Source organism: Notamacropus eugenii, chromosome 2 (assembly GCF_028372415.1).
Source record: "Notamacropus eugenii isolate mMacEug1 chromosome 2, mMacEug1.pri_v2, whole genome shotgun sequence".
NCBI lineage: Eukaryota > Metazoa > Chordata > Mammalia > Diprotodontia > Macropodidae > Notamacropus > Notamacropus eugenii.
This window is the reverse complement of record NC_092873.1, coordinates 475,116,206-475,188,294: the sequence shown is the minus strand read 5'-3', so window position 1 is coordinate 475,188,294 and position 72,089 is coordinate 475,116,206. Positions and strand designations below refer to the sequence as shown.

Genomic DNA, 72,089 nt, shown 5'->3' with positions numbered 1-72,089 from the left:
GGTTCAAATTTATATTCATGCTTAACACAGTACCTGTCATCTTTATAAATGCTAGTTGGTATACTGATGCTAAACCAGACAAGATCTGGGATAAGTAAGACTATTAGCTAGTTATGTGCAGCAGAGAGCTTTGGTCTTTGTGCAGACACAGGGGTCTAAGAAAAGACAATATTAGCCTGCTTGGCTCTTATTAGCTATGACTAAAGAGTTGTCCGTCAGGATAAAGATTCTTAGCTATTAAATCACTGAAGACTGGAACTGAGATGCTCCACAAGTAGCCATAATGAAAACAGTCCAGAAGAGAGTAGTATAGAATAAAGCCCCTGACTGTGATGTCCAGCAGTCAACAACAATGAGCAAAACAATGTGTCCAGCCTCTCTGCTGGATAGCCAATGGAGTGATGCTCAGCTGAGACTATTTGCTCAGAAATAACCAAAATAACAGTGGAGATAAACAGGACAGCAGACTGATTCAGCAATTTAACAAAAGTCCCAAGAGAGATTCCAAGTCCAATAGAGAATAAGCCCAGAATGAGCAGTGGGGCATCTCTGATTCTATACCACCTGAATTATGTGAATTTATTCTCCACAAGGATTTCCATTGTTATGTTCATGCATTATCCTTCTTCATGGCCATTCTCTCCACTGGTGTGCTCATTTGCAAAACATAAAGTGCCCTCCATTGAGGGGAAGAATATTTTAGTCTAATTTCTTTTATTATACTATTTCATTAAATGTCATTGCTTCAAACTAACTGTGTCCTCTGATTGATGAGAGAAACGGTAAACATTGGAGAGGGCTCACAAGTTATGGTTTTAAGTGAATGAAGACAAACAGAGATCTTAGAGTCTAGAATGAGGGTTCTAGGGGATCAACCCCAATGCTTTAAGTGTGTTAGCCTAAGTCAATTCATATGTCTGCACCTTCTTCTTACCAGAAAAATGAAAAAAGTTTGTCCTAACAGACTTCAAAGGTTTCTTCCAGCTACTAATCGACAGTCCTAAATTCTAGCCCTGCAGAAAAGCAAGCACATCATCATCACAGATCGTTCCTCTAAAATTTTACTCTTGGAATAAGTTAATCAACAAGTTAATATTTAAGTCCACAATTTCTCTAAGGGCAGTGTCTCTTCCATTGAGTCTAAAATGTTATTTGCTCCTCCTGTTACCTGAAACAAGGACATTAAAATGATGAAACCCAGGCCAATATTAATTCCTCCTAGGCTGATGTCTTGTTCTCTGTTGTCTCCATGTAAGTAATTTGGATCACAGTATCTGGACAATCCATTTATCACATCTATAAGCAGTAAATAAAGCCTGTCCACCTGACTGGGGCAGAGCTGTCTGGATCAGGAAGTGTAAAAATTAAGTATTCCCCTTGGAGCTGAGGAACCTTTGAGTGGGCCCATTAGCAGTGGGATGAAAGAGGAGTTGTCCTTATTTAGTAGCTGAGCTTTGAACAACAGAAATGTATTAGAAGAATTCTCTCCATCCTTCATAATCCTGGGGGAAAATAATAACACAAAACAACACAAAAACCCCTTCCATGCTCTTATCTCAAGTTAGTACAAGGAATATTGAATGGCCTGCTTTTGAATGATAGTCACTTATTTTCTGGATATCTTGATAATGACCCTGCAGGAGAAATCATTAAGTTATGGGAGTAAAGAGTCATAACTTAGATTTCTTGTGCAGAGAAAATTATGTTTGTCCTTTTGACGAGGTTTAGGGGTGATGGGGACCCCACAATACTGACAGTCCGGGTCATACTCAAATGAATTCGACTCAAGCCTTCTTAAAGTTAAAGAAAACCAAGTTTATTAAAGATTTGCCAAATTGCATTGGCTTTTGAGGAGCCTAAGCATTTGTAACTCTTATATTCACAAGCGGGCCAGATAAAATCCCAGCTAGATGGAGTCTGAGCTAGATTGAACCTGAGCACCTTCATGGAGGTGAGATGGAACAAAATACAGAAAAGACTATAGGAGGGATTGTGGGGGGGGGGGGGGGGGGGGGTTCTGGTAGTCCAGGGTGATGGGAGGAGGGGTTTAGGGAAGGTCTAGAGGAGAAGTCCAAGGAGGGAATCCAAGGAGGGTCAAAGGCTGGAAACGGCTGGAGGCTATCATGAGATATCAGACACTGGAGGGTCTGGGTGGGAAGCAGGTGGGGCAATCCAGAGAGCTTGATAGGGGCAGTATGGGAATGAATACAGATATTGATGTGGTTCCTCAAACCACCTGAACAAATGGGAAGATTAGATTTGAGTAAGAAAGGCCAGATTAAGTGGGAAGATTCAAGGAGGCTCCCAGAGTCTGAACCCCATCACTCTGCTGCCAAAGAAGACCATGCCATCAGAGAAATGATGACATGACTTGCACTTGACTTTGTTTTGAGTGAGAGAGGACTGTGCAGGTCACCAGCCTCACTTCTCCTCCAGAGCCATCTGAATCCAGTGACCAGATATTCATAAGGATGACTGGAGATTACCCAGGAAGCACTGCGAGACCTTGGGCCTTTAGGCCAAGGTCTTTGCAGGCACTCACTTAGGGTGAGGCAATTTGCATTCATTGAATAGGCTTGTTTAAGAAATAGCCATGGCATGGCCCCTTTGATGAGGCCAAGAAAAAGAAAGCCATCAGGCTGGGTGGGAAACAGCAACAGTTGCTATTGATAATCACTGTAAAGCTAGGAAGGTCAAGAGGAGCCCTTGGGCAGGGACCAATTGGCATCCCAGTATCAGAGTGCAGTTAAGTTTAAGGTTTGGGGACAGGACTGGACGGAAGAGGAGAAATGGAAGGGAGGGGAGGTGAAGGGAGGGGAGGCGAGGTGTCAGTAAAACCTAAGTCAACTGGGCATCTTTTGGCCATCCAAATTTACCGTCCTTTGGAGAGGAGAAGAAAGGGGAGGGGGAAGCAGACAGGAGAGAAGGAGTTGAGTTACCCAACTAGCTGCGCCCCCATTCAGCGAGCTGCCTTTACGCAGAGGATTGTGTTTGTCCTTTGTTGCCAAAGACCATGCCATCAGAGAAATGATGAAGATGCCCAGATGACTTGGGTTTTACTGGCCTTTTTCCTTTGCCTTCCCTTCCCTTTCTCCTGCTCTGTCCTATCTTCTCCCTAAACCTTAAACCTACTGCACTCTGAAACTGGGAGGCCAATGGGCCCCTGCCTAAGGGCTCCTCTTGACCCTCCTAGCTTTAGAGTAACTGTTGCTGTTTCCCACCCAGCCTGATGACTTATTCTTGGCCTCTTAAAAGCTTTGGGCCATGCCCTGGCTACTTCTTAAACAGGCCTATTCAACGAATGGGAGTTGCCTCACCCTAAGTGAGTACCTGCAAAGACCTTGGCCTAAAGGGCCCAAGGTCTCCCAGTGCAGAGAAAATAGAGAATATTTTGAAAAAGAGGTTCTGGGCTTGTTTTGTTCTGCTGTTTTTTCTGTTTTAGTTTTGATTGTTGTTTCCTTTTCCTGATAGCGTCTAATCAGGAAATCTAACATGGTCTGGGATAGTGCCTTAGGACTTTGTCCTCCTCATTTTTGATATTTGGTTCAGCTACCAGGACACACATTGGCATCTAACAAAATTTTACAAATAGACAGTATTACTTTCATTTCATGCTAGTGCTTTAGGTCCCAATATTGTGCCCCACAGTCAAGATTTCTTATTTTCATGAAAACATCAGAAGTCTCCTCCTCCTAAGTCCCCTGGGAGTCATGATCACTCTCAGCCCCCTTTCCTTTTGTCTTGTATTTTCTCTCCAGAATAGAAACTAGGATTTTGCTACAGGCTAGGTCACACTGAAAACTACTTGCTACCATTCCTTTGTGGTGACTAGGACAAGGGTTAGACACTACTGACTCTTTCCACTTTGCTAGGAAAAAACTGACTTTGAATCTTGGCTCTGCCACTTAGATTCTTATAAATTTAACTAAGCCTCAGTCTCCTCCTCTGTGAAATGGGAATAATGATACTTGCAGTGACAGACAATATGATGTAGTGGATAAAAAGCACAGCCTCAAAGTCATTAAGACCTGGTTCCAAGTTCTGCCTTTAAAATACGCTGACGATATAACTCTGGACAAATCACTTAACCTCTCAGTGACATAAGCAATGTTCCACAAGTGGAAACTCTGGAATAATTTGTATCTGCTTTGAAAAAAGTTTCTCAAAGGGTGTTAACTATAATATATAAATGATATGTCCAGACCAAGAAATTTTTTAAAATTCTTGCAGTATCTATTTACATTTGTTGACCTGAAAACTTTGTTAGAAAGAAAAGGCAACAGGCTAAATGCACACGTTTTATGATTTAATTAACTAATCAATTCCCTGCCAAGCCTAGAGGCCTGTATTGGGCTACCCGAGTCTTTCTTACCTGTCCCAGGTCTTCTGTTGGCCAAACCGGATAAACGTATGAGAGAAAGGACGTTCCAGAGTCGAACAGGGGTTGAGCTTTATTTCAGGGTCTGGGTTACAAGTGCAGGAGGATCTTCCTTAGGAGGAAGAGGGGGAGATTTCCTAAGGAGGCTAAGCTTAAGGGATTGGAAGTAGAAGTACAAGCGGGGAGAGAGGGGGAGGGGAGAGAGGAAAGAAAAAAAGCGGAGCCTACTGTCCTCTTGGCTCCTCACGTGCTAAGAGAGCTTTCAGGCTTCCTCAATCCTACTTAACCTTCAGCCACACAGTTTGCATCTCAATACCGTGCTGTTAGGTAACTAGGTGTGCTCCAATCCGGGACAATCTCGAGGGCAGGGAGACTCCACCCATCACGTATCTCCCGGGGAGAGGCGGAAATACCCGAGCTAGCCGAGCTAGCTCAGTCTGACCTTCTCGAACCCCCGCTGTTCATGGAGGGCCTCGTAAGACTCTAAGATTTAGAAGTCCCACTTTTACCCGCCCGAGACCGTCCACACGGAATTGAGCTTCCAATCCCAACAATTCCCCATAAAGATAACAGTTACATAGCACTATGGAGCCAGGATCAGAACTGGCTGACAGTACTGAAATTGACTGTCTGAAGTACATTTTGCCATGAGGAAGGAGTTCTCTTGACAAACACATTGTAAACAAAGTGGCGTCATTTGGGTTTTATGATCCCAAGCTATGGGCATCTTCTTTCTGTAGCATATCTCTATGATTTAAGATAAGGAAAAAGTCGCATCACTCAGATAACAGACTTTGTCCTGTCCTAAACAGGCCTTTGAAGTTGTTATCTTAACAGAGTTTGACCAAAGCTGAAGACACACCCCAAGGTATTTGTGTTTTTCTCTTAACACTAGGATACTAGAAGAAGGGTCTGATAAGGGAGTCCCATTTGCCCATCAAAAGGCATCCTCTAAACAAAGGAGACTATTAGGTCCAGGCTCTTCTTAATTCAAACTTTGGCCCTTATTTAAAGTCTAAAATTTATATTAAACATTATCCCATTGTAACAACAGATTTGCAAACCCTTAAAACACCATGTGAAAGAAAGTTACTATCATGAGCTTGGGAAGATATCTATCTTAACATAGGCTGGAAAATTCCAAAGCACAGCCCTGCTCAAACCAATCTTTATAATTTCTTTTTTTTAATTTTTTTTTTAAATTTTATTTATTTTCAGTGTTCTACAATCACTACCATCTAACTTGGATTTTTTTTCCTTCCCTCTCACTTCCTCCTCCTCCCTCTCCCTTCCCTTCCTAAGACAGCATACAATTTTATATAGGTGCTACATATATATTCCTATTAAATGCAATTTCACCATAGTCATGTTGCATAAAAGAATTAAAATGAATAGGAGAAATCATATAACAAAACAAAATGTAATACAGAAGAAAATGATCTGCTACATTCTGTGATTGAATTCCATAGTTTTCTCTGGATGTTGTGTGGGATGGCTCAGGTCCCTACATAAATCAATTACTCAGAGGCCTCTCAAAGTGATGACAGAAAAGTGATTTATTCGATTCTCGAGAAGCAGGGCTCACCTGTAGGAGTAGGAAAAGCTGAAGACAAAAATCAGGACAGTGATTTATACACCCTAACACAAGTCCCTCCTCCCCCCCACTGACCATTATCCTCATTAGCTGAGGATATGGTCTTACATTCTAGACACGAAATCTAACCAATCCCTTTGAAATGAAGACATCAAGGAATTACGCAAGTTTTGTCCAATCATTGAGACCCCAGTACACCACACAGTTTTATACCTTATATGGAACTATTCTATTCCAAAAACACTGCAGCCCCGAGCCTCCAGGCCCCACCTCACCCTTGGGAGAAAACCACAATCTGAGGAGTCTTCACCAAGTCTATCCCACTCAATGTGGAAGGCATTTTGCCTTAAAAGACCATTGGGAATTTCATTGCAATGAAGTTCTAAGTCTTCCAGAAAAAATTCTCACACACTGTGGTAGTCGCTGTGCACAAAGTTCTCCTGGTTCTGCTCCTTTCTCTCAGCATCAGATCATATAAGTCTTTTCTGGCCTCTCTGAAGTCTTCCTATTCATCATTTCTTATAGCACAATAGTATTCCTTTACATTCATATACCATAATTTATTCGGTCATTCCCCAATTGATGGGCTTCCCCTTGATTTCCATTTTTGGCCACCACAAAGAGAGCTGCTATAAATATTTTTATACATGTGGGACTCTCCCATTCTTATGATCTCTTGGGGATACAGTCCTAAAAGCAATATTGCTGGGTCAAACAGTATGCACATTTTTGTAGCACTTTGAGCATAGTTCCAAATTGCTCTCCTGAATGGTTGGATCAGCTCACAGATCTGATGGGGTTCAGACTCTGGGAACTTCCTTGAGCTCCCCTGGAATCTCCTCACAGAGCCTAGCTTTTCATACTCAAATCTGTGACCACAGTCTGTTATCTCTCGATTGCCCCACCTGCTTCCCTCCCAAACCCTCCAGTGTCTGATATCTCCTGATAGCCTCCAGCTGTTTCCAGCCTTTGACCTTCCTTGGATTCCCTCCTTGGGACTTCTCCTCAAGACCCTTCCTAAACCCCTCCTCCCATCACCCTGGACTACCAGACCACCCCCCAGATCCCTCCTATACTCTTTTTCTGTATTTAAGTCCCACCTTGCCTCCATGAAGGCGCTCAGATGTAATCCAGCTCAGACTCTGTCTAGCTGGGATTGTGTCTGGCCCGCCTGTCAATACAAGCGTTACAAAAGCTTAGGCTTCTTAAGAGGCAACCCAATTAGGCGAATCCTTAATAAACTTTGTTTTCTTTGACTTTAAGAAGGCTTGAGTCGAATTCATTCGAGCACGACCTGGACAGTCGGTATTTTGCGGTCCCCATAACCCCTCAACCTCTTCAGATCCACCAACAATGAATTAGTGTTCCAATTCTCCTACATCTTCCCCAATATTTATCATTTTCTCCAGAGATCTATCATATCTACCTTATCCAGAGTTTTATTCACCTCCTTAACTTGTCTCTTGTTTTTTTTAAGGTTAGATTTGTCAAGTTCAGAGACGGGGAGGTTGAGGTCCCCCACTAGTATAGTTTTGCTGTCTATTTCTTCCTGTAACTCCCTTAACTTCTCCTTTAAGAATGTGGATGCTATACCACTTGGAGCATATGTTTAGTAATGATATTGTTTCATTTTCTATGGTGCCTTTTAGCAGGGTGTTTCTTTCCTTATCTCTTTTAATTAGATCTATTTCTGCTTTTGTTTTGTCTGAGATTAGGATTGCTGGTGCTGATACCTGGGGCTCAGTGACTCTCACTCCACAGGGTCTCCCACCCTGCTCTGCTATTCCACGATGCTGCTACTGCTGCCTCAGACTGCCCCAGGGCTTTCACTCTGTGCTGTCTGTTGCATGCTCCTCCACCCTCGCAGAACAGATCCTTCCTCTCCACCTTCCAGTCTGTCGGGCTCTGTGAATCTGCCACCGTCTGTCTACTATTGGATTCTACACCTCCAAAATTTGGTAAGATTCTCTTTTTAGAGGTATCTGAAGGAGTTTGTCTAAGAGCTTAAGTGAGTAGTTGCTCTCAGTCCGCCATCTTGGCTCTGCCACCCTTTATAATTTCTTTAGATAGACTTCATGCCTTTTTTCTCAGGTTCTCATTGATGCAGATATGGTTACATGGGCTCATAAGCATTTCATCAAGGCTGCTAATTACATTCTCACAAACTCTTCTACAGAGCTCTCTTTTCCTATAGGGAGATAGCTGTGATCCCAGAATGCTGCCATTCTAGTGTGAAGCATCAGTAAGAGCTCTCTCACCATAGCTCCTCAGGGCCTGGAATCACCCTGTGGAGCTCACCACTAGTAACCAGGATGATATGACCCCTCTAATCAGCTCCACAGTAAGAGAGACCTACTTCTTACTGGCCCTAGAACCTACTCTCCTCATTCACCTACAACATATGACTCACTTGCCCACTCAAAAAAACAAGATGAGTACCAGAATTCTATTCCATCCCATTCAACAAGCATTTGGGAAATGCCTGGTGTAAATAGGTACTCTTCTAGGTCTTCATTTTAACTCACATTTCACTCCCCAGTATTACTCTTCATGTACTAATAGTTGATCAATGAACCAAACACATAAAAAGCATTTATTATTTGCAATAATACTGGGGATATGAAAACAGAAATGAAATAATCCCTGCTCTCAAAGAGTTTACGTTGTATTGTGAGAGACAACACATACGTGTACCATCATGGACAAAATGTATTCAAATTAAGGTAATTTTTTTAGGAGAAGGCACTAGCAGTGAGAAATCAGGAAAGTCTTTCTAGAGAAGGTGTGTGTGTGTGTGTGTGCGCGCATGCGCACGCACATGTGTACACATACATATATGTGTATGTATCCATATACACATATATAAATATATACACATAAACAGAACTTTGAAGAAAACTAGGGATTTTAAGAGACTGAAAAAATGGAAAGAATTCCCAATCTGGGGGAAGAACTATTCAGAGGCCAGAAGACAAGCGAGGGAATGTTCTGTTTAAGGGACCACAAGAAGGCCAGTACGGCTCGACCATAGTATATATACACTAAAGGGTTAACATATAATAAGTCTGGAAAGGCCAGTGAAGGTCAGGTAGAAAACACCAAATAGAAGAAACTAAATTTCATCCTATGGGCAAAAGGGAGCCACTATAATTTTCTGGAAAGGGACGAGACGTGGTCAGACCCATACTTTAGGAAAATCACTGTGACTCCATGTGGAAAATGGATTGGAGTGAGGAGAGATGGAGCAAGTAAGCCAATTTAGAGCCTATTTCAGTGCTACATTTGAGAGGGAAAGTGAACCTAAACAGGGTTGTGTTTGTGTGACTATATAAGAGGAAAAATATGAGAGATACAGAGGAAGAATCAACAAACATGACAGCTAACTTAAAATGTAAGGTGAGAGTGAGTAGGTGAGGATGACTTGTAGCTTGTGAACCAGGAAGGATTGTAATTCCCTTGTGAGAATGAATGTAAGTTGGAGAGCAGTGGGTAAAAAAGAATTATCTGAAAAAGCAAAGGGAAAATTTGACCTATGTCAACATTTTGGAAAGGGAAATAATGTCATACAAATGATAAAAGGACTCCTGAAACCAACAAGTAGATATTGGCTCTTCCAGGAGAGGAAAGAGCTGGCCATTTTAAAGAATGATGTCCTTCAAGGTATTATGGTATGGATACATAGGAGCTATCAGCTGAGAGAGCATCTTCAAAGAATCACAGGGAGAAGAAATGATGGTTTATGACTGATGAACACTGGACCAACTATCTGCTGACCTATCTTCCTAGAGCATGCATCTAAAGTGGTATAAGAGAACTTCTCAAGATTTGTCAAACTGAATTCTAGTACCAACTTCTGGAAATTCCCTTGGTCATAAATGGTATTGGCAGAAAGAAACAAAAAAGCAGATTACCAAATCTTAGGCAAAAACTTTGCAGATATGGGTATGGTTTACATCACAGCCACCCACCAAAGGAAAAGGATTTGGAAAAGAGAAGCACACTTGGGAAGGAAGTAGATGGTTAAAAAGAATGGAATTTGGATTTGGGGATCACAGCTTTTAAATCTAGGAATGATTAACTTTTGTCCAGGAATGCCTCTAACAAAAGGCTGCTGGGAGTACTGGAAATCTTGTAAATCTTATCAAAATTAAACTGAAAAGGAAGGGGAAGACTGAGAGGAAACTGTGTTTATGCACTAAACTAAATACTAGAGAGAGTAACTCCAATGTACAATGAAGATTGACAGTAAAGACTCACAGAAATTGGAAGGACAGAAAACTCAAGACTCCAGTCTGGCCTCAGATCTCTATCCCCCAGATATTTTTCCACCTAAACTCTTCTCCTCTTGCAAATTTTTCTAGTGACATAAAGGACATCACCATCCTCCCAGTTTGCTAAACTGGAAACCTGGTGTCATCTTTGACTCCTCACTCTCTCACCACCACCACCCCTATTTCCAATCTGTTGTCAAGTCTTCTTGATGCTACCTATTATAAGAGCTTGCTGGTTGTTCTCAGTTCCTCAAGTCTCTCCCCACTGCAGTCTTTCCTCTACTCATCTACCTAAGTGATCTTGCTATGTGAAGTATAGGGCTGACCATGTTATCTTGCCCCATTCAATAAAACCCAAGGGCTCCTCATTACTTCCAAGATCAAATACAAACTCCTGTTTGGCTTTTGCAACACTTCATAGCTTGATCCCTCCTTACCTTTCCAGTCTACTTCCACTTTACTCCCTTCTATATATTTTATCCAGCAGCACTGGTTTCCTTTCTTCACAGGAGATTCCATCTTCCAAGTCTGTGTATTCTTAACTGTCTGTCCAACCATGGGAATAATGTTCTCCCCCCCTCATCTCTGCCTCTTGGCTTCCCTGACTTTCTTGAAGTCTCAGCTAGAATTCCACCTTCTACAAGAAGCATTTCTCAGCCATACTTAAAGCTAATGCCAGTAACCCAATCTCAGAAAAGCAAAGAGAAGTAGTTGTGAAACAAACTATCAATTGCAAGAGAGAAATACTCCTGTTCCTAATAGACTCACAGGAGAATTCTAGCAAACTTTTAAAGAACAAGTAGTTCCAGTATCGCATAAATTATCATCAAAAAATAAGGGAGAAAGCACTTTGTCAGATTCCTTTTATGAGATATAGCCCTAGTGCTAGTGACTTTCCTTTGAGTTTATCTCCAACTTATCCAGTGTGTGTATACATACATACATATGTATACATACACACATAAATATATGTGTGTATAGTCTGTACATAGTTCTTTTCATGTTGCTCCCCCCTCCCAGACTGTCATCCCCTTGAGAGCAGGACTATTATATCCTTTCTTTGTATCCCAAGACTTGTCATCATTCCTGACCCATTATAAGTGCTTAATAGTCTAGACCCAAGAACACAAAGTGCAGTTGACAGCAGGATGAACTAAAGTTCCTAATACAAGGAGGCAAATTTAACCTCCTAGATATCACTGTGCCTGACAAATGAGATAAATGAATGGAATATAGCCCAGAAAGGTTATACCTTATTAAAAAGAAATGGGAGGTGGGGGTGGGGGGAGAGAAAGGGAAATAGCCTTACTTTTTTTCAAAAATCTATCATCTTCACATCTATAAAATGAAGTACTCTTCTTCTTTGTTCTCTCTTGAAAGTCATCACTCCTTCGAGGCTATAAACTACCTAGAAGAACCTTTCATGATTCTCTCATCTGTTAATCTCCTCTCCCCCAAAAAGTATGTATCTATGTATCTTCTTACATCTTTTTACATATATGTATGTGTGTGTGTATTTGTTTACTGTGTACATGTCATCTCCCCTTTCCTCAACAGAATATACGCTCCTTGAGGATAAGGAGAATTTCATTTTTTCTTGTAATTCTTAGAATCTGTAAGAGTGCCAGACACATAATAGGCATTTAATAATTGCTTATTAAATTAAATTGAATGATTTGTTTCTAAGCACCAAATCTAAATCTAAGATTAGGAATGTGATCATATAAGGATATACAGAACTAAAAGAGAGAATTGTGGTAAAGAGCATCAGGGTAAAGAACAATGTAGACAGGAACAGAAGCAATAGCACAAGCAATAGCCCATTGGACAAAAAGAAGAAATGTTACTGTACATGCATAGGTCCTCAGGTACAGAAGTCCTTTAGGTAACCTTTGGTGCCTTCTTTATGATTCTTCCCTTCTCTGTTTTCCTTTCTCTTTCCCTCTATTATTTCATTATCCCATTTTCTTCTTACTCTAAAAGGAGAATTTGAAAAATAAACCAGAATAAAAGCTCCCCGTGCCAAGTAATTTGAATAATCCTAGATATTAACACCAAGGAAACCCAGGTGCTCCATTAGCTAGCATCATGCCAACCATATGTGGAACCACCAGTTACAGCAAATGGAGAAGTTTTGAATGCTGTCGATAAGTTCACTTACCTTTCCAAGGATGTACTTGTTGATAATGAGGTTGATGCATCCATTGCGAGAGCTAGTTCAGTGTTTGGAAGGCTCCAAAGGAAAATGTGGGAGAGAAGAGGTATTTGACTGACTACCAAACTGAAGGTCTACAGAGCTGTTGTGGTGACCTCATTGTTACATGCCTTTGAGACATGGACAATCTACCAGTGCCATGCCAGGAAACTGAATCACTTCCATTTGAATTGTCTTGGGAAGATTTTAAAGATCACCTGGCAGGATAAGGTACCAGACACTGAGATTCGTATTCTAACTAAACTGCCAAGCATTCAAAATATGCTTTAGAGGGCACAGCTCCAATGGACTGGCCACGTTGTTTGAATGAAAATTGTACGCTTGCCAAAAGGACTCTTTTATGGAGAATTCACACAGGGCAAGGGATCATCACATGGTGGTCAGAAGTGATATAAGGATATTCTCAAGGTCTCTCTCTCAAGAACTTAAGAATTGATTGTGTGGCATGGGAGACATTGGCACAGCACCGTTCAGCATGGAGCGCCTACATCAGAAAAGGGCTGTGCTCTATGAGCAAAGCAGAATTGAAACAGCTCAAAGGAAACACAGGATGCGCATATTTAAAGTATCCACCCCAAATGTTCACATGGACTATTTGTCTACTACCATGGTAGAGCATTCTAAGCTTGTATTGGTCTGATCAGCCAGTCAAATACATCGAAAGTTAACTTTATCATAATGATGTTATTTTGGTCTTTTTCAAGAATGAAGGACAACAACCAGATATAATGCTGAAAAAGGAAGCTGATCCTGTCAGATCTGTAGTCTATGGTCTGAGAAGTGGGGACTTTTGTTTATCCTCAATTAAGAATTGATTTGAGATGCATTCCTTTGCTAATTTCCTTATTTATTAGTTATATCTGCTAGGTGACTCATAGAATCATAAATTTAGACGTGGAAAGGAGCTTAGAAACCATCTAGTCTTATTGATCCGAAGTCCCAAAGCTTACAACTGGTAGAGCCAAGACTCAGAATGGAATATTCTGAACTTAAATCTAGCATTCTTTTAACTGTACCATTCTGGTCCCTGGCCCAACTATGTGACCATCATGGTGCCATTCAACAATAGCAGTCCTAGATCCCTAGGGATGTGCCCATGTGATCAACATGTCTATCCATAAAGCCTCATCAGTACCCTGTCCCTCTCCCACTGGTGAAAACAACAGATCCCTAAAGTAATAGAGATAGTGTGGTACTCTCGAGGTAGGACTGGCATTTGCACAGGAGTGCATGGCAATAGCATCACATATATCACAGCAGGTAGGAACTTTGGGATGGCTATAGTCAAGTGAGAAGGGATGCATGAAGGAGGAAGGATAATGTGATTTCTTGAAAGGGATAAGTAATAATTTTGGAAGAGACAGGAGCTATCGTTCTCATTCTGAAAGCAAACAGTCTTGTGACCTTGGACTTGACTCCTTAGGTTTCAGTTCTCACCTACCAAGTGAGATGTAGCACTACATGTTCTACTAGGTCCCTTCTATTCCTTAATCTACTGATAAATCAAGGAAGGAGAGTGGGGAGTACCATGATCTCAGGTTTCACCATTGCACATACTTTAACACCCAATCTGTACTTTTCCCCAAAGCTGTTATCTTCCAGAATTACCCTAACATTGGCACTGCTACAGATGAGAAGCATAAAATGGGAAAACATAGGATTAAACCAAAGGCCATGGCATGATTTTCTCAGACCCATACAAAGAGAGCAGTTGCAGATGATTCAAATTGGTTAAATCTTTTAATCTCCATAAGAGTTTTTCCTACTTTGCTGGAAAAGTCAAGGACAGAGTGGAGCATTCCTATTTGTGCAAAGGATCTACTCTAGGAGGAGAGGTTTCAGCAGAAGGAACAACTGAAGAAACTCTTCTTGATCCTTGCCTGACACAAGACACCATGGTCAAGAGAGTTGCAATTGTTGGAGCTGGTGTGAGTGGTCTCACCTCTATCAAATGCTGCTTGGAAGAGGGGCTGGAGCCCACCTGCTTTGAAAGGAGTGCTGACATTGGAGGGCTATGGCAATTCACAGTAAGTGATATTTCCTTAACTCCTCTTGAGTATGCTGGACAGCAACTACCTGGCAAGGTGAGGTCACTTTACCTCTCTGGCCCTCAGTTTCCCAATTTATAACAGGAGAGGGTTCACTCAGATAATGTCCAAGGTCCTTTCCCTCTCTTCTATGATGTTGTTCTGTAACATTTGAGATTGACCCAGTGGGAGATTTCTATTGGTGCTAGGACAGAATAATAACAGCTAGCAATTATGTAGTGCTCTAAGGTTTACAAAGCACTTTATATGTCAATCTCATTTGATCATCACAACAACCCTGTGGAGGTAGATGCTATTATTATCCCCATTATACAGAGAAGAAAATTGAGGTTGAGGGAGATCAAGTGACTTACCCAGGAATTCTGCATTTCATCCTCTCACAGAGGTTTCCCTTTTCTTTTTTTAAACTTGATCTAAGATTTCATTAATATAGGGAACTCCCAAAGAGGAGTTTTTCTCTGCTGCAGGTCAGTTCTGTGATTTAGAAAGAGTTACCTAAGGCACTGAGAAATTAAACTACTTGCCCAGGGTCACTTGTGGGATTCGAACCTACACCTTCCTTCCTGACTCTTCCTTCCTTTCCCCAAGCTGTGTTCTCCATCACAGTTACAGATAGGTAAATTCCACTGAGAAGGTAGTATTTGTCCCCATGTCATTTTGAATATTGACTGATTGAGAGTTTTCATTCCTGAAGGATAATAACAATTTCCTCTTTGTCATGTTTTTATAGGAATATGTTGAAGAGGGCAGGGCAAGCATTTATAAATCTCTTGTTACTAACAGCAGCAAAGAGATGTCCTGTTACTCAGACTTTCCTTTCCCAGAAGATTTTCCAAACTTTGTGCCACATTCCCAATTTCTGGAGTATCTCAAGATGTATGCAAACAAGTTCAACCTTCTAAAATGTATTCAATTCAAGGTATGTCACTAGGACTGGTTTGGTTGGCAGAAAGGTACTTACTACATATCTTCTTTTGTTGCTTCCTACCTGAGACTCAAGTTCTCTGCTTAAGATTGAGAAACTGGAAAAGATCTGTGCTGCTTGGCAGGATTCCTTCATTCCCTGGGGCCTCTTTAATCAACCTATGGAGGGAAATATGTATTCATGCCACATAACCCACATGTAGAAACCTATGTATGGATATGAATGGCCATGGGGTCTAATTCAGATAGAGTTATGGTTTCTAACATAGTCCTATACCCACATTTCCTGAATCTCTATTTTTGTTGCTTGGATATCATGACTCCTTGAAGGTGGTGGGGAAGAATGGTATTTGCTTGCTCTGAATTTTTTTTTCAGACTATTGTCTGCAATGTGAAAAAATGTCCAGATTTCTCTACCTCTGGCCAGTGGGAGGTAGCTACTGAACATGAAGGGAAGCAAGAGTCAGCCATATTTGATGCTGCCATGGTCTGCACTGGTTTTGTCACTGACCCGTTTTTGCCACTAGATTCTTTGCCAGGTATGGTACTATCTTCTAAGTCCTTTTATTTTTTTTTTAATTTCTCTTCTTATTGATATGTCTTGGTTTTGGATTTTTTGAGAAAAATTTCATTGTAGTATGCCTTGTAGGTGTGCCCCCAAAGCACTGTCATGGGCTCTCTTTTCTTATTCTCTGTCTCTTGGTGACCTCATCAACTGTCAGGGGCTTAATTAGCATCTCTATTTGAATGACTTATGGAAGTACATATCTTTTATTAGTATTTCTTTCTCCTGAGTTCCAATCCCACATCACAAACTACCATTGGACATTTGAAAATGGATTACTGTAAGAATTTCTAATTCAACATGTCCAAAATAGAACTCATTTTATCATCCACCTTTCTGCCATACTTCTTTCAGTCACCCAGGTTAACAATTTGTCTCCTCCTCAATATCTAATTCTCCCTCACCATACATATCCAATCAGCTGCCGGATCCTTTCATTCCTCTTCAACATCTCTTGTATCTCTGCCCTCTTCTCCATTCATTCATCCACCACCCTATTTCAGATCCTCCTCACCTTTTCCCAGCCTACTACAATAGCCTTCTGAAGCATCTCTGTCTTCCACATCACTGCCTTAGTGATATTCTCAAAGCATAGGTCTGGCCATATGACCTCTAGCCACTGAATTCCAGTTGCTTCCTGTTCCCTCTATAATAAAATTTCCTATCATTTAAAGTCCTTCACAACATAATTCCAATCAGCTTTTCTAACCTTATTCCACTTCACCATACAATGGTCCAGCCAAACTGTTTTCCTAATCTGTCTCACACAAGACTGATTTCACTGTCTTGTGGCTAAAATCTTCCATACATATTGTCTCTCTCCCATTAGAACATGAGCTTCTTGGGAGGAAGGACAGTCTTTCAGATTTATATTCCCAATGCTGCTTCTCTCATAGGAAGCATTTCACAAATGTTTTATGCATTAATTCTAGACATTCCATCTATCATCTCTGAATCTTTGCATGGGTTGTATCCTATGTCTAAAAACAAACTTCACTTTCAATTCTGCCTCTTTAAATCTCCAGTTTCCTTCAAAGTTTGGCTCATTTCTTGCATCTACTAGTGTCATCTCCCTCCAAATTACCTTGTGCTTATTTTTTAGAAACCTTGTATATCCTTATATATGTACATGTTATCTCCCCTTAAAGAGCATAAGATCCTTGAAAAGAGGGACTGTTTCATTTTTACCTTTATCCTCAGAACCTATCACACCACCTGGCATATGGTAGGTGATTAATTTACGTACCGATTGATCACTGTTACTTCCTGGTAACCCCCTTCCCCCATGAATCCTCATTTTTCAATCAGTCAGTAAATATTTACTAAGTGTCTACTATGTGCCAGACATGGTACTAAGTGCCAGGGATATATTATAATCTTATACCATAGCTTATTTTAAAACAATTCAGTCCCTGCCTTCAGGGAGCTTACAATCTAAAGGGGGATGACAATGCACAAAAGGGAGCTAGAAAGGTAGAAGGTGAAGGGCAAAGAAGGTACCTGATGTGTGGAATGGTGGCAATGTCAAAGACGTCTCAGAGTTTCCTAGGGCATGGTAGAAAAGTCAGAGAAATGTGAAAAAGAGAAACAATTATATCAACCAGACCCTGTCTAGGCAGGAAAAGTATTTCACCATCTGTCCTCTGGGGTTTAGATGGGTCATGACATTCATCTGAATTCTGATGTCTTCCAATGCTATTTTCCTCTGTATTATTGAGGTCATTCTATATATCGTCTTTTACATCTACTTTCTTTGCTCTGAATGAGTTTGTTTGTTCAGAAAGCATTTTCTAGGTGCCTCCTATGACCCAGGGAACATGGGAGATACAAAGTCTTCCTTAACATCTCAGAATTCCTTATATTCATGTTTTTAATCAATAGTATTCCATTACATTCAAATAGCACTATTGCTTCAGTCCTCTGTTGGGCATCTCCATTTTTTTCTTTTTAATATCACAAAAATATTGTTATGAATATTTCCCTAATCAATGGAAATGCTACAAATATTTCTATCAATAGGTATATTTCGATAGCACAGTGACTGGAACGTAATGTGTGATTCTGTCATTCTTTATTCTTAGGACAATTAGTTAATTCACAAAAGGGATAAGTTTGAAGGTATAAGCATCTACTTGGGTGTTAGTGTTTTAATGGCACAATGTGCATATGTATGCTTTTAAAAGTCACTTTTATCAAATCACTTTGCCAGCCTTAAAGCATTATATGAAAGTATGATTTATATCTTTATTATTGCCATTCTTTCTAGGCATCCTATCATTCATTAATTCATGTTATCCCCAAACAAGATAGATAGGGCAGCTCTCATTATCCTAATTATATTGGGAAATGAAACCAAAAGTCATATATGTTGGTCATTTTGGTAAATTAGAATTATAATTTGGTTGAAATAGAAGCATCGCGAAGGAGAGAGCAATGAATTTGAAGTAAGAAGACTTGGGATTGAATCTCGGATCTTCTAGTTTATATCAATATGACCCTGGATAAAATCATTTCATCTCTATGGGTCACAGTTTCCTCATCTGGAAAATGAGTTTGGACTAATTATCAATCAAGAACCATCTACTTAATCCTACATTCTAAAGGATTGACAAAAGGGCTTTATTTCAAATCCCTTATGACTATGAGTTTGTCAGATAACAATAGGACCTCGATAAAGCCACAAAGCATGTTACAAAAACTTTTTTTTAACATTTGACTTTTTTTTTAATTTTGAATTCCCAATTCTACCTCTCCCCTGTTCCTCCCTAAGATGATAAGCAAGCAGATATAGGTTATGCATATGCAATCATAAAACGTTTCCATATTAATCATTTTGCACAAGAATTGAGTGAAAGGAAAAGAATGAAAGAAAGGGATAACTGCATGCTTCAGTCTGTATTCAAACAAATATCAGTTCTTTCTCTAGCAGCAGAAAGTATGTTTTATCATTAGCACTTTGGGATTTTCTTGGATCATTATGTTGCTGAAAATAGCTAAATCATTCACGGTTCTTCAATGAACAACATGGCTATTACTGTGCCCAGCGTTTTCCTAGTTCTGTTCTCTACATATTACATCAGTTCATGTAAGTCTTTCCAGGTTTTTCTGAAATCATCCTGCTTGTCATTTCTCATACCACAATATTTCATTGCAATCATATACCAGAACTTCTTTAGCCATTCTCCAATTGATGGGCATCCCTTTGATTTCCAATTCTTAACCACCTTCCCTCAGCATACAGCCAGCTGATCACATTTTCTGAGAAGGGTTGATTTTCCACATAGCATAAATATATCTGATTGTGTAACAACAGCTCCAGAAATTATTTTACAACAACTATTCCTTTTTGGTTTGGTGCTTCATGATCCATTGACCATTGGTATCAAATAAACCAAGCTATGCTATCCATATTATCAGATGATTTCACCCAGAAAACAAGATAACCACCCCATATCATTAATCCAACTGAAACTAAATAATAATCTCTTATTATCCTAAAGGTGATACTGGATGAAGGGCCTCATACAGAAATCCAGTAGGTTTAAGAATGAGTTTTAGGCAGTCTCCAAATAAACCCTGACTTGAATCAATGTCTCTATGAGTAAACACCATACCAATAAATTTACTGTCTATGGTCCATTTTCTTGCCAGTTATGAATAGTAACAGCCAACATCTGTTTATGTTTAACACTTATTGTCCAAGGGGCTAGGCATTGTCTCTTTCTCCATTAATGAGACTCTTACACTGGAGCCAGGTGAACATAGACCAAATTGAGTTCTAGGGAAGGATGATTACCTAAAAAGAAGGCAAGTTTTTTTTTCTCTCACTCTTTAGCTCTTTATGATGTTATGCTGGAGCTTGAGGAGGGAGTGAGTTGCTAAGCACACATGTGCTTTAACTGTCATGTGATTATAATGCATTTATTTCTGTTGGGGTTGGGGAAAGGGCAAGTTACTCCTCTCCAACCTTTTGTGTGAAGCCTAGGCAGGGAGAACTATTTGTTCCAGTGACAATAAGAAAGAGAGCAAGCTGGAAGATGTCTCTCCTTATTAAATTAATATAGCACCCTTGCCACCATCATGCAGTTAAGGATCCAGTGGGAGGATAGCTCCATTATCCCAAAGCCCTCAAATCCTACGGTGCTGAGCCAGCACTTGTAATCATCCAGAAACAGGCAGGGCAGCATCATGAGGCAGCTGCCCATCGCCATGTATTTGCCACATGGCTGTCCTCATAATGCTTCAAGGTGATTGAAGGTATTATTCTATCCTCAGATCCTCAATTTCCTGTAGGCACAGCACCATTATTATATGTGATTTATAGATGAAGAAACCAACACTACAAGAGATTGAGTGACTTCTCTGTGGTCCTACAACTTGACAGGGTCATAAGTAGCATTTGAACCTAAGTCAGTCCTGACACTAAATCCACTGTATTTTCCATTCTGCCATGATGTCTTTCACAAGCAGTGAAAGTATAGGATCATTTCAACTGAGACCTTTGCAAGTGTTTCATCTCTCCTACTAAATTATATGTTCTTTCCAGGAGATAAAATGTCTTTCATATCTTTTTTGTCTTAAATTTTTGTATACCTCCAGTGCCTAGCATTATGCAATAGGAGATACTAATTTATTTTTTCAATGAAGAGAATAATTTACAATTCAAATTCATTTTGCTGTGATAAATACATTCAACATCAGATTGGCTTCACTGTATGGGTTGGCATGGAAGAAAAAAGCATGATATTCATTAAAAGTGGACTCCATTGAACATGGTGAATATTTTTCTATGCTTATTTGGGTAAGGAAATGTTTGTGTATGTGCATGTGTTGATTTTTCTCCCATTAACAGGAAATCTAGAAAATAGAGACAGTCTTCTTAGTTGTTGTTTATACTTATAAACCCAGTGTTAGCACAGTCCCTGGGACATAGTAAGCACTTATTAAGTGATCTGTCTATCCACGTGCCCTTCTATCTACCTATCAAGCATCCTTCTATCCATTCATCTAGCTAGCTATCTATACATCTACCTATCTAATCTAAAAAAGGGAGTACACTGGCTCCAGGATCAGAGATCCTGAGTTCAATGCCCACATCTGACACTTAACTCTTATATGTCCTGAGGCATCACTTGACCTCCCTGGATCTCTGTTTCCTCCTTAAAATAAGAGCTGAACTAGATACCCTCTGATGTCTTCTAGCTCTACGTCTCCTTCTTAGCAAGCATCCTATGATATGATAGTTTGAAGACAAGAGATTGCAACCCCTCTGTGACTTGACAGTCTCATGTTACTGATGCAAAAAAGAGGGGATTATTTATTAAGTCCTTTACCTGCAAATAGCTATTTCAGGGTATAATCAACATTCTCTCTATTCCAATCACTAGTTATCAATATCTTTAAGCAGTGAACAATGTAATTCTTGGCTGGATGAATCCCATTGATCAAACTAGGAAAATTCATTCAGTGAGGAGGGAAAGAGATAGCCATTTAATGAGAACTTACAAGCACAAGGGACTTTCAGAGAGATTTTAGCTCAATGAAAACATTCTATAAATTGAATATAACACCCAACCTCCTGACCAAATGTGGGTCTCCAGAAAGTTACACCAGTTTTGAAAGATGTTATGACTCTGTACTCAGTCAAAACCATAGTTCACAAGCAACAACTTTTGTGTTTATATTGTCAACCAAAAAGGATATATTGGCTTAGAGGAAACTATATTTAACCAAATTAAGGGATGATAAAATATCCCAATAACCCATCCCACCCAAAGGGATACCAGCAATGAACAGAGGGAGTGCATACATACAGAGAAAACATATGACCAGGGAATATATGGAGACACACAAGTAGAGAAACCTGTGCGGTCAAAGAATGTGCATGAATAGAGAAATGTGGAAAACAAATATGGCCTGAACACATGGATGTGGGGTACCCATGCCACTGCAGCAACTCAGCACTTCAATTCTGTGGTTGCTATTGCTCAGTCATTTTTCTGTCAAGTCCTACTCTCCATGACCCCATCTGGGTTTCCTTGGCAGAAATGCAAGAATGGCTTGCCGTTTTCCTTCTGTTTTATAGTTGAAGAAACTGTAAACAGGGTTAAGTGACTTGCCCAGGGTCACACAGTTAGTAAGTGTCCTCTAATACAATAGAGTTGTTACCATCCTTTGGTGATACTATTGTGCTGCTCTGCTGCTTTTGTGGGGCACCATTGCATCGCAGCTCCACTCCCTTCTAGGCACTGAATTCCATCACCTCTACTGGGCATTGTCTCTCAGCTTACTATAAGTCCCTCCTGTCCACTCAACATTGTGTAGTCTCTTTCAATCTGAATACTGGGGCTGCCATCTTCTAGTCTTTAGCTCTCAGTTGCCTCTCAGTTGAGAGGCCTCAGAGCACTAAAATCCTTTTGACCCTCCTGGCCTATTTGCATGATAATGTCATCTAGCCCAAAAAGTAGTAAAGAAAAAATAGGCAAAACCTTCAACCTGGGAATAAGGGTTTTTGTTTTTTCTTTTCTCTGATATCTCCAGCAGACACCCAAAATTCTTGACCCTAATAAACTACTTGATTTGGTGTTTGAAATTCCTTTTAACTCTAGTCAAATTCTCAATCTATATCACCTCAAGCCATTTTTAAACAACACTTCCACAGAGGATCCATATGGGGGTGGAGTAATGAGTTTCCATGAGTCTCCCCCCAAAAACTCCTGGTTGCCCTGCAGATCAACCCAGGTTCAAGAACAAAAGGAGGACTAGTGACTTCTGTCTTGTGTGTGTTCATCCTTCGTTGCCAAAGAAGACCATGCCATCAAAGAAATGATGACATGACTTGCACTTGACTTTGTTTTGAGTGAGGGAGGGCTGTGCAGGTCTTAGCAGCTCAGTGTAGGGACTGGAGTCAGGAAGATCTGAATTCCAATCTAGCTTCAGATTCTTAGTAGCTGTGTGACTCTGAGCAAGTCATTTAACCCTTTACAACTTCTAGTGAGTAGTCCTCATCCTTACCTATGCCAAACTGACTAATTTAATCCCTCTCCTGTATGGTGGCCCTTCACATAATAGTGTCTTTTAAGTGAAGCATAATATCACCCTGTAATGGCAAGCATCCTGGCACACTCAGGATGGCTACTACCACTGTTCTTAGATATGCTTTCCTAGGAAAGAGAGCTGTCTAAAGGGTCAACAATCTTTTTCAATTACATCCCCTAGTTTATGGGGAAAATCAGCACCTTGAACGTCAGAGAAAATATAAGCAGAGAAATAAATACCAACAGATAGGCCCTACTGCCTGAATCAAAGCAACATTGCTATACACTTAGCACGCATCCGTGGTTGGAGAGAGCCTTTACATCTGAACAGTGCGGAGTGGGGGGCTCTGAACATACCGCTACTCAGAGTCACGACCAGGGAATCACAAGGTCCTTCTCATAAGCGAGCCCCTAAAGTAAAAAAAAACAAAACAAAAAAAACTAACCTCCATATATATATATTTGCATATGTATATTTATATATATATTTATACACACACATACATACATATACATATATACATACACATATACACATATACATACATATAAAGACTCGGCTCCTGATTGGCTCAGAGGCAGTAGGTATGCACAGCTGTGAACTATCAGGAGATAAATACTTCAGATGTTTTCAGTGAGCCTGAGTCTGGGAAACTGAACTCCGAAAAGAAAACAAAAATCCCACTTTGCTTGTTTTTACACATCCCAAATCAATGTTATTGCCTGGATGATAGGTTGTATTCACAGAGCTTGTCAGGTCCCTCATTTCCTCTTTTGTTTTCCTTTGTAGGTATCAACACTTTTAAAGGTAAGTACTTTCACAGCAGGGAGTACAAGCATTCAGATCTGCTCAAGGATAAGAGAGTTCTTGTGATTGGCATGGGGAATTCTGGCGCAGATATTGCTGTGGAGGCCAGTCACGTGGCTAAAAAGGTATGGACTTGGAGGTTACTCTCTATAATTAAAATGTAATATAAAATGTGCTGATATGCTGAATAGCCTTTTAAAAATGTAGCCCCCCTTTCATTATTGGTCAATTTCACTGTAAATTCTGAATTTATTATTTCTTTAGAGAAGAACAGAGGTAGGAAGGAAGGAAAGGAGGGAGGGAGAGATGGAAGGAAAGAAAGGTGCTCATCATGATCAGGTTTACAAAGTACTTTGAATAAGATTAATAATAACTGGTATTTTAAAAGTGCTTTAAGTTTTGTAAAAACATTTACAAACATTAACTCTTGTGATGTTTATAGCAACCCTATTAAGTAAATGCTAAACAATCTGTCTTTTTGCTTCTAGGTGTTGCTCAGCACCACTGGAGGTGCATGGCTGATAAATCGATTTCTTGACCATGGGTATCCTTGGTATATGGTGTTCACTTCTCGATTTCAAAGCACATTAAGAAATTCCCTCCCAACTTCTGTTATAAACTGGCTATTTGGCAAAACAGCAAACAGTTGGTTTGATCATGCAAACTATGGTTTGATTCCAGAAAACAGGTAATTTATCAGTTTCTGTTTTGTGCTCTCAGAGAAGAGGGACTCCAAATTTCTCAGTAACTTTTGCAAAACTGGGTTGCTGCTGCTACTAAAAGATATGTTTATTTTTTTTAATTTGGAAAGGAAAAGTAGAGAGCCACATTCAAGATTCAGTTTGAGCAAGAGATAGATCTGTGGGCTTTTGTTCCATTGGTAAGGAAAAATTGCATCCTATAGTTTCCATTTGCAGTCTCCTTAATGACTACAAGATACATCTTCAGCAAGATAATCTCAGTTCAGTTCACCAAACAAATAATAAGGACCTAATGTGTAAAAAGTACTGTGGAAACAGAGAGCTGTGACATTAGCCTCTCAAGATGCTTAGTCTTATAGAGGGCATCTACACAATTGCATATAAAGGCCAGAATAAGATAAATACATAGGAATGGTTAAGCAAAACTCCATGTGTAATTTGAGGAGAGAAAATTTTCATCTACAAGGCTCATCTTCTGGGGTGAAAAGATGGAGAAGGGGGTGAGTGCAGCTGGAAAAGGAAGGGAGGGAAAGACACAAGTTAATTGGCATTTATTAAACATCTACTATACCCCAGGCATTGGTGATATACAATTTCTGAGGATATGAAGACAAAAATGAAGCAATCCCAACACTCAAAAGAGACTTATCAATGGAGAAAACATGCATGTAAATAAGCATAGAAAGATATATGTAAGTGTGTATATGTGGGGGGAGCAGTATATATGTATAGATGAGAAATTTTATATATATACACACATATCTATATATACATACATATACATATATATACATATACATATGAAAAAACTGTATACAACTTCAGAAGAAGAGTGCTGTGGGAATATCTCCAGTTACCCTCAGAACATTTGGTGTCAGAAGGTAGATAGAACTAATCAGAAAGCACTGAAATTTGGGGAAAAAACACAAGATTGCTGAAGGGTAGGCAGAAACCTAAAGCTCCACCTCCTGGGTGTCCTCACTCTGTTTGAATATTGGTTAGGCAGTAGCCTATAAGCAAGAAGTCATTATCAAAAATTTATAAATTCTTCCCTACACAACTTCATTCTCTCAAGTCTGATACCTCATATTCATTGAAAGGGGAGAATTCCAGAACCAAAGGCAGAATCAGAGGATGATCAGAGCATAAACGAAGCATATTATTCATTGAGGAACCTCTTCCTTCTCTGCTTTGATTTAGGACTTCTGTAAGAGAACCTATACTGAATGGTGAGCTCCCAGGATGCATAATTACTGGGAAGGTGTTGATCAAACCTAGTGTGGAGAAAGTAAAGGAAAGCTCTGTGATGTTTAAGAATACTCCAGAAGAAGAGCCTATTGATATAATTGTCTTGGCCACAGGATATACTTGTGCTTTCCCTTTCCTCGATGATTCTATAGTGAAAGTTGAAAATAATCAAGCCTCTTTGTATAAGTATGTATTCCCTGCACATCTGGAAAAACCAGCTCTGGCTGTCATTGGCCTCATCAAGCCTTCAGGATCTTTGGTTTGCACAGCAGAAGTACAAGCCCGATGGGTCACACGAGTCCTAAAGGGTATGTAGGTGGAAAACATGAATGGGCAAAGGAACAAGAGGGCAAAAAGCAAAGTTGGTTGGAGGGCAAGGTGGTTCCCAAACTTTGTCTAAGTTGAAATGATGACTGATTGATTTTAAGGACTGGATATCTTCATAACTCATCAGTTCCAATTTAAAATAGACAGAAACTGTAAAAGCTGGATTTATATTACTATTGACTGAGTCAAAAAGTAGTGGTGATGTACATTGTGTCTCTGAATGACAAGAAGGTAGAGACTACATAACACTGGCTGCGCCTATCTACCTGTATAACCCAGTCAATCAGCTATTTTTGTGAAATTAATTTTTAATTTCACAATCAATGCCTAATTAAGACACAAAAATGATGACTTAGTGAAAATATTTTAGTCAAACTGGTTGATATGAGAGTTAGGTAGATTTATAACTTCTGATTAAAATGTTGATGTCAGAATAGAACAGGTTGTTAATGTAGTGCCCTCAGATCTCTCTCCTTCATTATTATTTTTCTCAGTGACTTGGATGAAGGTCTCAATGACTTGGATAGCATGCTCAAATGTTCCAATGAGACAAAAGTGAGAAGGGACTGACAGCACACTGGATTGTGAACCAAACCAAAAACACCCTGACAGGCCAGGACATTGGGACAAATCTCATAAGTAAACATTTGAATAAGTGAAATTGGAAGTTCTTATTTTTCCACCTAATTTGCTTCAAGTTATATTTTCTTCACTTTGTACTTGCAAAGTTGATTTTTCAACCCAGTTGTAGGACTTAGGAGATTTGTCCCAATGTTCTAGCCTGTCAGGGTGTTTTTGTCCTCACTATTTATAAATCATGGTATTTCATATGGTTTGTCAAGAGTTCTAATAGATGCCTAAAGGAAATCTTGAATTTTATCTTATAGGCTTGAATAAACTACCAGCACCAGAGGCCATGAGAGAAGACATTAACACAAAGAAAGCAAATAAAGCTACTGGGTAGGCTATGTCCCTGAATTAATTGCATATACTCATTTAATTTACAACTAGAACTTGCAAAGTTTTTCCATATTTAGAGTAAAACATTTCCCTAAAGGGTCAATGATGGGTGTCCTAACCAGAGATGGCAAAAAAGAAGTGAATTTCAAGCAGAAGGAAAAGGGAGCATAAAGAACTAAGGAAAAGTTCTAGAGCAACCTTTATTAGGAGTTGCAGGTGAAAAAGGAAATGAAGGGATCCGGCATATCATGGCAATGAGGACACTAGATCATCGCTATCTACCCTGTCAAAGAACTAAGGACTTGAGAATAGGGATAAAGACTTTTCCTGTAATTTAATCAGCATTAACAGCTCCAAGGTTATGGAACTCCTTCAACCAAAGCAGTTCAGCACCTTCCCTGAAACTTTATGGTCTTAGAGAGTTGTGTAGGAATTGAAAGGTTAAGGGATTTTCTCAGGACCACATAGCCTGTCAGAGGCTGAACTTTTAAGCAAGGCTATCTTGAATTTAAAGACAGTTCTTTATCCACTATACCATACTGACTCCCTTGGACCTAGAATTTCAGAATATATCACAGCAGGAGGGATGTCAAGGAAGTTAACATCATGTTTTGGTCCAGGGTCAGCTAGATATAGTACGCCAATCTGGATAGCTTGGTCCCACGGTGGCTGTTCCATACCCAAGTGGCCTGTCTCTTCCAGGGCATTTCTGGAGTTTTGGTTAAGAAATTACAACAGTAGCAGGAAGGATACTGAGAAAGCTACATTGAAGCATGGGGCTGGCAAGACAAAGTTTGACTCTTACCAATTAGAATAGCCCAGCCCTAGGGGAGTAGTGTTTTTAAAAAGAGTTCACTTTATAATCAGAAATGGAAGTATTTTAAGACTAGAAAACATTAGTACACGTTAGAATGAAAGAGAAATCATGGTTGTGATGCTGAATTTTAGGAGGAGAATTTCAGTTTTACCCACAATAAAATGACCCTTTTTTTCTCCTCTTCCTCACAAAGGTTTGGTTTATATTTTGATCAGGTTTTGCAAACAGATTGTATTACATACATAGATGAGCTCTTGTCCTTCATCAATGCAAAACCCAACTTATTATCTCTGCTCCTGAAGGACCCACTACTGGCTTTTAAGGTTTACTTTGGCCCCCTTACCTCATACCAGTACCGTCTGACTGGCCCAGGAAAGTGGGATGGAGCCAGGAATGCCATTCTGACCCAGTGGGACTGGACAATCAAGCCAACAAAAACTCGAGTTTTACAAGAGCCACCGGATACTTTTTTCTACCTACTCAAAGTCTTCAGCTTTTTGGTTCTACTTGTGGCTTTATTTCTTATTCTCTAATAACTGAAGCCTTAGGAAAAAAATGCACAGGGTAGTAGAGTAACTTCCTAGATCCTCCATCAAGTCAGAGCCTTCACTCCTGTGGGTCTTTCCCAGGATAACTAATTTGAGGCCTTATTCTTCCCACCTGGAATCCAAATGCACTCTAGAAACTCTACAGCAACCCTATTGGCCAATAGTGTCCAGTGTGTACTTTTCCCATCCTTGTCCCTCTCCAGCTGTATTGTGACCTCCATATTCTACCAACCTATGGGGAGGAACGTTTTCTGCAAACCTTCAAACACTATCTAAATGTGAACTATCATTATGGCAATTGTTTTCATCTTTATTATCTGCATCTAATGCCAGTGGAATAAAATCTGATTGTGATAGTTTCAGAGGAGATACCAATCTGAGTATCTATACTTCCTTCTCCTTGTGAAAACTTGTTCATTCAACTTGTGTACCATAGGCAACCAAAGCTTTGTAAATACTAGCTCTTTGTAGAGATTGTATGCTATGTTTTTCATTGAAGCTATGAACATTTTCAAGTGTTTTTTTAATCCCTTTATTGTAGGGAACAGGAAGATGGGATATTAAGAAGGGAATTGGGGGTGAGGTAGAGAGAAGAAAGGGGAGGCAATGTCTACTCCAGACCATCACAGAGAGTAGTTGGATTATGTAAGTATCTAAGACACACACACACACACCCCCACACACCCACCACCCACCACCCACCACACACACACTTTCTCCACCTATATTAAGCTTCTGTGAGCGCCAGTTCAACCAACATGAAATAATTTGACCTCATAATTTGGGAGTAATCCAATCCTTCCAAGTGGTTTCAGATGAATTCAATGCCCCAGGAAGCCAACAGCCCTACCTCACTCTCACAAGCCTATGTACATGATTTCCTATCAAATGAACTCTGTCTCTGAGAGCTTCATCTTGTGACACTACTGTGTGGAATTAGGGGGAATTTCTGTTCAGATTTATTTCTCCAGAGAACATTTAGACTCAGGACTTATAGAAAAACAATGCAATTCTCCATATCTCTTATGTATTAGATTTCTATAATTTCTCACCCAAAGTTCACGCTACCATGCCCATAAGAGACATTATGGACATCATTTATTACTGTGCTGGAGAATGAGTGGCAAAGAGAGATACTCAAAGGGGGAAAGCAGGGAAAGAGAAAAAGAAGACAGATTAGGGAAGCAAAAGTAACTGTGGTGACAGAGAATAGATATAGATATATAAATATAGATAGACAGATAGATATAGATATAGATATAGATATAGATAGATATATATATATATATATATATATATATATATATATAAATTGGACCTAGTGTCAGCTAGGTCTGCACAAAGTGTGCCTTGGTTACTGTACTAGGAAGATCATAGGTTTAGACCTGGAAGAGAACTGAGAGGATTTTTAATCTGTTCTTCCTCACTTTACAGAAGAAGGTACTGAGCCTAGGTGGTAAGGTGGGAATTGAACCTGGGTTCTCTAAATCCCAAGCCATTGCTCTTCCCATTCTGTTATGTTGTGTTGGATTTGATTTAAATATGCCTCTAAAATCGACAAGAAAGATCTTCTCATTGGACACTTGGTCCTTTCATTTTACTGGTTCATGGCCAATATTTGTTAAATGACCATTTTGAAGATACAGTTTATACACAAATATTTCTTGCAGAGAATGAGGAAATCGAGAAATACTATCCAGAATTCATTAAAATCCTCTAAATCAAGTGAACATATATACATTTGTAGGAGACACAGATCTTTCCAGCCCTAACCACCCTCCATAGATATTATGGTGGAAACTTGATGAGTCAGAATTAGCTGTCTCACAGAGAACAAAAGATGATCTATAAAACCAGAGAAGGACAAATGTTTCATTTTCAAGTGTCATGTGTTCATCCTTTGTTGCTGAAGAAGGCCATGCCATCAGAGAAATAATGACATGGCTTGCACTTGACTGTTTTTTGAGGGAGGTGCTGTGCTGGTCACCAGCCTCACTTCTCCTCCACAGTCATCTGAATCCAGTGACCAGATATTCATCAGAATGACTGGAGGTGACCCAAGATGAGGCAACTGGGGTTGTGACTTGCCCAAGGTCATACAGCTAGTGAGTGTCAAGTGTCTGAGGTGAGATTTGAACTCAGGTTCTCCTACCTCCTGCACTGGTGCTCTATTCACTGCACCACTTAGCTGCCCCTCATTTTCAAGCAACAAGTGGGTGAAGACTGCAAACTTTAGGACAGTCAGGTTGACTTCAATTCGTGACAATTTCAAATATATTAGCATAGGAGTGCTGAATAAATATTTAGAAAGGAAACCATAGTCACTAAGAACTAAGCATAATTTCACCAAAAATTGATGTTTCTAAACTAACTTCATTTTCCTTTCTAATATTAGACTGATAGAACAGGGGAATGTTCTAGACACAGTAAACCTATCTTTTAGTAAAATTGACCGGGCTTAAAAAAGAAAAACACTAATACTGCCAGAGTGTGAGACACACTAAAATCTCAGGTTTCTTTTTAAAAAGGGGATAATTTAATATTATACATTTAGATAGTTGCTTAAAAGGAATGATTTAATATTATACATTTAAATTACTGATACAATTAGTTCTGTCCTCTTCCTACTACATCAGAGATGTCAAATAGTTCACCATACATGCAGCATTATTCCCTATACTCCCAAAGGTACCTGAACCTGATTAAAATGTAACTGGGCAATAGTTGAAAAAATAAAGTGCAATAGAACACAGATAATGTTAATGAATATGTGGACTTCTAAGTCATTATGCCACCAGAAGGTATTCTTGCTTATGGATTAGTAGCCCCATTTTTATTTGAGTTCGATATCACTGCACTCCATCTACCTACTGTACTCTTGAGTAAAATAGGGGGCCATCAAACCAACAAAAAGAAAGTATCAAAACTCCAAAAAGTTTGGGAGTAACTTATTTAAATGGTTGTCTAAATTGTACATTTCTTTGCAGAGGCAGAATAGGAGAGGAAAAGTGACTGAAACTGTCAGTGGCTGACCATGTTTTACCCTAAACCAAAGTTTCTTAAACTGTGGGGCGATATGGGGTCATGTAACTGAATGTGGGAGTCATGAAAAATGTGGCAACAGTAAAAGGTTTCTGAACACACAAAAACCAAAAATTAATTCATAATCAAATGTAAAAAAATCTGAGGTGGTTCTGGCAGTGTTTGTCTGTGCTGTGTGTTGGAACTTCACTGCAGTCTTGGATCTGAATGCACAAAACGCACACTTTGCCCTATGCATGCAGTTACACTATACAGTCCCAATGAACACTGCCAGAAACTCCCTGGCTCAGATTCAAGACTATTGTATGTTATGAATCGCAGTGTTTTTACTGGTCAAAGTTTTCTGCTGTTACAGAAACATAATATTTTCACTACCAGGTTGTAGCATACCTAAATTGACAAGAAAAAGAGAATATTTTGAATCATTTTGCAATATGGATTTAATTCTAATAATGATATTGGTATGGAAAAACCTCTTTGTTTAATCTGTAATGTTTTGGCTGGAGAGATCATGAAACCAGTCAAACAAAAAAATAACATCTTAATACCAAGCATGCAGTGTGCCACAATAAACCAAAGGAATATTTTGAATGACTTTTAAAATCTTCATATAAAGAAAAAGAATCTTTTGGAAAATTTGTTACTGTCAATGAATAGTATTTAATTCAATCTTATGAACTTTCTTAATTATAAAAACTAAAAAGCACTATGCAACAGAACAAGATCTCCTGTTACCTGCTGCTATTAAAATGTTCATGGGAAAAAGTATGGGAATGAAATTCACAAAATTCCATTACTGAATGACACTGTTTCAAAAGAATTTCTGAAATTAGTAATGAACAATTCCAGTAGCTTATTACCAGGTTTAAGGATATCCCAAAGTTGACCATTCAGTTAAATGAAACAACTGATTCTTCTAACAGGGGGAAGTTTTTACTTTATGTAAGGTATGTTTATGAAGGAAGCATCCATGAAGAATTATTGTTTTGTTGCCCTTTGGAAGGGCACACAAGAGGGGAATATTATATATATTTGTATATGTGTGTATACATAAATATCCATACATACACATATATGTGTGTTTGTATTCGTGTGTGTACATACATATGCATATATATCTTAAAGTTTATGAATTTTTCAAAAATTAAGTTTTATAGTGGAAAAGTTGCACTGCAGATGCTAGAGCAATGATGATTGATAATGCTGGATAATGTTGGATTTGTAGCAAAAGTTAAAGTTGGGGGGTAATGAATATATCACTTTTACTCAATGCGTCAGGAGGCACTCACAGTTAAAATATACCAGAGTTAGATGTTGTACTTCATGATAAAATCAAACTCATTCACTTTGTTAAATGCTGTGCCCTTAACATTCATTTCTTTCCAAACCTTTGGAAATTCATAGACTCCAACTACAATAGCGTATTATTACATACACATGTACGATGGCTCTCAAGAGGGTGAAATTTAAACAAATTATCGAAATTGAAAGATGAAGTTGTTCTGTTTTTGACTGAGCAGAAACTTGATTTTGCTATTTTTTTTATAATGATATGGCTTTCAAAACTACATTGTTTGTTGCATATTTTCAAAACACTCAATGAAAACTCAACATGTCACTTCAAGGAAAATATAATATATTTATGTAAAGAGACAAAATTGAAAGTTTTACTTAAAAAGTTAACATGGAAGAAGAAGGTGGAAATGGTTCTTTAGAAATGTTTACCGCTACAGATGATTTTATAATTGAAAATGACTTTCCAAAAGATTTAATTGTAAGAGTTAAAATGGGTTCTCTGAAGTGCCTGAAGACACAGTTTCAGAAATAAGATTTTGATTCTAAAAAACTAAGTTGGATTCATAAACCATACTCAATTGAAATAAAAAATGTCAGGCGTTGATCATTAAAAGTTCAGGAAGAATTTGCCAAATTATCAAGCAACGCAGTTTAAAACTTTAGTTTCCTAAAAAACAAAATTGTTAAATGAACATTGACTTAGGATTAGGACAGAATTTCCAACAATTTCTGAAATGGTCTTAAATATACTTCTGCCATTTTGTACCATGTATTAATATAAAATGGTATTCTCAGCATTGGCATAATAACATCGAAATATTGATCAGCTGAAAAACGCTGAAGATGCTCTGTATCCTGCAGCATCAAATATTCCACCAAGATTAAATACTTTATATAAAAATAAACACATCTATCTCATTAGTATGTAAACTTGCTTTTGTCTTTAATAAATAGTAAAAATATACATATGCCAAAGAATTGCTTTAAAATAGATTTCTTTATGTTTTATTATCAATAAATGTTTCATTTTTATACCTATTTTATATACCTATATACCTGGAGTCACATCAAAAAAAGGGTCACAAGTACAAAAGATTTAAGAAGCTCTGCCCTTGACCACTTTCTGGGACTTAGATATCATGATGCATGTGAAAGACACTGTGTTAAGTACCTCATAAATATCTAGGTGCTATTATCATCCTCCTTTTACAGCTGAGGAAACTGAGGCAGAAAGAGGTTACATGATTAGTCCAGAATCACACAGCTAAAATGTGTTTGAGGTTGGATTTGAACTTGGGTCTTAGTGATCTCATCTTTATAGCTATCTAACTCATTGCTGAATGAAGAAATGCAAGTTAAAACAATTCTGAGGTACTACCTCATACCTATTAGGTTGGCTAAGAGAACAGAAACGGTAAATGACAAATGCTGGAGGGGATGTGGGGAAAATGAGACATTAATGCATTGTGAACTGATTCAACCATTCTGTAAAAAAAATTTGGAGCTATGCCCTAAGGGCTATAAAACCATGCAAACCCTTTGACCTTACTAGGTCTGTATCCCAAAATAAATTAAAAAGGAAAAGGAAAAGGACCTACACGTACAAAAATATTTATAGCAGCTCTTTTTGGGGGACAAAGAATTAGAAATTGAGGGAATGCCCATCAATTGGGGAATGACTGAATAAATTGTGGTATGTGATTATGATGGAGTACTATTGTGCTATAAGAAATTAAGAGCAGGATGCTGTAAGAGAAACCTGCAAAAACTTGCATGAACTGATGCAAAGTGAAATGTACTACATACAATGTAACAGGAATATTATGAAATGATCAGTTGTGAATGACTGAGTTATTCCCAGCAATGTAACGATCCAATACAACTGTGAAGGACTTATGAGGAAAAACGCTTTCCATCCCCAGAGAAAGAACTTATGGTGTCTGAATACAGATTAAAGCACACTTTTTTACTTTGTTTATTTTTCTTGAGGTTTTTTGTCTATTTTCTTTCACGGCATGATTATTATAGATATGTTTTGCATGACTATATATGTATAAATTATATCCAGTTGGTTGCCTTCTCAATGGGGCGGGTGGGATGGGGAGGGAAGAAGGGAGAGAATTTGGATCTCAAAGTTTTAAAAATGAATGTTAAAAATGGTTTTTGCATGGAAATGGGGAAAAATGCTACATAAATAATTTTTTTTAAAAAATGAAGAAGTCTGATGAGAAGCTAGTGAATTTAAAATAAAAGACAGGGTGTATTCCATAACAATATGTTCTCTTTTAAGATGACAGATCTGGAATCAGTTAATAAAATGCATCATTTACTAAGCCTTACTATGTGCCAGGTACTCTGCTGAGCATTGAAAATACAAAGAAAGATAAAAGACTATCTTCAAGGAGTTTACCTACTACTGGGAGAAATAAAATTCATAAACAGGCATACCCAAAATAGAAAATAAAAGGAAGATAATTCTAGGGGGGAAGGCTCAAGTGGCTGAGAGACCTAGGAAATGTCCTTAACAAAGGTAAGGTCTGGAAAGAAACCAGGGATGTCCAGAGGCAAAGGTGAGGATGGAGAGAGAGCACTCCAGACTCAGCAGAAAGTCAATATAAACAAGAATCAGATTGTGGGTGAAGGGGAGGGGAAATAAGGTGCCTCATAAAAGAATGAGACCCTATTACCATCACGTGAAGTCATTTAACAAATGCTGAATGGTCCCCTCATCAGGGATGCTGTCTATAGGATTCTGGGTCAGGTGTGAGTTGGGTAAATTACATTTGAGGTCCCAGCTAACTCTGAGATTCTAAAAGGATATGGTTCATTGTTCCTAGAACTCTTTGTCCCCTGTTATCTCGCTAAGTTCCCTACCCAGTTCCCCAAACCCATTTCAGCTTTGTTTTTCCCTTTCACTCATTTCAAATCAGCTGCCTCAACATTCCTCATGTCAAACAGCCAAGTCAAACAAGCATTTATTAAATACCTGCTTTGCGTCAGGCACTGCAAAACTCCCTGGGGATACAAAAATATCAAACAAGCAAACCAAATAGACCCTGATGTCAAGGAGCTCACAGTCCAATGGCAGGGAAGCAATATACACAGCAATAAGGGGCAAGCAACTCTGGACAGTTCTTCAACATTCAACTAAATTCACAGTATTTAGCTAAGGCCTAGACTCAGGATCCCCATCGTGCCACAAGGAGAAGGAAAGGGAATATTCATTTATATGACACCTACCAGGTGCCATGGTGCTAAAAGCTTTATAAATGTTATGTCATTTGAACATCACAACAACACTGCAAGGTAAGAGCTGTCTTTGTCCCAGTTTTACAGTTGGGGAAACTGAGGCAAACAGAAGCTAAGTGATTTCCTCATCAACATCCATTAAGGTCCAGCACTCTATCCACTATATCACCCATCTGCTTTTTCTCTGGACATGATCCAGCTGATCAGTATCCTAAAATGTGGGGTCCAAAATTTGACACATTACCACAGATCTGGTGTGAGCAAGACAGGATCAAAAGAAGCCATTGTCTCTTGTTCTAGACACTATGCTTCTCTTTATTCATCTGAAATCCATATTAGCTTTTTCAATTGTATTATCAGATTCTTCATTCATACTGCCCTTGCAGTTTACTGAAACAACATAAAATATTTTCATGCGCCAAATTCCTTTTAATTTTTAAATTAATTTTTTTCAATTAGCAAACATATCCTTTCTCTCCCTTCCATCACCCTTCCATCGAGAAAAAACAGCAAAGAAAAACAAAGCCTTTGAAACAAATATGCAAAATCAAGCAAAACAAACTCCCACATGGACCATGTCCCCAAGAACATGTGTTTCATTCTGCATATTAAGCTCATGACCTCTCTGACAGGAGATGAGAAGCATGCTTCATCATTGGAGCTCTAGAATCATGGCTGGTTGTTGCTTGATCGCATATCTTAAGTTTTTCAAAACTGTGAGCAGAAACAGGGGAATAAGTTGTACAACAACAACAACACTGTAGATATGATGACTTATGAAATGCCTACCTCTTTTTCCAAATAAATCACTTTTTAGCCACTTCCCCTCTATATATTAGTCATGTCTAATATTTGGATCTGGAGCACTGCCTGCTGAAAGCAACCTGAGCCATCAGTGATTCCAGGAGCTGCGCTTACCTGATCCAACTGAAATACAGTCGGTTTTTGAAAGCAGAACCAAGCAGAGAGGCACCATTAAAGAATTCTTTTTTGGCCAGGAGGTATCTAACCTTGCAAAAGTTATATCTTCCCTCTTCACTGCTCCATGCCACCAAATCCAACAACTTTGCCAATGACACTCTCTGTTCCTCTTAGCATTTATTAAATAGGAAAAAGTAGGAAACATCATATGCTCAAAGACCAGGTTACTGGAGGGTCGTAGCATAGAATTAGGCACAATGTTAGGGGCCCAATAGTCAAGATTCTGACCTCACCTAGAGTTGTATGATTTGATTCTGGTGCAAAGGACTTGTTCAGTACTTGAATTTCTCCTTTTACTGCCTTCCCTTTAACATCTAGTGCCTGTGTCAGGCACTTCTAGCAATCATTCTAATATATCTTATTGGGTGGTTCTTTAATTGCCTTGATTGCGTAAATCTTATCTCCCTCACAAGATTATAAATTCCTTTCAAGAAAGTACTGAGTAATAAGCATTTTCTGGCTATCTCATAGAAATTAATACCCATACTGGGCATCCAGCATAATAAATGGGTTTAAAAACACTTGAGAAGCAGTAAGTAGATAGAGAAGCAACCTTGGAGCCAAGATCTGCCTCTGGACCTGTCTCTGCCTCTCAGTGCTACTCTAAGATTATGACTCTATGGCAACTCTCTGAGACTGTAAATTGTAGTTGCCTATAACGTTCAGTAGAGGGAAGCTATCCCACTGGGAACTTTTTTACTTAGAGTTCTCTAAATTAATGAAAGCACAGAGCTAGAAAAAGAAAGAAAGTGACAGAAAGGAAGGAAGGAAGGAAGGAAGGAAGGAAGGAAGGAAGGAAGGAAGGAAGGAAGGAAGGAAGGAAGGAAGGAAGGAAGGAAGGAAGGAAGGAAGGAAGATTACTTATAAAATCAAACTGAATTGAATTGAGCTACATAACTCTTTAAGTTCCTTGCACTTCTAAATATTTTGACAATATGAATTTATGCAGGCACAGGTATCCATAACCTGAATTATTGCCATAGTCTTCTGATGGTCTCCTTGGCTCAAGTCTCTCCCCACTCCAATCCATCTTCCACTCAGCTACCAAAGTGATCTTTCCAAGGTACATGTCCAACTATATCATGTCCCTCCCCATTCAGTAAACTCCAGTGCCTCCATGTTACCTCCAAGATCAAATATAAAATCATCTGTTTGGTTTTTAAAGCTCTTCATAACCTCTCCTAGACCCTCCCTTTCTACTTTTTGAGTCTTCTTATGCTCTACCCTTTTCCTCCCACTCCATAATCTAGCAACACTGGCCTTCCTTCTGTTCTTTACACATAACTCTCCATCTCTCAATGCGACCATGTCTACCATACTGTCTCCCATGCCTGAAATATTCTCCCTCTTCATCTCTACCTCCTACTTTCCGTCAAGAATCAGTTCAAATTTCATTTTCTGCAAGAGGATGTAGCAGTAAGCACCCCAATATGCACAGGGGGCCTGCTATCACAGGTTCTTAGATCTGCATTCATAAAAGGAAAACAACTTTTAAGGGGTTAACAATCACTTTCATCAAGCACATGTATTCCTTTAACCAAGTAAATATATCATTCAGTTACTTCAGGGGGTCAGCACCCTGAATTTCAAAGAAAATACAGAGAAATCAAAGATCAACAGACATGGCTTCCCCTGCCTGAATTCAACAGAAAATTGGACTCCAACTGTCTGACCATAGTTACCAGAGTGGGTAACACGACCTCTGGGTTCTCAAAGTGGAGGGGCTGTTCCTTTCAGTTTTAGCATTCCAGGATTCCTCTACAAAAATTTTAAGAATGAGAAATCTTATTGTCAGACTGTTGACAAGATCATACAACTACCCTCAATAAGTGCCGTGACAGAAAGACCTCTAGATTTGGAATAAGTGAACCTTGGTACAAATCCCAGCTCTGCTACATACTAACTATGTAGGGATAGAATGAGATTTTTCTACTCAAAGCACAGCACCAAAGTAATGAACATTTACTGATAATAGGTACGCCTAATAAGACAAATTTTGGCTAAATGAATGGAGAACAAAGATTCTTCCTTCTGAGCTTACTGTTTATTCTGATTCAAATTTATTTTCACGTTTAACACAGTGCCTGTTACCTTTATAAATGGTAGTTGGTATGTTGGTGCTAAACCCCAGACAAGTTCTGGAATAAGTAAGACTATTAGCTAGTCATCTATAACAGAGAACTTTGATCTTTGTGCAGACATGCGGATCTAAGAAAAAGCTTCATATCAGCCTTCCTGTCTCTTACTAGCTGGGAGTGGGTGGGGGGTGGCCACAATTAAAGAGCTGTCAATCTGCTTTTATGTGGGAGGGGCTCTAGCTATTAAATCATTGGAGATTGGAACTGAGATGCTCCACAAGCAGCCACAATGAAAATAGTTCACAAGATAGCAGTATAAATAAAGGCCCTGACTGTGATGTTCAGCAGTCAACAACAACCTGCAAAGCAATGCATCCAGCCCAGATGCACAAGGCCAATGGAAAAATGCTCAGCTGAGACTGTCCAGAAAAATCTACAATAACAGTGTGAATAAACAAGACATCAGACTGATTCAGCAGACCTGTCCAGCAAGGGTACACAGCAGAGATGCCATATCTAATAGAGAACACACATGCCTGGTTCTGTATCATCTGAGGTATGTGAATTGACTCTCCACAAGGATTTCCATTGTGTATACTCATGCAATATCCTTCTTCATGGCCATTCTCTTCAGTGGTGTGTACATTTATTTTTTAAAAGGGGGGGCCTGCATTGATGGGAAGAATAGTTTTATAATTTCTTTTACTATGCAATTTCATTAAATGCCTTTGCTTTGATCTAGTTGTGTCCTCTGAGAGAAACAGTAAACACTGGGGAGGGCTCAAAAGTTATCATTTTGAGTGAATGAAGACTCACAGAGATTTTTGAGCCAAGAGTGAGTATTCTAGGGGAACAATGCCAATGCTTTAAGTGTGTCAGCCTAAGTCACTTCATATGTCTGCACCTTCTTCTTACCTGAAAAATGAAAAAAATTTGTGCTAACAGACTTCAAAGGTTCCTTCCAGCTACTGATCGACAATCCTAAATTCAAGCCCTGCAGAAAAGCGAGCACATCATCATCAGAGATGGCTCCTCTAAGATTTTACTCTTGGAATAAGTTAATCAACAAGTTAATATTTAAGCCCACATCTTCTCTTAGGGCAATGTCTCTCCTGTTGAGTATAAAATGTTATATGCTCTTCCTCACTGCCTGAAACAAGGACATTCAAATGAGATTTAGAAACCAAAGCTAATATCCCGTTAGGCTGATATTTTGTTTTCTGTTGGCTTCATGTAAGTTACTTGGATCACAGTATCTGGACAATCCATTTCCCACATCTCTAAGCAGGAAATAAAGCCTGTCCACCTGACTGGGGCAAAACTATCTGGAAACTAAGAGCAGGAAGTGTAAAAAGTAAGTATTCCCCTCAGAGTTCAGGAGCTGTTAGGTGGGTCCATTGGTGGTGGGATGGAAGAGGAGTTGTACTTATTTAGCACTTGAACTTTAAGCAAAAGGATTGTCTTGAAAGAACTCTTTCCCTGCCTGGTAACCTTGGGGCAAAATAATAGCACAAAACAAAACAAAAAACCTTTCCATACTTTTATCTCAAGTTAGTATAAGGGATTTTGAAAGACTTGTTTTGGAATTATAGTGAAATATCTTCTGGCTATTGTGATAATTGCCCAGCTGGAGAAATCATTAAACTGTGGGATTAAAGAGCCATAATTTGGATTTCCTGTGCAGAGAAAACAGAAAATATTTTGAAGCATAGGTTCTGGGCTTGTTTTGTTGTGTTGTTTTTCTCAGTTTGGGTTTTATTTGTTGGTTCATTTTCTTGACAGCCTCTAATCAGCAAATCTAACATGAACTAGGATGCCTTAGGACTTTGTCTTCCTCATTTTTGATATTTGGTTCAGCTACCAGGACATGCTTTGGCATCTAACAAAATTTCATAAATAGTATTGTTTTCATTTCATGCTAGTGCTTTAGATCCTGATGTTGTGCCTCACAGTCAAGATTTCTTATTTTCATGGAAATATCAGAAGTCTTCTCCTCCTCCTAAGCCTCTGGGAATCAAGATTACTCTCAGTTCCCTTTCCTTTTGTCTTGTATTTTCTCTCCAGAATAAAAACTAGGATTTTGCTACAGGGTAGGTCACATTGGAAACTACTTGTTACTATTCCTATGTGGTGACTAGGACAAGGGTTAGACACTACTGACTCTTTCCACTTTGCTAGGAAAAAATTGACTTTGAATCTTGGCTCTGCCACTTAGATTCTTATAAATTTAACTAAGCCTCAGTCTCCTCCTCTGTGAAATGGGAATAATGATACTCGCAGTGACAGACAATGTGATGTAGTGGATAAAAAGCCCAGCCTCAAAGTCAGGAAGACCTGGTTCCAAGTTCTGCCTTTAAAATATACTGACTATGTAGGTCTGGCAAATCACTTAACCTCTCAGTGATGGAGCCAATGTTCCACAAGTTGGTTGGTTGTTGTCCTTCATCTTTGAAGAGGACCAAAATGACATCACTATGATAAAGTGAAATTTCAGTGCGTCTGAGTGTGGCTGATCAATACGAGCTTGGAATGCTCTACCACAGGTTGGGCACAGATAGTCCATGTGAATATTTGGGGTAGATATCCCAAATTTGCGCCTCCTGCATATGCTTTGTGCTGTCTCAATTCTGCTATGTTCAAAGAGCAAAGCACTTTTTCTTATGTGGGCATGCGATGCTGAGTAGTCCTGTTCTAGTGTCTCCCATGTTGAACAGTCAAATCCAAAGTTCTTGAGACAGACCTTGAGGGTGTGCTTGTATCATTTCTTCTGGTCACCATGTGATTGCCTGTCCCATGCAAGTTCTCCATAAAATAGTCTTTTTGGCAAGCGTACATTTTGCATTCAAACAACATGGCCAGTCCATCAGAGTTGTGCTCTCTGAAGCATAGTTTGAATACTTAGCAGTTCAACTCAAGCAAGGACTTCAGTGTCTGATACCTTATCATGCCAGGTGATCCTCAGAATCTTCCTAAGACAGTTCAAGTGGAAGAGATTCAGTTTCCTGGCATGGCGCTGGTAGACTGTCCATGTTTCATAAACATATAACAATGAGGTCAGCACAATGGCTCTGTAGACCTTCAGTTTGGTAGTCAGTCTAATACCTCTTCTCTCCCAAACCTTTCTTTGGAGTCTCCCAAACACTGAGCTCCTTATCATCAATGTGCCAAAAGAAGACAAGCTTATAATTCTGGGTGACTTTAATGCTAGAGTAGGCTCAGACTACTAGACTTGACAGGGAGTCCTAGGGAGGAATGGGGTTGGAAACAGCAACAGCAATGGTCATTTACTGCTGAAGACTTGTGCATCACATGACCTCATCAACAACACTGTCTTCCATTTACCTAAACACAATAAAACTTCATGGATGCACCCTTACAGCAAACATTGGCATCTAATAGAGTATGTGATTGTAAGGAGAAGAGACAAACAAGATGTGAAAGTGACAAAGGCAAGTGCAGAGTGCTGGACTGATCATAGACTTCCACAAGTATAAATTGTGGAATAACTCATATCTGGTCTGAGAAAAGGAGTTTCTCAAAGGGTGATAACTATACCAAGTAAATCATAGATTCAGATCAAAAAAATTTTTCTTTTTTAATTCTTGCAATAGCTGCTTCAGAGAGTGATTGTAACAAAAAGATTTTGCAAACCATTAAAACACTAGAGTGTAAATTATTACTGGGAATTGAGGAGAATGTCTGTCTTAACATAGGCTAGAAAATTCCAACCATTACATTCTTCTTCAGACACATTATATGCCCTTTTTCTCAGGTTCTCATTGATGCAGACACACTTACATGTCCTCATAAGCATTTCATCAAGGCTGCTAATTACATTCTCACAGACTCTCCTAGAGAGCTCTCTTTTCCTATAGGGAGATGCCTGTAATCCCAGAATGGTGCCATTCTGGTGTGAAGCATCAGTAAGAGGTCTCTCACCATAGCTCCCCTGGGCCTGGAATCACTCCATGGAGCTCACCACTAGTACCCAGGATTTCATGACCTCTCCAGTTGGCTCCACAGTAAGGGAGATATGCTTCTGCCTGGCCCTAGAATCCACTCTCCTCACCCACATATAACATATGGCTCACTTGCTCACTCAGAAAACAGGATGGTCAGCAGAATTCTACCCCCAGTTCTATTCCATCCCATTCAATAAGCATTTAAGAAATGCCTGGTATAACTATGTACTGATCTAGGTCTTCATTATTAACTTATATTTCACTCCTCAGTATTACTCTTTATGTACTCAGTAGCTGATCAATGAACCAATTAAACACATAACATTTATTATTTATAGCATCACTGGAGATATAAAAACAGAAATGACACAATCTCTGCTCTCAAAGAGTTTACATTGTACTAGGAGAGATAACATATATGTACCAGCATATACAAAATATGTTCAGAATAAAATTAAAATTATGTTAAATTTTAATTAATTAAAATTAAAATATTATTAATTAGTTAATATTGATATTAAATAAGTAGTTTTTTAAAGAAAAAGAACTAGCATCAGGAAAAATCAGGAAAGTCTTTATAGAGAAGGTACCTTCTCTAGTAAGTACCTTCTCAGTACCTTCTCAGTAAACTGAGTACCTTCTCAGTAAACTGAGCTTTGAAGGAAATTAGGGATTCTAAGAGGCCAAAAAAAAAAAAAAAGAGTACATTCCAGGCCTGGGGGAGGACCTGTGCAGATACCAGAAGATGAGAAATGGAATGCTTTGTGTGAGACACAGCAAGAAAGACAGTATAGCTGGACTAAGATATATAAACACTTGGGATTAACATATAATAAGTCTGGAAAGGTAGATGAGGGTCAGGGAAAATGGACTTTAAATGCCAAATACAGGAATTTAAATTTCACCAAAAAGGTGCCATTATAATTTATTGAAGAGGGAAGAGGGCATCAAATCAAGGTTTTAGGAAAATCACTTTGAATCCATGTGGAAAATGGATTGGAGTGGGGAGAGAAGAAGTAAGTTCACCAATTAAGAGGCTATTCCAATGGTACAGGTGAGAGGAGAAGATGGCCTGAACAGGCCAGTGATTATGTGAGTATGTAAGAGGAAAAAATGTGAGAGATGCAAAGGGATAATCCACAGACTTGGTAACTAATTTAAGCTGTTAAGGTGACAGGGAGCAAGGAAGAACGACTTGTAGGCTATGAACCTTGTAATTCCCTTGATAGAATGTTGGAGAGTGGTGGCTTAAAGACAAAAGATAATGAGCTCTGTTTGGGGCATGTTGAATGTGAGATGGTAATGTTATATATACATAGATAGATAGACAGACAGATAGATAGATATACAACAAAAGTTGAGGGGAGGATCAGGAGGCGAGGTGGGTGTGAGGAGAATATTCAGAGGTCAAGTCACTGGCTGGGAAAATGCCCAGAAAAGGGAAAAGAAATAAGACTATTGAAGGCTACTTTCTTGGAGAACAGGCATTTCCTCCCTTCCTTTCTGATGAGGAAGAACAATGCTTACCATCAGGCAAAGACACAGAAATCAAGGCTTCTGTGTCCCAGACCACCCAATGGGCTCAGGCCATGGAAGAGCTCAAAAAGAATTTTGAAAATCAAGTTAGAGAGGTGGAGGAAAAACTGGGAAGAGAAATGAGAGAGATGAAAGAAAAGCATGAGAAGCAGGTCCACACCTTGCTAAAGGAGAACCAAAAAAATGTTGAAGAAATTAACACCTTGAAAACTAGCCTAACTCAATTGGCAAAAGAGGCTCAAAAAGCCAATGAGGAGAAGAATGCTTTCAAAAGCAGAATTAGCCAAATAGAAAAGGAGATTCAAAAGCTCACTGAAGAAAATAGTTCTTTCAAAACTAGAATGGCACAGATGGAGGCTAAGGACTTTGCGAGAAAGCATGATATCACAGAACAAAGAGAGAAGAATGGAAAAATGGAAGATAATGTGAAATATCTCATTGGAAAAACAACTGACCTGGAAAATAGATTCAGGAGAGACAATTTAAAAATTTTGGGACTACCTGAAAGCCATGATCAAAAGAAGAGCCTAGACATCATCTTCCATGAAATTATCAAGGAAAACTGCCCTGAGATTCTAGAACCAAAGGGCAAAATAAATATTCAAGGAATCCACAGAACACTGCCTGAAAGAGATCCAAAAAGAGAAACTCCTAGGAACATTGTGGCCAAATTCCAGAGTTCCCAGGTCAAGGAGAAAATATTGCAAGCAGCTAGAAAGAAAAAATTCAAGTATTGTGGAAGTACAATCAGGATAACACAAGATCTAGCAGCCTCTACATTAAGGGATCGAAGGGCATGGAATAGGATATTTCAGAAGTCAAAGGAACTAGGACTAAAACCAAGAATCACCTACCCAGCAAAACTGAGTATAATACTTCAGGGGAAAAAATGGTCTTTCAATGAAATAGAGGACTTTCAAGCATTCTTGATGAAAAGACCAGATCTGAAAAGAAAATTTGACTTTCAAACACAAGAATGAAGAGAAGCATGAAAAGGTGAACAGCAAAGAGAAGTCATAAGGGACTTACTAAAGTTGAACTGTTTACATTCCTACATGGAAAGACAATATTTGTAACTCTTGAAACATTTCAGTATCTGGTTACTGGGTGGGAGTACACACACACACATGCACACACGCACACATACATAGAGGCAGAGTGCACAGAGTGAATTGAAGAGGATGGGATCATATCTTAAAAAAAAAATGAAATCAAGCAGTGAGAGAGAAATATATTGGGAGGAGAAAGGGAGAAATTGAATGGGGCAAATTGTCTCTCATAAAAGAGTCAAGCAAAAGACTTATTAGTGGAGGGATAAAGAGGGGAGGTGAGAGAAAAACATGAAGTCTACTCTCATCACATTCCACTAAAGGAAAGAATAAAATGCACACTCATTTTGGTAGGAAAACCTATCTCACAAGACAGGAAAGTGGGGGACAAGGGGACAAGCAGGGTGGGGGGATGACAGAAGGGAGGGCATGGGGAGGAGAATGCAATTCGAGGTCGACACTCATGGGGAGGGATAGGATCAAAAGAGAATAGAAGTAATGAGGGACAGGATAGGATGGAGGGAAATATAGTTAGTCCTATACAACACAACTATTATGGAAGTCATTTGCAAAACTACACAGATTTGGCCTATATTGAATTGCTTGCCTTCCAAAGGGAAGGGGTGGAGAGGGAGGGAGGTAAAGAAGGTGGAACTCAAAGTGTTAGGATCAACTGTAATGTTCTTACCACTAGGAAATAAGAAATACAGGTAAAGGGGTATAGAAAGCTATCTGGCCCTACAGGACAAAAGAGAAGACGGAGACAAGGGCAGAGAGGGATGATAGAAGAGAGAGTAGATTGGTCACAGGGGCAATTAGAATGCTTGGTGTTTGGGGGGGGGAGGGGACAAAAGGGGAGAAAATTTGTAACCCCAAATTTTGTGAAAATGAATGTTAAAAGTTAAATAAAAAATAAAATAAAATAAAATAAAATATGAAAAAAAAAAAGTTGAAAATGCTCTCTAGGTAGTTGGAAATGCATGACTGGATTTCCAAAAGAGAGACTCAAAGTCTTCTGCATAGAAATTATCATTAAGTCCATGGAAACTAATGAGGTGACCAAGCAAAAGTGTAGAGAAAAAAGAGAAAGCCCAGGACAAGGTCCACAGTCTTGAGCTACATCCAGAGTTAGAGGTTACTCAACAATGGGTCCATACTCCATCTTCTTGTTTAGTAGAATCAAAATAATCTCTTATTACTCTGTAATAACTGTGGAGTGTTGAAGGGCAATTAATGACCGTAACCTATAATGTGATTGTAAATATCCCCGGGTAGATAAGTAATGTACTTCGGGTGATGTTGCTGGATAGTTTGATTGATGGGTACATGATTTATGGAGGATGGCTCAGTGTATACTGGCAAGTCCATAGGTGGTTCACACTCTGTAAAAGATTAGGAGAAACTGTTTTATTGGATTAAAGAATGTTTTAGGAAATGACAAATTTGAACTATAGGAAGCACTGTTGGACCTGGAGTGAGATATACCTGAGTTCAAATCTGGCCTTGGTCATGCTTTAGCTGTGTGCCCCTAAAAAAAGACTGTCGGACTAAATTTCATCATTTATAAAATGCCGGAAATAATAGGTACAAAACTTAATCACAAGGGTTATTCAACAAGGGAATGAGGAAGAAGAAGAGGAGGAGTAAAAGGAAGAGGAAGTTGTTCTGTATTCTAAAGGTGAGAGATTGGATTCGGAGAGAAGAAATGCATAAGGACTTCAGAAGTCGAAGAAAGAAGAAAAAGACTCATCTTGAAAGAGGAGAAGATGGGTTGAAGAGAACTAAGAAGGATATAGAGGGAAGAAGTCGGGGGTGGGGGGAAGAATATGGAAGAGAGAAAGGACTAAGAAAAAAAGAGGAGATGTAAAAGGGATAGAAGGAAGGTCTTAAGGAGGAGAAGATAAAAAGTAAGACAAGGGAAGTAAAATAATTTGATAAGATAAGAAACTAATCTGAGAAAAAACGGATTGTGTGTAATTCTCAAGGTGCTACTAAGATAAGGAGAGAAACAGTTTTGAAGTTGAAGTCTCCCACAAGTAGTCTGGTCCAGACTATCTACCTATAACCAGATGCAAAAACCAGTGATCTCACTCCAATGAAGTATAGAGAGTAATGAAAATCTGTAGGGTTTTTGTTCCACTGGCCAAATGACAGCTTCTTGTGCTCTAAGATCAAACTGGTCTCATTACCAGAAGAGAAGCTAAAAGCTCTTGAGGACACCTTTCTAGTAGCCAGATAATGAAGGAAGATGGAGCGTTCCTTTTTAAAATGAATGAGGGGCTCTAATGGGAAAACAAAATAAAAGAAGAATCTGAAAAAGCAAAGGGGAAAATGGTCTATGTTGAGATTTTGGAGAGTGAAAAAAATGTTGTATAAATGATAAAGGAAGGCAGAAGGAACCCTGAAGCTAACAAGTACGTATTGGGCTCTTCCAGAAGGGGAAAGAGGTAGGAGCTTTGAGGAATGATGATCTCCAAGGAATTATAGTGTGGATACATAGGAGCTATCAGCTGAGAGAGTATTCTCAAAGCAACAAAGGTAGAAAAAATGATGGTTTATGATGGAAATTGGACCACCTATCTGCTGACCTAATGAAAATAGAGATGTCCTCTATCTTCCTAGGGCACGCATCTGGAGTGAGATAAGAGAACTTCTCAAGATTTGTCAAACTGAATTCTAATACCAACTTCTGGAAATTCCCTCAGGCATAAATGGTATTGGCAGAAGGAAACAAAATGGCAGATTATCAAATCTTAGGCAAAAACTTTGCAGATATGGGTATAGTTTACATCACTACTACCCTCAAAGGCAAAGGATTTGGAAAAAAGAAGAACACTTGGGAAAGAAGAAGATGGTTAAAAAGATTGCATCTGAGAATGGAATTTGGATTTGGGGATCACAGCTTTTAAATCTAGGAATGATTAGCTCCTGTCCCAGAATGCATCTAACAAAAGACTATTAGGAGTTCTGGAAATCTTATAAACCCAATCAAAACTAAACTGAAAAGGAAGGGGAGGAGAGAGAAAAATATCTTTATGCACTAAACTAAATACTAGAGAGAGTAGCTCCAATGTATAATGAAGATTGGCAATAAAGACTCACAGAAATTGAAACAACAGAAAACTCAAGACTCCAGTCTGATAAAAACACACAGCCTCAGATATCTATCCCTCAGATATTTTTTCCCCTAAACCCTCTCCTCTTACAAATTTTTCTAATACTGTAGAGGGTACCACCATCCTTCCAGTGTGCGAAACTGGAAACCTGGTTGTCATCCCTGACTCCTCACTCTCTCACCACCACCACCCCTATTTCCAATCTGTTGCCAAGTCCTCTTGATGCTACCTATTATAAGAGCTTGCTGGTTGTTCTCAGTTCTTCAAGTCTCTCCCCATTGCAGTCTTTCCTCCATTCAACTGCCTAAATGACCTTGCTAAATGAAGTACAGATCTGACCATGTTATCTTGCCCCATTCAATAAAATCCAAGGGCTCCTCATTACTTCCAAGATCAAATACAAACTCCTCTGTCTGGCTTTTGGAGCCCTTCATAACTTGATCCCTTCCTTACCTTTCCAGTCTACTTTTACTTTGCTCCCTTCTGTATATTCTATCCAGCAGCACTGGTTTCCTTTCCTCCTTGCATAGGAGACTCCATCTCCTAAGTCTGTGTATTCTTAACTGTCTGTCCCTCATGGGAATAATGTTCTCCCCCCCCTCATCTCTGCCTCTTGGCTTCCCTGACTTTCTTCAAGTCTCAGCTGGAATCCCACCTTCTATAAGAAGCATTTCTCACCCCACCCCACCCCCACCTTCGCCCTTAATGTAAATGCCAGTAATCCAATTTCACAAAAAGAAAGAGTACTAGTTGCAAAACAGCTATCAACTGGAGAAGAGAAATATTCCTGGTCCTAATTCTGTCAGCCTTTCAGAGAACAACTAGTTTCAATAACATAAATTATCCTCAAAAATTAAGAAAGCACTTTACCAGATTCCTTTTGTGAGATAAACATAGTCCTAATGCTGGTGCCTTTTCTTGGAGTTAATCTCCAACTTCTCCTGTGTGTGTATACAAACACACACACACACACACATACACACATACACACACACACACAAACGTATTGTCTGTACGATAGTTGTCTACGCGTTGTTCTTTCCCCCTCCCCACTAAACCATCAGCCCCTTAAGGGCAGAACTATTTTAGCCTTTCTTTGTATCCCAGCACTTAATGATGTCTGACCATAGTCTAGACACAAGAGCACAAAGCCCAGGTGACAAGCAGGATGAACTAGAGCTCCTAATAAGAGAAGACAAATTTAACCTCATAGATGTCACTGTGCCTCGGTGGTATGAGACCCATTAATAGAATATAGCTCAGAAAGGTAAGATCTTATTTGAAAGAAAGAGGGGAAGTTGGGGGAGGGGGGAAGAGAAAGGGAAATAGCCTTACATATTTATTTTCAATATATCATTTTCACATCTATAAATTGAGGTATTCTCTCTTTTTACTCCCTGTTGATGTCCTAACTCCTTCAAGGCTATAACCACCTAGGAGAACCTTTCCTGATTTTCTCTCATCCGTTAATCTCCTCCCTACCCAAAAGAATTATATACCTAATTTTATATCTTTTATATACTTATTTGTTTGTTTGTTTATTGCATAATGCTGTCTCTTCTTATCCAACAGAAAATAAGCTCCTTGTGGATAAAGATAATTTCATTTTTTTCTTGTATCCCTAGAATCTATTATGGTGCCTAGCACATAGTAGATATGTAATAAGTGCTTACTGAATTAAATTGAATTGTTTCTAAGGGACCTTCCACATCTAATCTATGACCAGAAATGTGATCATATAAGGAAATACAGAACTTCAAAGGGAGAAATGTGGCAGAGAGCACTGGGATAAAGACAATGGTGGCAGAAATAGAAGCAATAGTATAATCAACAGTCTATTGGACAAAAAGGAGAAAAAACGGGAGGCATGTGGTTTATTGTACATGTATATATCACCAGGCATGGGATTGCTTTACCTAAAATTATGTTAACAGGTAATATCTCACAGACATTTATTTTTTAAAGCAGGAAGGAAACTTATAGTGCCTTCTCCTTTGTGAGTGAGTCTTCCTTTCTCTCTTTTCCTTTCTCTCTCCCTCTATTATTCTACTATCCCATTTTTTTTTACCTTAAAAGAATTTGAAAAATAAACCAGAATAAAAACTCTCTCCCCCCACACCTCAGCAATTTGAATAACCCTAGATATACTGCTGCAAACAAATCTGTAACCTATTGGTCTGAGAAGCTGGGGTTTTTGTCTATTTATCCTCAATTAAGAAATGATTTGAAATACACTTCTTTACTCATTTCTTTATTTCTTGATTACATCAGCTGGGTGACTTGTAGGGTCATAAATTTAGACATGGGAGGAACCTTAGAAACCATCCAGATTTATTGGCCCAAAGTCTCACAGTGGACAACTGGCAGAGCCAAGATTCAGAACTGAGTTTTCTGACTTTGAATCCAGCATTCTTTTGACTTTACCATTCTGATTCCTGGCTCACCTATCTGACTTACTATCCCAGCATCATCCAACAATGACAATCCTGGATCCCTAGGAATGTGCCCAGTGTGAACAGCAAGTCAATCCATAAAGTCTCATCAGCACCCTTGTCCTCGAATTGATGAGAACAACACAGACCCCCCACAAAGCAATAAAGTAAGTGAAGATGGCACTGAGCTCTTGAAGTAGGATTGGCATTTGTACAGGGGTGCATGGCAATAGTGTCAGTTACATTACAGTTGGCAGGAACTTTGGGATGGCAGTAGTCAAGTGAGAAGGGATGCATGAAGGAGGAAGGATGATGTGATTTTTTTAAAGGGCTATGTAATGATTCTGGAAAAAACAGGGGCTATCATTCTTATTCTGCAAAGAAACAGTCTTGCTACTTTGGATTGACTCTCTGGGCTTCAGCTCTCACCTACCAAGTGAGATGTAGCACTAGATGCTCTACCAGATTCCTTCTATTTTCTAATCTACTGATGAACACAGTAAAGTGAGTGAGGAGTGCCATGATCCCAGGTTTCAAGATTACACATACTTTCACACTCAATTTGTACTTTTCCCCCAAAGTTCTTATCTTCCAGAATTACCTGTCCTAACATTGGCACTGCTGCAGATAAGAAGCATAAAATGGAAAAGCATAGGATTAAACCAGTGTCCATGGCATGGTTTTCTCAGAGCCACACAAAGAGAGCAGTTGTAGATGATCCAAGTTGATTAAATCTTTTCATCGCCATAAGACTTTTTCCTGCTTTGCAGGAAATGCTAAAGATGGGGTGGAGCATTGCTATTTATAAAAAGAATCTCTTCTAGGAGCACAGGTTCCAGCAGAAGGAACAGCTAAAGAAGGTCTTCTCGATCCTTGCCTGACACAAGACACTATGGTCAAGCGAGTTGCAATTGTTGGAGCTGGTGTGAGTGGTCTCACCTCCATCAAATGCTGCTTGGAAGAGGGGCTGGAGCCCACCTGCTTTGAAAGGAGTGCTGACATTGGAGGGCTATGGCAATTCACAGTAGGTGATATTTCTTTAACTCCTCTATTAAGTATGTCATCCAGTAACTGTCTGGCAAGGTGACCTTGGTCACTTTACCCCTCTGGCCCTCAGTTTCCCAATTCATAACCAGAGAGGGTTCACTCAGATAATATCCAAGGTCCTTTTCCTCTCTGTCCATGAAATTGTTCTGTCATGTTTGAGATCGACCCAGTGGGAGATTTCTATTGGTACAAGGATAGAATAATAAGAGTTTCTGCAGTGCTCTAAGGTTTACAAAGCATTTTATATGTCAATCTCATTTGATCCTCACAACAACCCTGTGGAGGTAGATGCTATTATTATCCCCATTTTACAGAGAAGAAAATTGAGGTTGAGGGAGTTCAAGTGACTTACCCAGGAATTCTACATTTCATCCTCTCACCATGGTTTCTCTTTTATTTTTCTAAACTTGATCTGTGATTTCATTAATATAGGGGATTCCCAATGAGAAAGCTCCCTCTACTGCAGATCAGTTCTGTGATTTAGAGAGTTGCCTAAGGCACTGAGAAATTAATTTACTTGTCCAGGATCACATGGACAAATATATATCAGATGTGAGACCACAACCCATACCTTCTTGACTCTGGGGTGTTTTCCCCATGCTTTCTGTCTCTCTCACAGTTGCAGATAGGTAAATTCCACTGAGAAGGTGGTATTTCTCCCCATGTCATTTTGAACATTGACTGGTTGAGAGTTTTCATTCCTCAATGATAATAATGATTTCCTCTTTGTGATGTTTTTATAGGAACATGTTGAAGAGGGCAGGGCAAGCATTTATAAATCTGTTGTTACTAACAGCAGCAAAGAAATGTCCTGTTACTCAGACTTTCCTTTTCCAGAGGATTTTCCAAACTTTGTGCCACATTCCCTATTTCTGGAATATCTAAAGATGTATGCAAAGAAGTTCAACCTTCTGAAATGTATCCAATTCAAGGTATGTCACTAGGAGTAGTTTGGTTGGCAGAAAGGTATTTAGTACATATCTTTTTTTGTTGCTTCCCATCTGAGACTCAAGTTCTCTGCTTGAGATTGAGAAACTAGCAAAGATCCGTGCTACTTGGCAGGATTCCTTCATTCCCTGGGGACTCTTCAATCAACCTGTGGAGGGAAGTATGTATTCATGCTATATAACCCACATGTAGAAACCTGTCTATGTATGACCTTTATCTGAATGGCCACAGGGTCTAATCCACATAGATTTATGGTTTCTAACATAGTTCTATATCCACAATTCCTGGGTCTCTTGCTTGGATATCATGACTCCTTGAAGGGGGTAAGGAGGAATACTACTTGCATACTCTGGATTCTTTTTTTTCAGACCATTGTCTGCAATGTGAAAAAATGTCCAGATTTCTCTACCTCTGGCCAGTGGGAGGTAACCACTGAACATGAAGGGAAGCAAGAATCAGCCATATTTGATGCTGTTATGGTCGGCACTGGTTATCTCACTAACCCATTCTTGCCACTTGATACTTTACCAGGTATGATATTGTCTTCTAAGTCCCTTTATTTTTTTTAAATCATCATCTTATTGATGTCTTGGTTTCAGATTTTTTGAAAAAAAATCACTGTGGTATACCATGTGGTTGCACCCCCAAAGCACTCTCATGGGCCCTCTTTTCTTCTTATTCTCTTTCTCTTGACCTCATCAACTATCAGCGGCTTAATTAGTATCTCTATTCAGATGACTCATAGATGTATATATCCACCCCTAGACTTTCTTTCTTCTGAGTTCCAGTCCTACATCACCTGCTTATTAGATATTTCAAAATGGATTGCTGTAGGCATTTCTAATTAACAATGTCCAAACTAGAACTCATTTTATCATCTACCTTTCTTCCATATTTCATTCAGTCACCCAAGTTCATAATCTGTCTCATCCTCAATATCCCACTCTCAATCACTCTAATCAGCTGCTAGATCTTTTCATTCTTCCTCAACATCTCCTTCATCTCTGCCCTCTTCTCCATTCATCCAGCACCCTCTTTTAGATGCCCATCACCTTTACCCAGCCTACTACAATAGCCTCCTGATGTATCTTTGTTTTCCACATCACTGCCTAAGTGATATTCCCAAAGCATAGATCTGGCCATATGACCTCTATTCAGTTAATTCCAGTGAATTCCTGTTCCCTCTATGACAAGATCTTTTGTCATTTAAAGTCCTTCACAACATAATTCCAATCAACTTTTTCAGCCTTATTCTACATCACTCCCTTTCACACATTCTATGGTTCAGCCCAACTGGTTTTCCTAATCTGTCTTATACAAGACTGATTTTACTGACATGTGGCTAAAACCTTCCATATATATTGTCTCTTCTCCCATTAGAAAGTGAACTCCTTAAGAGGAAGGACCATCTTACTTTCAGATATGTATCCCCAGTGCTTGTTTTTCACATAGGAAGCATTTTTTAAAAATGTTTTATGCATTCATTCAAGACTCTCCATCTCTCATCTCTGCATCTTTACAAATGATCTCCACCTTCAAGTCTGTCTCGTACAATCTCCAGTTTCCTTCAAAGTTTGGCTCAAGTGTCCATTCTACATGAAGCCTTTCATAATTTTCTCCAGTTGTTAGTGTCATTACCCCCCAAATTACCATCTTTATTTTTAGAAACCTTGTATATCCTTTTATGTGCACATGTTATCTCCCCTGAAAGAATGTAAGATTCCTAAAAGGAGAGACTGTTTCATTTTTGTCTCTGTCCTCAGAATCTATCACAATCTATCAAAATGCCCCGTACATAGTGATTAATATAAGTACTAATTGACTGATCACTATTACTTCTTAATAACCCCATCTCTCCAAAAATCCTCCTTTATCGATCCATCAGTAAATGTCTACTAAGTGCTTACTATGTGCCAGACATGGTACTTAGTGCCAAGGATATATTACAATCATATATCACAGCTTCTTCTGAAGAAAGGTCAGTCCCCACCTTCAGGGAGCTTACAAACTAAAGGGGGATGAAAACACACAAAAGGGAGCTGAAAAAGGGGAATGTGAAGGGCAAAGAAGGTACCTGATGTGTGAGATGGTGGAAAAGTCAAAGAAGTCTCAGAGTTTCCTAGGGCAAGGAAGAAAAGTCAGAGAAATGTTAAATAGAGAAACAGTTCCATTAAAGAGACCATAGCCAGGCAGAAAATACATTTTACCATCTGTCCTCTGGGATCCAGATTGGTCATTACATTCATCTGAATTCCAATGTCTTTCACTGTTATTTTCCCTTGTATTACCATGGTCATTCTGTATAGTCATCCCTTATGTCAGCTTTCTTTGCCCTGAATGACTTCATTCATTCATTCAAAAAGCATTTTCTAGGTGCCTACTATGACCCAGGGAGCATGGGAGATACAAAGCCTTCCTTAACATCTTGGAATTCCTTATAGTCATATTTTTGTGCATTAGTATTCCATTACATCCAAATGGCACCATTGCTTCAGTCATCCCTCCTATGTTGGATACCTCCATTTTTTCTTTTTAATATCACAAAAATATTGTTATGAATGTTTCCCTAATTAAAAGAAATGTTACAAATATTTCCATCAACATGTATATTTCCATAACACAGTGTCTGGAACATAGTATGCAATTGTTTCATTCTTTATTCTTACGAAAATTAGTCAATTCACAAAATGGACAAATTTTGAAGGCATAAGCATCTACTTGGGTTTTTCAGTTTTAATGGTATAATATGCATATGTATGCTTTCAAAAGTCACTTCTATCAAAGCACTTGCAAACCTTAAAGCGCTATATGAATGTTTGATCTTATATCTTTATTATTGTCATTCTTTCTAGGCATCATCTCATTCATTAATTATTATTAGCCCCATGCAAGTTAGATAGGGCAACTATCATTATCCTAATCATAGAGGGAAATGAAACCCAAAGTCATATATTGATCACTTTGGTAAACTGGAATTTAGACTTGAGGTAGTAGCATTAGGTAGGAGAGAGCACTGAATTTAGAATAAGAGGACTTCAGTTTGAAACTCAGATCTTCCAGTTAATATCTCCATGATCCCAGATAAGTCATTTCATCTCTATGGGCCTCAGTTTTCTCATCTGTAAAATGACTTTGGACTAATTATCAGTCAAGAACCATCCACTTAATCCTACATTCTAAAGGATTGATATATGGGCTTTATTTCAAATCCCTTATGACTGTGGGTTTGCCAAATAACAATACGAGCTTAATAAACCCACAAGGCATGTTGCACAAATTATTTCTTTCTAACATTTTGGGGTTTTATTTTAAGTTTTGAATTCCAAATTCTACATACCTCCACTCCCCCGTCCCTGAGATGATAAACAAGCAGATGTAGGTTACACACAGGCAAACATAAAACATTTCCATATTAGTCATTTTCTACAAGAAGAATTGAATAAAAGAAAATGAATGAAAGGGAAAACTACATGCTTCAGTCTGTATTCAAACAATATCAATTCTTTCTCTAGAGACAGAAAGTATGCTTCATCATTAGTACTTTGGGTTTTTCTTAGATCATTATGTTTCTGAGAATAGCTAAGTCATTCACAGTTCTTCATTGAACAATACAACTGTAACTGTGTTCAGTTCCCAGTTGTGTTCCCTTCATTTTGCATCAGTTCATGGAAGTCTTTCCAGGCTTTTCTGAAATCATCCTACCAGTCATTTCTTGTACCACAATAATATTCCATTACAATCATATACCACAACTTGTTTAGCCATTCCCCAATTGATGGGCATCCCTTCAATTTCCAATCCTTAGCCACACAAAAAGAGCAGAAAGCTCTTTCCAGAACTTCTTTCAGCATCTGACTGACTGGTCACACTTCTGAAAAGGTTTCATTTCCCTCAAAGCAAAAAATATACTGATTGTGTAACAACAGCTCAGAAATTATTTTCCAGTAACTATTCTTTTTTTTGTTTGGTGCTACATGATCCACTGACCTTTAGTATCAAATAAACCAAGCTAAGCCATCCATATCACCAGCTGATTTCAGCCAAAAGGCAAAATAACCACCCTATGTCACTGAGCCAACTGAAACTAAATATTAGTCTCTTCTTATCCTAAAGGTGATACAGAATGAAGGGCCTGATACAGAAAGCCAGTAGGTTTAGATTGAGTTTCATGCAGTGTCCAAATCAACTCTGAATGGAATCAGTGTCTCAGTCTCCATGGCTAAATATCATACCAATAAATTTACTGACTATGATCCCTTTTCTTGCCAGTTATGAGTAGTAAGATTAAACATCTGTTTATATTTAACAATTACTGTCATAATCTGCATCCAAGGGACTGGACATTGTCCCTTTCTCCATTAAAGAGACTCACTCTAAACCCAGGTGTACATGGTCCAAACTGAATGCTGAGGAAACATGATTACCTAAACAAAAGGACAAGTTCTTTTTCTCTTACTCTTTGGCTCTTTATATCCTAATCCTGGGTTTTAGGGAGGGAAAATTACTTAAAGTTTAAGTTTGGCTGAAGACTAGGTTTTGATCAAAGTGACAGGAGGAAAGTACTAGAGTGTATTCACTATGCATTCTAGATCAGGTTTAGGATAGCTATTTATTTCCTTCACACAAGAGAAAGGCTAAATGCAAAGATTCTTAAGAAAGAATTGGCAGAAACTTTAAAAAAAGGATTCAGTAACATATAATTATACTCTTCTAAATGTCTGAAACTTAAACAGCAAAATATGAAGCATCTTATGGAACTTATGAATAGATATTTTCCATCTCTTCTCAGCTCTGTACTCTCTCCCCCATCTCTTCTGGCAAACCAGACTATGCCTTGGGCTCTTTCTCCTGTCTACGGTTGCCTTCTCCTCCAAGAAGCATTGCACTAGTTATTGTGCCTACCTGGCACCATATGGTATCAGATCCTACAATATAGCCAACACTGCCTGATAGTCCCAGGGGTTCTGACCTCTGGAAGTCAAAGAACTGTCTCTAATGCTAAAGATATCTATCTCGAGATCAAAGCTCAACCACTTATGCTCACTGAAAGAAAACAAAGCAGAAGAAGCAATCAGGGCTCTGAGATTCCATCTAAGATTTGCTAAACCAACATGTACTTTAACTATCACGTGCTCATAGTGCACTGTTTTCTGCTGGTGTGGAGGAAAGGGCAAGCTAGCCTTCTCCAGTCTTTCATGCAAAGCCCAGAGAGAGAGAGAAAGAGCTATTTGTTGCAGTAACAGTAGGGAAAAGAGCAAGCTAAAATGTGTCTCTCCTTAATAAATTAATAGAGACTGCCCTACCTCCGTGCTCTGCCACCATCATGTAGCTAAGAAACCAATGGCAGAATAGCTCCATTATCTCAAAGCACTCAAGCCCTAAAATGCTGAGCCAGCACATGTAATCATCCAGAAACAGGCAGGGCAGCACCATGAAGCAGCTGCCCATCCCCATGTATAAGCCCTGTGGCTGGACTCATAACATTTCGAGGTTTGCAAAGTGATAAAAGGTATTATCTCTCAATCTTCAGATCCTCCCTTTCCAGCAAGCACAGAAGCCATTTTTATATATGATTTATAGATGAAGAAATCGTCATTAAGAGAGACTGAGTGACTTATCTGTGATCACACAAATTGACAGGGTCATGAGCAGGATCTGAACCCAGGTCAATCCTGACACGAAATGCACTGCATTTTCCATTCTGCCACAATGCCTTTCACAAGCAGTGAAAGTACAGGACCATTTCAACTGAGGCCTTTGCAAGTGTTTCATCTCTCCCACTAAATTATACATTCCTTCCAAGAGCCAAAATGTCTTTTAAATCTTTGTGTCCTTTAAATCTTTGTGGGTTCCTAGAGCATAGCATTATGCAATAGAAGATACTAATTCATGTGCTCAATGAAGAAAATAATTTACATTTCAAATTCATTTTGCTGTTATAAATACATTCAACATCAGATTGGCTTCACTCTATGGGTTGGGACATAAAAGAAAGAGGCATGACATTCGTTTCAATGGGACTTCCCTGAACATGGTGAATTTGCTTCTAAAATAAATTTTCACAAAATTATTCTCTTTTTCCTATAAAATCACAAAACCCTTTATACTTCAGCGCTTCAGATGATCTCAGACCTTAGCCATAAACCTACTGCTTCCACGGACACCTGGGTTCAAATGCCATTTCTGATAGCTAAAAAAAAATTACCCTAAAAGTAGTTTGGGTAAGCAATGTAATAGTGGGGAAATGTACTGACAAATAGAAGAAGGAGCAAGGAAATTCAAAAGAAGACACAGACTAGTAGGGCAGAGTAGGAAATATTATGTTAAATTTCAGAAAAACCAAACCAATAGCAACAATATCTACCATTATTATAGCATTCACTATGTGCCAGGCACTGTGCTAAGCTATTTATAAATATCATTTCATAACAGGTACATAACAAATCAGGGAGGTAATAGGCACTACTATTATCAAAATTTTACAGTTGAATAAACTAAGGTTAAATGACTTGCCTAAAGTCCCAAAGGCAGAAAATATTCGAGGCCAGATTTGACCTCAGGTCTTCCTGACTCCAGGCTCAATACTCTATCCACTGAACCATCTAGCCATAGGTAATGGAAATTTATGGTCTCATAAACAGTCCTTTTTTCTATGCTTATTTGGATAAGAAAATGCTTGTGTATGCGCATGTGTTGATTTTTCCCCCATTAGAAGGAAATATGGAAAATAGAGACAGTTTTTTTGTAGGTTTTTTATATTCATACTTCCAGCGTTAGTACAGTTTCTGGGACATGGTAAGCACTTATTAAGTGCTCTATCTATCTATCTATCTATCTATCTATCTATCTAATCTATCTATCTTTCCATCTATCTACCTATCAACCCATGCTTCTATCCATTCATCTACCTTATCTAATCTAAAAGAGGAAGTACACTGGCTCCAGGAGCAGAGATCCTGAGTTCAATGCCCACATCTGACACTTACTCTTGTATGTCCTGAGGCATCACTTGGCCTCCTGGACCTCAGTTTGCTCCTTAAAATGAGGGCTGGACTAGATACCTTCTGATGTCTTTTAGCTCTAAGTCTTCTTTCTTGCAAATATCCTATGATAATGATAGCACAAAGACAAGGATCTACAAACCCTTTTTGCCTTCACAGTTCCATGAGCTACTGATGCAAAATAAATAAATAAATAAAGATTATTCACTTTTTTAAGCACCTCCCCTCTAAACAGGGATTTCAGGGTATAATCAACACCCTCTCCTTCCCAGTCACTAGTTATCAATATCTTTAAGCAGTGAGCAATGGAATGAATCCCGTTGATTAAACTGGGACAGTTTACATAAAGAGGGAAAGAAAGAAAACACCATTTAATGAGCACTTACAAGTCCACGGGACTTGCAGAAAGACTTTTGCTCAATGCAAACATTCTATAAATTGAATATAATACTCGGTGCCTTGGTCAAATGTGGATCCCCAGAAAGTTACACCAGTTTTGAAAGATGTTGTGGCGCTGTACTTGGTCAAAACCATAGCTCACAAGCTCCAACTTTTGTGTTTGCATTATCAACCAGAAAAGATATACTGGCTCAGAGGAAACTATATTTTACCAAATTAAGGGATAATAAAATATTCCAATAACCTCTCCCATCGAAAGGAATGCCAGCAATGAGCGGAGGAAGTGCATACATACAAAGAACATGTATGACTAGGGAATATGTGAAGATACAGTTGTAAAGAAAACTGTGTGGTCAAAGAATACACATTAATAGAGAAATATTGAAAACAAGCTTGGCCTGGGCACATGGATGGAGATGACTCTCATAGGGCATTTTCCACCAGGGTACCCATGCCACTGGGGCAACTCAATTTCAATACTGTTGTTGTTTTGTCATTTTTCAGCCAAGTCCAATTCTCTATGACCCCATTTGGGTTTTCTTGGCAGAAATACAGGAATGGTTTGCCATTTCCTTCTCCAGCTTATTTTACATATGAGGAAACTGAGGCAAACAGATTTAAGTGACTTGCCCAGGGTCACACAACTACCAAGTGTCTTCTAATCCTCTGGTGATGCTATTATGCTGCACCACTGCTCTTTGTCTCATTTGTCTGTTGAGCATTTCAGCTCCACTTTCTGTTGGGCATTGAACCCCGTCATCTCTACTGCTCTCTCTGTTCACTGTTTGTCCCTGCCCTGCACGCAGCATTGTGGAGTCACTTCTTTACAGTTAACTACTGGGGTCCCTGAACTGCTCTCTGCTGCCATCTTCTGGTCATAAGTTCCTCCACTTCCAGGTTACCTATTCTACTCTCTCAACCAGCGTTCCTCAGGAGGCTACAATACATTTAACTCTCATAGCCTAAGGGAATGATAATTTCACCTAGCCCAAAATGTAATTTAAAAAATGGCAGAAAACTGCACCCTAGGAATAAGAATTTTTTTCCTTTTCTCTGATATCTCCACCAGCCACTCAAAATCCATGACCCCAATAAATTATTTGATCTGGTGCTTGAAAATCCCTTTTAATTACAGTCAAATTCTCAGTCTGCATTGCCTCAAGCCATTTTTACACAACATTTCCACAGAGGATCCCTGTGGGGATGGAGTAATGAGTTTCCATGAGTCTCGCTTCCCCTTAAAAGCTCCTGGTTGCCCTGCAAATCAATCCAAGTTCACGAACAAAAGTAGGACTAGTGTCTTCTATCTTAGTGCCTTTATTATAAATCCCTGCCTTTATTGTACCTTCCTACCAACAGCAAAATTGTTGGTCTTTGTTTAGTGCTTCCAATAACAGACCTCTCTGATGTCCTATCATGAGTCATACAGTAAGTATGGGTATCCTGGTGAAAAATGCCCTATGAGAGCCGTCTCCATCCATGTGCCCATACAGTATCATACAGTAAGTTTAAAGACACAGACACACAGCATTCCTGCAAATAGGAAGGAATTCAATTATCTCTCTTTGGCTCAGTTGACTTACTTTGACATGAAGTCAAATGTCATTCTCAGCTACTGATTAAGAAAGGAGAGAATAAGAAAGAATGCAAAAGAGGGGGACTGAAGGGGCAGCTAGTTGGCTCAGTGGATACACTGCAGAGATTGGAGTCAGGAAAATCTGAGTTTAAATCTAGCCTGGGATACTTAGTAGCTGTGTGACTCTGAGCAAGTCACTTAATACTTGTTTGCCTCAGTTACCTCATCTGTAAAATGAGGATAATAATAGCACCTTACCCTCCAGGATTGTTGTGAGGATCAAATGAGATATTTGTAAAGTGCTTAGGATGGCAACTGAGCAGCTAGGTGGCACAGGTGGCCAGGTGCCAAGTCTGGAGTTAGGAAGACCTAAATTCTTATCAAGCCTCAGACACCTACTAACTATGTAATCCCAGGCAAATCACTTAACCCTCTTTGCCTCAGTTTCCTCATCTGTATAATTAACTGGAGAGGGAAATAGCTAACCACCCTGGTATCTTCACCAAGAAAACCCTACATGGGATTACAAAGAGTCAGACACTACTGAAATGACTGAACAACAACAAACAACACTTTATTAATCACAAATAAGAAAGCACAATGGATTTGGGGAGAGAAGATCTGATTTTCATTCCTCCTCTACTTATTACCTTTATGACCTTGGACAAGCTTTTTGGAATATGGTTTCCTCATCTGAAAAATGGAATAGATGATGGATATGGACCAGATGGTCTAAGGCCCCTTCTAGTTCTTAATCCTGCATAGTGCTTTAAGGTCAGAAAGCATTTTTTATAGCATAACTCTATGAGGGAGACAATGATGCAAATGTTATTATCATCATTTCACAGATGAGGAGACAGAGACTCAAAATATTAAAGTGGCTTAACCAAGGTCATGCAAATGGTATCTGAGCCAGAATTAAAACCTAAGTCTGAGTGCAAACAGCATGTTTTATCACTCCACTGTGTACCTAGTAGGTTCATTAGTGAATGATATTATGCTGCTAATTATTTCACAGTATCATGGAATTTCAGAATTGGGAGAGCTCCCAATGGTCATCTAGTCCAACCCATTCCCAAACAAGAATCTCTACCACTTCCAGAGGTCTAATTGTAGGAAGTTTTACAACAGGATAGTTTCCTCTTTATAACTTCTATTCAGTAGCCCACATCCTCACCCAGACCAAACAGACCAAATCTAATCCCTCTTCTGCATGATGGCCCTTTAAATACTAGTAGTATCTTTGAAGTGAGGCATGATCTCACCGCAAACCCATGTTATTGACAGGTTGTATTCACAGAGCTTGTCAAGTCCTTCATTTCCTCTCTTTTGTTTTCCTTTGTAGGTATCAACACCTTTAAAGGTAAGTACTTTCACAGCAGGGAGTACAAGCATCTAGATATTTTCAAGGATAAGAGAGTCCTTGTGATTGGCATGGGGAACTCTGGCACAGACATTGCTGTGGAGGCCAGTCACGTGGCCAAAAAGGTATGGATCTGGAGGTTATTACTTGCAATTATAATGTCATATAAATGTCATATGTGCTGATATGCTGAATGGCCTTTCAAAAATGTAGCTCCTTTGTTGTTGGTCAATTTCACTGTAAATTCTGAATTTATTTCTGTGGAGAGGAAGGAAGGAAGGAAGGAAGGAAGGAAGGAAGGAAGGAAGGAAGGAAGGAAGGAAGGAAGGAAGGAAGGAAGGAAGGAAGGAAGGAAGGAAGGAAGGAAGGAAAGAGTGAGAGAGAAGCCCTCATCATTACATCCCTATTTTTGTTGACACCTAAAATTTTTTAGTCACCAACAACTTGGAGTGACAACGATGAAGATTCAAATCCTACCTCTGAGATTAAAATCTGTGTGACCCCAAGGAACTCTTTTAACCTCTCTCAACCCCAGATTTTCTCATTTGTAAAATAAGGACAATAATAGCCCGCATTCACTGAGTTATTGTAAGGATCAAATGAGATCATGTTGGTCAAATCTTGGCAAAAAGTTAAGCTGCTATATCACCCTCTGTTATTTGGACCCTGTGAGACTCAATTTGTTCGTTTGTGAAACAGACATAATACCCACAGAAATGTTGTGCAGATCCAGTTCGGTAATGTCTGTAAAGCCCTTTGAAACCTGAATGCACAATATATATCAGGAAGTTATTTTACCAAACTGGAGGGAGGGGAGGAAAGAAGATTTGGGAACTGGCAGAGTGTTCAGCGCCACGAACGTGATCATTACAACTGATTTTTTATATGGTACTTAAAGGTTTACAAAGAGTTTACAAATATTAACTCATGATCTCCACAGCAACCCTATGAAGTAAATGCTAAACTATTTTTCTGTTTGCTTCTAGGTCTTCCTCAGCACCACTGGAGGTGCATGGCTGATCAGTCGAGTTTTTGACCATGGGTATCCTTGGGACATGGTGTTCACTACTCGATTTCAAAGTGCATTAAGAAGTTACCTCCCAACTTCAGTTGTAAACTGGCTATTTGGCCAAAAGGCAAATAGCTGGTTTGATCATGCAAACTATGGTTTGGTTCCAGAAAAAAGGTAATTCCTTGACTTCTGTTTTGTGCTGTCAGAAAGGTGGGACCCCAGATTTCTCACTAACTCTTGCAAAGCTGGACTGATGCTGCTGCAAGATCTATGTTTATTTTTTTAACATTTGGAAAGAGCATAGAACCACATCCAAGATTCAATTTGAGGGAGCAAGAAATATACAGGCTTTTTTCCATTGGTAAGGAGAAACTGAATCCTATAGTTACCATTTGAAGCCTCCTTAATGACCACAAGATAAAAACCTCAACAGGAAAGTCTCAATTCAATTCAGCAAACATATGGTAAGGACCTAATGTGTAAAAGATGCTTTGGAGAAAAAGAGAGCTGTGACATTAGATTCTCAAGATGCTTAGTCTTATAGAGGGCATGTACACAATTACATATAAGGAACCAGAATAAGATAAATGCATAGGAGAGGCTAAGCAAAATTCCATGAGTAATTTGAGAAGAGAAAACTTTCATCTACTAGGGTTTATCTGAAGGGGTGGCAGGATGGAGAAGAAGTGGATGGGTGTAGTTGGCAAAATAAGGGACACAAATTAACTGGCATTTATTAAACACCTACTATATGCCAAGCACTGGTGATATAAAGCTTCTGAGGATATGGAGACAAAATGAAACAGTCCCAACACTCAAAGGACTTACATTATATCAGTGGAGAAAACATATACATAAATAAGCATAGAAAGATATATGCATATGTATGTATGTGGGGGTGTATATAATAAGTTTAATACATATACACATATTATATACAAATATAATTGTAAATATGCACATGTGAATGAATGTGTATATGCCTATGTGTACAAACATGAGAAGATGTATATTTGTTTGTGTGTGTATATATGTATACACATATATACACACACATATATACATACACACATATATGACAGATCTATGTGCAACTTCAGAAGAAGAATGCAGTGGACATATCTCCAGTTACTCTCAGAAAATATGGTATCAGAAGGTAAATAGAACTAATCAGGAATCACTGAAATTTGGGGGAAAAAAAGAAAAGACAGGATTGCTGAAGGGCAAGCAGAAACCTGAAGGTTCACCTCCTAGGTGTCCTCACTCTGTCTGAATGTTGGCCAACCAATAGCCTATAAGGAAGAAGTCATTATCAGAAATTTATGAATCTTTCCTGGTATAACTTCCTTCTCTCAAGTGTGACACTCATACTCATTGAAAGGGGAGATTTCCAGAACCAAAGGCAGAATCAGAGGGAGATCAGAACATAAATGAGGCATATTATTCATTGAGGAACCTCTTCCTTCTCTGCTTTGATTTAGGAATTTCCTAAGAGAACCGATACTGAATGATGAGCTCCCAGGACAGATAATTAGTGGGAAAGTGTTGATCAAACCCAAGGTGGAGAAAGTAAAGGAAAACTCTGTGGTATTTAAGAATACTCCAGAAGAAGAGCCTGTTGATATCATTGTCTTGGCCACAGGATATACTTTTGCTTTCCCTTTCCTTGATGAGTCTGTAGTGAAAGTTGAGAACAACCAGGCCTCTTTATATAAGTACATATTCCCTGCACATCTGGAAAAACCAACACTGGCTGTCATCGGCCTAATCAAGCCTTTGGGAGCCTTGACATGCACAACAGAAGTACAAGCCCGATGGGTCACACGAGTCCTAAAGGGTATGTAGATGGAAAACATGTGTGGGAAAAGGGGCAAGAGGTGCAGAAAAGGAAGATGGTTGGAGGGTAGGGTGGTTCTCAAACTTTGTCTAAGTCGAGATGATGACTGATTGATTTTAGATACTACGAATCTTCATAACTTACCAGTTCCCATTTAAAACAGACAGGAACTCTTAAGAGTTGGATTTACATTAGTAGTGATTAAGTCCTAACGCAATGATGACTTACGTTGTATCTCTGAATGCCAAGAAAGTAGAGACTACAAAATACTGGCTTTGTCTATCTACATAAAAACTCATCAGCTATTTTAGTGAAATTGATTGATCTAATTAAGACACCGAAATGGTGATCTTAGAGAAAATATTTTAGTCAAATTGCATGCTTGGTATAATGATATGAGAATCAAGTAGATTTATAACTACTGGTTAAGATATTGATGTCAGAGTGGGAGAGATTGCTAATGTGGTACCCTCATAGATCTCTCCTTGAAACCTGTTATCATTTTTCTCAATGACTTGGATGAAGGAATGGATACCTTACTCAAATGTACCAATGAGACAAAAGTGAGAGGGGACACACTGGAGATTGACAGCACACTGGATTCTGAACCAAACCCAAAACACCCTGACAATATAGAACATTGGGACAAATCTCACAAGTAAACATTTAATTAAGTGAAATTTGAAGAATTACAACTGAGTTGAAAAATCAACTTCACAAGTACAAAATGGAAAAAATGTAACTTGAAGCAATTTAGGTAGAAAAATTAAGATTTGGCAGGCTTCATACAACAAGCAATATGCATCAACAGTGTGATAAAGCTGTCAAAAAAAACATTCCTGTGATTCCAGCTTGCACTAATGGAAGCATGTACTCTGCCATGGTCAGACCATATCTAAAGTGTTCTGGTTACTTCTGGGCATCATATTTTACTAAGAATATTGATAAACTAGGGAGCATCATAAGAAGGATGATAAGAATGTTGTAGGTCAGACTTTGAGATCCTGGCACTTAAGAGTATCTTAAAGGTACTGGGGAAGTTTAGCCTAGCAAAAAGAAGTACATGGTAACAATATCTACAAATGCAAGAATATATTTATTAGATTAGTCTCAGAAGACTGGAATAAGACCACTGGGTGAAAGTTGCAAGGAGACACATTTATGCTTGATTTCAGGGGAAAAAATTCTTACAATTAGGACTATGTAAAAATGAAATGACCTACCTTGGAAAGTAATGAGTTCCCTCTCATTGGAGAATGATTGTTATTCCAGTGTACTGCAGAGATTTTTATTTCGATATGGTTTAGACTGAGTGGCTTATGAGTTGTTCCCTAATTCTGAGATTTGATGATAAAGGACAAAATAATGGTCAGTTGACTTAAATTTTGCTTTTCTACTGGTTACTTTGGCACCATACAGACAGAAAGTTATGGTAAGCTCAAGTCACAAAGATTGCCTTGTGATTTATTAATCACAACTTGCCTCTATCAGGAACCTAAACCATTGGTTTTGTCAGTCTCTTGGGTATAAGAAAAACAGTGGCCAACCTCACCAGTTATACGTTGTGGCACTTGATTCTGGTTTCCCCAAAGTTCTAAGACACCTAAAGGAAATCTTTCATTTTATTTTATAGGCTTAAATAAACTACCACCACCAGAGGTCATGAGAGAAGACATTAACACAAGGAAAGCAAATAAACCAACCGGGTAGGCTATGTCCCTTAACTACTTGCATATATTATTTTAATTTACAACTTGAGTTTTCAAAACTTTTTCCAGTATTCAGAGTAAAGCATTTCCATAAAGCGTCAATGATTGATGTCTTAACCAGAGATGGCAAAAAAAAGTGAATTTCAAGCAAAAAGAAAAGGGAGCATCAAGAGCTCTGGGAAAGTTCCAGGGCAACCTTGATTAGGACTTGCAAGTGAAAGAGAAAATGAGGGGACCCAGAAAATCATGTCAATGAGGATACTAGATCATGACTATCTACCATGTCAAAGAATTAAGGATTTCAGAATAGGGATAAAGACTTTTCCTGTGATTTCATTGGCATAAACAACTCCAAGGTTAGGAAATTCCTTCAACCAAAGCAGGTCAGCACCTTTTCTGAAACTTAGGGTTTTAGAGAGTTGTGTAGAGAAGAGAAAGGTTAACTGACTTTGCCAGGACCACATAGCCAGTCAGAGGCAGCACTTTTAAACAAGGCCATCCTGAATTTAGAGAAAGTTCTTTATCCATTATACTCTGACTCCCATGGACCTAAAATGTTAGAATACATGATAGTAGGAGGGATGTCAAGGAACTTAACATCATGGTCTGGTCTGGGGCCAGCTAGATAGAATCCATCATCACCAATCTGGACAGCATGGTCCCAGGGTGGCTCTTCCACAGATGAATGGACAGTCTCTTCCAGGGCATGATTTCTGGAGGTTTGGTAGAGAGATTACAGCAGTAGCAGGAAGAATATTGAGAAGAAAGTTCGGATGAATCATGGTTGGTTCTGGGGTTAGCTAGATAGGGTTTGACTCTTACCAATTTGAATAGCCCAGCCCTAGGGAAGTAGTATTTTTAAAAGGAGTTCACTTTATAGTAAGGAATAGGAGAAGAATTTTGAGACTAGAAGACATATTAATACATTAGAATGAAGGAGAAATCATGGATATGATTCTGAATTTTAGGAGGACAATTTCAGTTTTACCCATAGTAAGATGACCTTTGTTTTTCCTCCTCTTCCTCATAAAGGTTTGGTTTACACTTCGATCAGGTTTTGCAAACAGACTGTGTCCCATACCTAGATGAGCTCTTGTCTTTCATCAATGCAAAACCCGATTTATTATCTCTGCTCCTGAAGGACCCACTACTGGCTTTTAAGGTTTTCTTCGGCCCCCTTACCCCATACCAGTACCGTCTGACTGGCCCAGGGAAGTGGGATGGAGCCAGGAATGCCATTCTGACCCAGTGGGACCGGACAATCAAGGCAACAAAAACTCGAGTTGTACAAGAGCCTCCAGATACTTTTTCCTACCTACTCAAAGTCTTCAGCTTTTTAGCTCTACTTATGGCTGTATTTTTTATTTTCTAATAGTTGAAGCCTTTGGTATCTTAGGAAAAAAATGCACAGGGCAGTAATCTCCTAGATCCTCCATCAAATCAGAGCCTTCACTTCTGTGGGTCTTTCCCAGAATAACTAATTTGAGGTCTTATTCTTCCCACCTGGAATTCAGATACACTCTAGAAACTCTACAGAAGCCCTATTGACCAATGGTGTCCAGTGTGTACTTTTCCCATCCTTGTCCCTCTCGAGCTGTATTCTGACCTCCATATTCTACCAGCCTATGGGGGATAACTGTTTTCTGCAGACTTTCAAATATTGTATAAATGTAAGCTATCATTATGGTAATTGCTTTCATCTTTCTTATCTGCATTTAATGCCAGTGCAATAAAATAGTTTTTCCTGATTTTGGCAGTTTCAAAAGAGATACCAATCCAAGCTGATGAACTTTTTTCTCCTTTGTAAAGTCTTGTTAATTCAATTTGTGTACGACAGGCAGCCAAAGCTTTATCAATACTAGGTCTGTGTAGAGGTTGTATACTATGCTTTTCACCAAAGGAAAATAAAAGAAGCAGTGAACATTTTCATGTTCTTTTAATCTCTTTATTATTGGAAAGAAGAAGAGGGTGATTAAGAAAGGGGGGAAGGGAGAGAAGAGAGGCAAAGTAATGTCTACTCAGGAATAACATGAAGGACAGGCAGATTAAGTAAATATCTACGTGGCACACACTCAGGCACACATACATACACACACACACATCCAAGACTCAAGTTTCTCAACCAGTATTAAGGTGCTCTGAGATCCAGCTCAACAAATATGAAATAATTTGGCCTCATCATTTGGGAGTAATTCAGTCCTTCCAAATCATTTCAAATGAAATTGATGCCCCAGGAAACCCACAGCCCTACTTCACTCTCATAGGACTATGCACATGATTTCACTTCCTATCAAAAGAACACTGTCTCTGAGAGCTTCATTTGTGACACTACTTTGAGGAATTAGGGGAAATTTCTCTTCAGATTCAGGACTCCAAACAATATTTAGACTCAGGACTTACAGAAGAACAATGCAATTCTCCATCTGTTATGCACTGAATTTCTGTAATACCTTTTCATTACAAGTTTACCCTACCCTGCCCAGCAGAAATGTTATGGACCTCATTTATTACTGCACTGGAGAGTGAGTGGCAAAGAGAGATACTCAGAGGGGAAAAGCAGGGAAAGAGAAAAAGAAGATAGATTAGGGAAGCAAAAGTAACTGTGGTGTCAGAGAATAGAAATTATATAAGTTCGTCCTAATATCAGCTAGGTCTGCATAAAGTGCACCTTGGTCACTGTACCAGGAAGGTCATAGGTTTAGACGTGGAAGAGAACTGGGAGGGTTTTTAATCCAATCCCTTTCACCTTACAGATGAAGAAACTGAGGCAATGTGAGATGCCCAAGGTAGTAAGTGGTGGAGATAAAATTTGAACCTGGCTTCTCTCAATCCCAATTCTGTTATGTTGTGTTGGAGTTAGGTTAACTATGCATCTAAAATCAACAAGAAAGATCTCTTCATGGGGCACTTGGTCATTTCATTTTTCTGGGTTTGTGGTTAGCATTTGTTAAATGACCATTATGAAGATAATTACAGTTAGAAGGGCAATTGTTTCCTTTTCAAATAACAGAAGTGGGTGAAATCTGAAAACTTGAGACCAATGAGGTTGACTTTAATTCCTGACAAAATTTCAAATGTATTAGTAGAGGAATGCTGCATAAATCTTTAGAAAAGCAAACAATAATCACTAAGAACCATCAAAAATAGATGTTTCATCAAAAATAGATGTTCCTAGACTAACTTCATTTCCTTTTCTGATATTAGACTGGTAGAACAGAGGAATGTTCTAGACACAGTAAACCTATCTTTTAATAAAATTGACTGGGCTTAAAAAGAAAAACACCAATACTACAAGAGAGACATTAATATCTCATTGATAGTTTTTTTCAGAAAGGAATGATTTAATATGACACATTTAGATAGTTATTTAAAAGGAATGATTGAATTTAATTTGATACTTTTAAATAGTTGTTTTAAAAGAATGGTTTAACATTATGCATTTAAATTACTTATATAATTTGTTTCATCCTCTTTCTACTACATCAAAGATGTCAAATAGTTCACCATACAGATAGCATTATTCCCTACGCTCCCGTGTGGCTGAACAAGATTAAAATGTAATTAGAAAATAGTTAGCAAAATAAGTCAAAGTGTAACAGAACATAGATAATGTTAATATGTATGTGATTTCTAAGCCACCAGAAGTACCTTACTTAATAAGTGGCTCTGCTTCTTTTTGAGTTTGACATTACTGCACTCCACCATGCCTACTGTATTCTCGAGTAAAATAGGGGACCATCAAAGCAACAAAGACAAGGTGTCACAACCCCAAAAAGTTTGAGAGTCACTTATTTCATTGATTGTCTAAATTGTACATTTCTTTGCAGAGGCAAAATAGGAGAGGAAAGGTGATTGAAACTGTCACAATAGGAAGACAAATTTTGAAAGAATTCAGAAATTCAGCTCTCTCTAGCTCACTTTAGAAGTGAATGACCATGTTTTACCCTAGACCAAAACTTCTTAAATTGTGAGGCACTACCCCATATGGGGTTGAGTAACTGAATTTGGGGGTCAT

At 38.9% G+C, this 72,089-nt stretch overlaps 2 protein-coding genes across 5 annotated transcripts; both read left to right on the top strand.

Moving 5' to 3' along the window:
- The first annotated feature begins 14,136 nt into the window (after positions 1-14,136).
- On the top strand, positions 14,137-28,823 carry LOC140529758 (flavin-containing monooxygenase 1-like). The gene is made up of 8 exons (XM_072648663.1): positions 14,137-14,485; positions 15,237-15,425; positions 15,807-15,969; positions 23,823-23,965; positions 24,329-24,528; positions 25,742-26,097; positions 27,004-27,076; positions 28,087-28,823. Exons 1-8 carry the CDS (start codon positions 14,354-14,356, stop codon positions 28,424-28,426), a joined length of 1,596 nt encoding a protein of 531 aa, XP_072504764.1. The 5' UTR covers positions 14,137-14,353; the 3' UTR covers positions 28,427-28,823.
- Positions 28,824-39,365: 10,542 nt separating this feature from the next.
- On the top strand, positions 39,366-70,000 carry LOC140529757 (flavin-containing monooxygenase 1-like). 4 transcript variants are annotated; one of them, XM_072648661.1, is made up of 10 exons: positions 39,366-39,643; positions 51,216-51,349; positions 52,007-52,206; positions 52,973-53,161; positions 53,546-53,708; positions 63,499-63,641; positions 64,503-64,702; positions 66,010-66,365; positions 67,999-68,071; positions 69,107-70,000. In XM_072648661.1, the coding sequence occupies exons 3-10, from the start codon at positions 52,075-52,077 to the stop codon at positions 69,444-69,446; spliced, it is 1,596 nt and encodes a 531-aa protein (XP_072504762.1). In that variant the 5' UTR covers positions 39,366-39,643; positions 51,216-51,349; positions 52,007-52,074; the 3' UTR covers positions 69,447-70,000. The 4 variants fall into 4 exon arrangements, with proteins under 4 accessions (XP_072504762.1, XP_072504763.1, XP_072504760.1 ...); XM_072648659.1 differs by lacking the exon at positions 39,366-39,643 and adding an exon at positions 39,862-40,441; XM_072648662.1 differs by lacking the exon at positions 51,216-51,349.
- Positions 70,001-72,089: the final 2,089 nt, after the last annotated feature.

Bases quoted from the DNA above. Each gene is read 5' to 3' on its own strand.
- LOC140529758 (XM_072648663.1), top strand. From the start codon at position 14,354: ATGGTCAAGAGAGTTGCAATTGTTGGAGCTGGTGTGAGTGGTCTCACC. The intron at 14,486-15,236 runs GTAAGTGATATT...ATGTTTTTATAG, and splicing joins GAGGGCTATGGCAATTCACA to GAATATGTTGAAGAGGGCAG. The intron at 24,529-25,741 runs GTAATTTATCAG...GCTTTGATTTAG, and splicing joins GGTTTGATTCCAGAAAACAG to GACTTCTGTAAGAGAACCTA.
- LOC140529757 (XM_072648662.1), top strand. From the start codon at position 52,075: ATGGTCAAGCGAGTTGCAATTGTTGGAGCTGGTGTGAGTGGTCTCACC. The intron at 63,642-64,502 runs GTATGGATCTGG...GTTTGCTTCTAG, and splicing joins CCAGTCACGTGGCCAAAAAG to GTCTTCCTCAGCACCACTGG. The intron at 64,703-66,009 runs GTAATTCCTTGA...GCTTTGATTTAG, and splicing joins GGTTTGGTTCCAGAAAAAAG to GAATTTCCTAAGAGAACCGA.